This window comes from Macaca mulatta, chromosome 19, assembly GCF_049350105.2.
Source record: "Macaca mulatta isolate MMU2019108-1 chromosome 19, T2T-MMU8v2.0, whole genome shotgun sequence".
Lineage (NCBI taxonomy): Eukaryota > Metazoa > Chordata > Mammalia > Primates > Cercopithecidae > Macaca > Macaca mulatta.
In genome coordinates this window covers 23,063,317-23,129,160 of record NC_133424.1, presented here as the reverse complement: position 1 = coordinate 23,129,160, position 65,844 = coordinate 23,063,317, and the positions used below count along the sequence as shown (strand labels likewise).

General features: G+C 38.1%; 2 protein-coding genes, 1 non-coding gene and 1 pseudogene across 3 annotated transcripts; all 4 read right to left on the bottom strand.

The window, feature by feature from the left end:
- Window positions 1-5,764: 5,764 nt before the first annotated feature.
- Window positions 5,765-62,994, bottom strand: LOC144337076 (zinc finger protein 728-like; annotated as a pseudogene).
- LOC144336791 (uncharacterized) lies at window positions 15,493-17,564 on the bottom strand. Its single transcript, XM_077978054.1, has one exon. The coding sequence runs from the start codon at window positions 17,189-17,191 to the stop codon at window positions 16,598-16,600; it is 594 nt and encodes a 197-aa protein (XP_077834180.1). The 5' UTR covers window positions 17,192-17,564; the 3' UTR covers window positions 15,493-16,597.
- Window positions 15,493-18,339, bottom strand: LOC144336788 (uncharacterized). The gene has a single exon (XM_077978053.1). The coding sequence runs from the start codon at window positions 18,337-18,339 to the stop codon at window positions 17,323-17,325; it is 1,017 nt and encodes a 338-aa protein (XP_077834179.1). The 3' UTR covers window positions 15,493-17,322.
- LOC144337587 (18S ribosomal RNA) lies at window positions 36,417-37,363 on the bottom strand. Its single transcript, XR_013410802.1, has one exon. It is a non-coding gene; the product is annotated as an 18S ribosomal RNA (ribosomal RNA).
- Window positions 62,995-65,844: the final 2,850 nt, after the last annotated feature.

The window sequence follows — 65,844 nt, the reverse complement described above, 5'->3', positions numbered from 1 at the left end:
AACAGGAAGGACATCCACACCAAAACCCCATCTGCACATCACCATCATCAAAGACCAAAGGTAGATAAAACCACAAAGATGGGGAAAAAACAGAGCAGAAAAGCTGGAAATTCTGAAAATCATGAGTGCCTCTCCCCCTCCAAAGGAATGCAGCTCCTCGCCAGCAACAGAACAAAGCTGGATGGAGAATGACTTTGACAAGTTGAGAGAAGAAGGCTTCAGACAATCAAACTTCTCCGAGCTACAGGACGAAGTTTCAACCCATCTCAAAGAAGCTAAAAAGGTGGAAAAAAGATTTGATGAATGGCTAACTAGAATAACCAATGTAGAGAACTCCTTAAATGATCAGATAGAGCTGAAAGCCATGTCACAAATGCACAAGCTTCAGTATGTGACATATGCACAAGCTTCAGTAACCGATTCTATTGACTGGAAGAAATGGTATCAGTGATTGAGGATCAAATGAATGAAATGAAACGAGAAGTGTAGAGAAAAAAGAGTAAAAGGAAATGAGCAAAGCCTCCAAGAAATATGAGACTATGTGAAAAGACCAAATCTACGTCAGATTGGTGTACTTGAAAGTGATGGGGAGAATGGAACCAAGTTGGAAAACACTGCAGGATATTATCCACGAGAACTTCCCCAACCTAGTAAAGCAGGCCAACATTCAAATTCAGGAAACACAGAGAACACCACAAAGATACTCCTCGAGAAGAGCAACTCCAGACACATAATTGTCAGATTCACCAAAGTCTAAATGAAGGAAAAAATGTTAAGAGCAGCCAGAGAGAAAGGTCGGGTTACCCACAAAGGGAAGCCCATCAGACTAACAGCAGATCTCTCAGCAGAAACTCTCCAAGCCAGAAGAGAGTGGGGGCCAATATTCAACATTCTTAAAGAAAAGAATTTTCAACCCAGAATTTCATAACCAGCCAAACTAAGTTTCACAAGTGAAGGAGAAATAAAATCCTTTACAGACAAGCAAATGCTGAGAGATTTTGTCACTACCAGGCCTGCCCTACAAGAGATCCTGAAGGAAGCACTAAACATGGAAAAGAACAACAGGTACCAACCACTGCAAAAACATGCCAAAATGTAAAGACCATTGATGCTAGGAAGAAACTGCATCACCTAATGAGCAAAATAACCAGCTAATGTCATAATGACAGGATCAAGTTAACACATAACAATATTAACATTAAATGTAAATGGGCTAAATGCTTCAATTAAAATACACAGACTGGCAAATTAGATAAAGAGTCAAGACCCTCAGTTTGCTGTACTCAAGAGACCCATGTCACCTGCAGAGACACACATAGGTTCAAAACAAAGGGATGGAGGAAGATCTACCAAGCAAATGGAAAACAAAAAAAAGGCAGGGGTTGCAATCCTAGTCTCTGATAAAACAGACTTTAAACCAACAAAGATCAAAAGAGACAAAGAAGGCCATTAGATAATGGTAAAGGGATCAATTCAACAAGAAGAGCGAATTATCCTAAATATATATGCACCCAATACAGGAGCACCCAGATTCATAAAGCAAGTCCTTAGAGACTTACAAAGAGACTTAGACTCCCACACAATAATAATGGGAGAATTTAACATCCCACTGTCAACATTAGACAGATCAATGAAACAGAAAGTTAACAAGGATATCCAAGAATTGAACTCAGCTCTGCACCAAGTGGACCTAATAGACATCTACAGAACTCTCCACCCCAAATCAACAGAATATACATTCTTCTCAGCACCATATCACATTTATTCCAAAATTGACCACATAGTTGGAAGTAAAGCACTCCTCAGCAAATGGAAAAGAACAGAAAGTATAACAAACTGTCTCTCAGACCACAGTGCAATCAGACTAGAACTCAGGATTAAGAAATTCAATAAAAACCACTCAACTACATGGAAACTGAACAACCTGCTCCTGAATGACTACTGGGTACATAACGAAATGAAGACAGAAATAAAGATGTTCTTTGAAACCAATGAGAACAAAGATACAACATACCAGAATCTCTGGGACACATTTAAAGAAGTGTGTAGAGGGAAATTTATAGCACAAATTCCCATAAGAGAAAGCTGGAAAGATCTAAAATTGACACACTAACATCACAATTAAAAGAACTAGAGAAGCAAGAGCAAACACATTCCAAAGCTAGCAGAAGGCAAGAAATAACTAAGATCAGAGCAGAACTGAAGGAGATAGAGACATAAAAATCCTTCAAAAAAAATCAATGAATCCAGGAGCTGGTTTTTTGAAAAGATCAACAAAATTGATAGACCACTAGCAAGACTAATAAGAAAGAAAAGAGAGAAGAATCAAATAGATGCAATAAAAAATGATAAAGGGGATATCACCACCAATCCCATGGAAATACAAACTACCATCAGACAATACTATAAAAACGCCTAAGCAAACAAACTAGAAAACCTTGAAGAAATGGATAAATTCCTGGACACATACACTCTCCCAAGACTAAACCAGGAAGAAGTTGAATCCCTGAAAAGACCAGTAACAGACTCTGAAATTGAGGCAGTAATTAATAGCCTACCAATCAAAAAAAGTCCAGGACCAGACGGATTCACAGCCAAATTCTTCCAGAGGCATAAAATGGTACCATTCCTTCTGAAACTATTCCAATCAATAGAAAAAGAGGGAATCCTCCCTAACTCATTTTATGAGGCCAACATCATCCTGATACCAAAGCCTGGCAGAGGCACAACAAAAAAAGAGAATTTTAGACCAATATCCCTGATGAACATCGATACAAAAATCCTCAATAAAATACTGGCAAACCGAACCCAGCAGCACATCAAAAGTCTTATCCACCATGATCAAGTGGGCTTCATCCATCCCTGAAATGTAAGGCTGGTTCAATATATGCAAATCAGTAAACGTAATCCAGCATATAAACAGAACCAAAGACAAAAACCACATGATTATCTCAATAGATGCAGAAAAGGCCTTTGACAAAATTCAACAGCCCATCATGCTAAAAACTCTCAATAAATTTGACATTGATGTAACGTATTTCAAAATAATAAGAGCTATTTATGACAAACCTACAGCCAATATCATACTCAAAGGGCAAAAACTGGAAGCATTCCCTTTGAAAACTGGCACAAGACAGGGATGCCTTCTCAGCACTCCTAACATAGTGTTGGAAGTTCTGGCCAGGGCAATCAGCCAGGAGAAAAAAAAAAGGAGTATTCAGTTAGGAAAAGAGGAAGTCAAATTGTCCCTGTTTGCAGATGACATGATTGTATATTTAGAAAACCCCATCGTCTCAGCCCAAAATCTCCTTAAGCTGATAAGCAACTTCAGCAGAGTATCAGGATACAAAATCAATGTGCAAAAATTGCAAGCTTTCTTACAGACTAGTATCAGAGAAACAGAGCCAAGTCATGAGTGAACTCCCATTCGCAATTGCTTCAAATAGAATAAAATACCTAGGAATCCAATTTACAAGGGATGTGAAGGACCTCTTCAAGGAGAACTACAAACCACTGCTCAATGAAATAAAAGAAGACACAAACAAATGGAAGAATATTCCATGCTCATGTATCAATATCATGAAAATGGCCATACTGCCCAAGGTAATTTATAGATTCAATGCCATCCCCATTAAGCTACAAATGATTTTCTTCACAGAATTGGAAAAAACTACTTTAAAGTTCATATGGAACCAAAAAAGAGCCCGTATTGCCAAGACAATCCTAAGCCAACAGAACAAAGCTGGAAGCATCACAATACCTGACTTCAAACTATACTACAAGGCTACAGTAACCAAAACAGCATGGTGCTGGTACCAAAACAGAGACATAGAACAGTGGAACAGAACAGAACCCTCAGAAATAATACCACACATCTACAACCATGTGATCTTTGACAAACCTGACAAAAACAAGAAATGGGGAAAGGATTCCCTATTTAATAAATGGTGCTGGGAAAACTGGCTAGCCATAAGTAGAAAGCTGATAATGGATCCCTTCCTTATGCCTTATACAAAAATTAATTCAAGATGGACTGGAGACTTAAATGTTAGACCTAAAACCATAAAAAGCCTAGAAGAAAACCTAGGTAATACCATTCAGGACATAGGCATGGGCAAGGACTTCATGTCTAAAACACCAAAAGCAATGGCAACAAAAGCCACAATTGACAAATGGGATCTAATTAAAGAGCTTCTGCACAGCAAAAAAAAAAAAAAAAAAAAAAAAAAAAAAAAAAAACTACCATCAGAGTGAACAGGCAACCTACAGAATAGGAGAAAAATTTTGCAATCTACTCATCTGACAAAGGGACAATATCCAGAACCTACAAAGAATTCAAACAAATTTACAAGAAAAAAACAAACAACCCCATAAAAAAGTGGGCAAAGGATATGAGCAGACACTTCTCAAAAGAAGACATTTATGCAGCCAACAGACACATGACAAAATGCTCATCATCCCTAGCCATCAGAGGAAAGGAAATCAAAATCACAAAGAGATACCATCTCACACCAGTTAGAATGACAATCATTAAAAAGTCAGGAAACAACAGGTGCTGGAGAGGATGTGGAGAAATAGGAACACTTTTTCACTGTCGGTGGGACTGTAAACTAGTTCAACCATTGGGGAAGACAGTGTGGTGATTCCTCAAGGATCTAGAACAAGAAATACCATTTGACCCAGCCATCCCATTACTGGGTATATACACAAAGGATTATAAATCATGCTGCTATAAAGACACATGCACACGTATGTTTATTGCAGCACTATTCACAATGGCAAGACTTGGAACCAACACAAATGTCCATCAATGACAGACTGGATTAAGAAAATGTGGCACATATACACTATGGAATACTATGTAGCCATAAAAAAGAATGAGTTCATTCCTTTGTAGAGACATGGATGCAGTTGGAAACCATCATTCTCAGCAAACTATCACAAGAACAGAAAACCAAACACTGCATGTTCTCACTCATAGATGGGAATTGAACAATGAGAACACTTGGACACAGGAAGGGGAACATCACACACCAGGGCCTGTCGTGGGGTGGGGAGAGGGGGGAGGGATAGCATTAGGAGACATACCTAATGTAAATGATGAGTTAATGGGTGCAGCACACCAACATGGCACATGTACACATATGTAAATATAATAGAGTGAAATAATACCTATTAAAAATAACTTTTCTGGTAATAGAGAAGTTTAATTTTTAGATTAAAAAAGTAAAATTTTACAAAATTATATGCAGACCAATTTAATCAGAAGCTACTTTGTTACAACTGTGAGAAATGACACAAAGATTCAACTTTTACGTCAGCTGGGAGAGAAAATGATTACTAAGGGCTAGAAAATTGTTTTCACTAATCAATGTTGATTTTTATTGTTATTTTGTCTCAAATTATGTTAATAACAAAGTAATGGCCTTGATCCAAAAAAATTTTTAAAAACTTATATAGTATAAAATTAAAATGTTTCTAGAAATAAAAAAAGAGATATATAAATAAATAAGAAAAGAAAAAAAGTGGATTACTCACAATAGCTAAGGTATGAAATCAACCTAAGTGTCCATCAACAGGTGAATGAATTTTAAAAAGTGATATATTTACACAAGGGAATGCTATTCATTTCTTAAAAAGAAAGAAGTCTTGGAGGTGGGCTCAGCAGTCTGTGCCTTAGCAAGCCTTGCAGATATTCTGATGCAACCAAAGTTTGAGGGACACTGCAAAGGATAGTGTCCATATGATTGCTGGGTCACCCCACCTATCCTGAAAGTGAGGAACATCCCGAGTGAGACCAGTTAGCATATTGTAGCTCTTTCTCCAGCCACAACCAGAAAGTCTTTGCTTACCCTTTGCCTTCCACCACGATGGGAAGTTTCCTGAAGCCTCTGTAGCTGTGCAAAACTAGAAAAAGATGCACACCCAAAAGCCTCATTTGAAACTTCCAGACAGAAACCAAGCATTTGGAAAGTCTCTTTGGACAGTTTTAAACACAATTGCAGAAAAGAAAGCAACCTTACTCAGTGAGATGATGATGAGAATGAAGACTTTTATGATGATCTACTTCCACTTAATAGTGACTTTACAATCCTTAACACTGCACTCAGCTACCAAGCCAATGAATAAGATTGTGCATCACAGTTGAAATCTGTTCTCCACTCCTTTTGTAGTTGTTCTGAATTGGGTACCAGAAGTCAATTGTCTCATTATTAACATAGCTTCTAAACTGATTCATTTTTGTGACACATAATGACTGTTAGTTGAGTTCTAGTTGTATGTTAAAAAATGCTGATAAAAAATATTTCTACAGAGACAACAGTCAATTAAAATTAACTGTGAGTTATGCTAGGAGCTATACTTAATTCACTTAGACTTTATTTGGTCATTTTAAAAATATATTTCAAAGAAGAAAAATTTTTTTAAAAAGTCTTTTAATTTTCAACAACATTGATGAACCTGGAAGACATTAGGTTAAGTGAAATAAGCCAGCACACACACAAAATAATAAAAAATTATCTCATTTCTATGTAGAGTATTAAAAAATTCAAACTCACTCCAGGTGTGAAGTGGCGGCCTTGTGTGTGATCTTTCTGCCCTCCCCAAGTTTGTATTTTCGACATTAAAGTCTACTTCTTAACTAAACGTTTTAAATTGGAAAATAAAAAAAACTCAAACTCATAAAAGCAAAGAGTAGAATGATGATTGCCTGAAGCTGGAGGTGGAGGAGATGTTGGTCAAAAGTTATGAGTCTTTCCTACATCTCTTACCTTAACAAATAAGTTATTCTTCTCTTTTTTAAATCACCAGGGAATTGAATTATTTCCTGAAGAATTACAATTGAAAGAATAACATATTTATTAAAGCAATGAAGGTTGTATACTGAAATTTCAGAGGCTTTGCAAAATAATATATATTCTGCTCAAATCACCATTTCCTTTATTTTTTTCTGATTAAGAAGACTTTTTCATGGTCTTTCAGGGATTATATTTTCGTTCACCTTCTATCTGCATTCTCTTTCTTCAGCCAATTGATTAAAAAAGAGATGCAGAGAAGACACATTTTCTTCTCATCCACACATCACTTTCACTTGCTATTAGTCAAGGTGATTTGAGCTGAGAATAGCAGTTTTCTATCATGAAAGCAACTTCTCAGAAATAAACAACACTCGGAAACAAAACTATAAATCTTTCAACAAAAGCTAACGTATTTTAAGCAAAATAAGCATATGCAGCAATAATAAAATGCTTGTGGTAGAATGGATTTATTTTATTTCTATTGAGTTCAGATAAGATTTTACCAAAAGCTAGCAAATATAGAGCAGAAAAAAGAATATTTCTGAAACAAGAATATTGTAAATGAAGGTAATTTGTCAATAGAAATAAGAATATGACCTCATGTTAATAGTCTCATCTACAGTTGTAGAACACCAAATACTATTTTTTATTATAAACTGTATTTCATATAAGTATTCAATTTATATCATCCTCTTTCACTATTTCAATGCCTTCTCCACTTTGTATCAGTAGAAAACAGGTCAGCTGCTTCCAAGAAAGCAGGCAATGCTCTTCTTACTTTGATGATGACGAAGAGCACTTGTTTCGGTGATAAACCTGGTTGATTTTTTGTATTTAGTAGACAATGGTTTCACCTTGTTGGCCAGGTTGGTCTCAAACTCCTGACCTCAGGTGATCCATCCTCTTCAGCCTCCCAAAGGACTGAGATGACAGGCGTGAGCCACCACACTTGGCCCAGATTTATTCTTTTAGTCTGAAGTTGTCTTGGCTATTTGAACTCTTTAATTCTTTTGTATATATATTTAGAATAGTTTTTCTAATTCTATAAAAAAGCGTCATGGATAGTCTTGATAAAAACAGCACTTAAATCTGTAGGTTGCTTTAGGTAGAATGACCATTTTAACTATATTATTTGAATCCATGAGCATCCAGTATTTTTCTATTTATTTGCATTCTCTCTTATTACTTCAGCATTGCAGTTCTTTGTAGAGATATTTTACCCCCTTGACTTAATGTATTTCTAGGTAATTTTTTTGTGTGTGGCTATTGTAAATAGAGCTCTTTTAAAATTTTGTTCTCAGTTTATTATTGGCGTACAGAAATTCTATGTATTTGTGTTGATTTTGTATTCTGAGATTTTTTTGAAGTCTTTAGGCTTAGGAGTCTTTTGGTGAAATCCTTAAAGTATTCTAGGTAGAGAAATATATCATCAATAAAGATAATTTGACTTCCTTTGCTATTTGGATTCCTTTTATTTTTCTGGCTAGGACTCCATTACTATGTTCAGTAGGACTGTTTAGGATGGATATTCTCATCTTATTTTTATTCTTATAGAGAATGCATCTACTTTTTGCATTTTTAGTATGTTTGTTAAGGATTTGTCATAGATGACTCTCATTCTTTTGAGGTATGTCTCATCAATCTCTAGTGTGTTGAGAATATTTTTGAGTCAATATTGGATTTTCTTGAATGCTTTCTCTGCCGCTACTGTGTTAAATATTTTTTCTTTTAATTATCTTTACATGGTGAATCACACTTACTGACTTGCATATGATGAAACATCTTTGTATTTATGGAATAAAGCTCACATGATAGTAGCAAAATAACTTTGATTTGCTTTTGAATTCAGTTTGCTAGTATTTGCTAGTATTTCATGGAGGATTATTGTTCACCCAGAATATTGACCTGTAGTTTCCTTTGTTATGTTTTCACTAGATTTTAGTTTCACATAATTCACTGATTTCATGCAATTAGGTTGAAATGCCACCTTGATTTTTTGGAATACTCAGTAGGATTAGGACCAGCTTACCTTTGTATATGTAGTAAAATATGGCTGTGGTTTCATATGATCCAGGGCTTTTTATGGTTAGTAGTTTTATTATTACTTATTCAATGTCATTACACATTTTACATTTTTGCTCTGTTAAAGGCTTCTGTTATTTTCTGTCAATATTGGGAAGTTTTGTGTATCCAGGAGTTTATCTATTTTCTCTAAATTTTCTACTTTGCATGCATGTTCACAGAAGTCTCTGAAGATATTTTTAAATCTATGTATAATCAGATGTGATTTCTCATCTCTAACATTTAAATAAATGCTGAATAAGAGTTTAACAAAATTCGACATTTCTTCATAAATTTCTGAAAAAAGTAGGTATAGGATAAATGAACCTCAAGCCAATAATTGCCACATATAACACACACATACACACAAAAACCACAGCTAATAACATACTAAACAGGGAAATCTTGTAAGCTTTCACTCTAAGAGCAGACAAAAATGCCCACTTTCTTCAGTCTTATTAAACATAGTACTAACTATCCAAGAAAGAAAAATTAGAAAATAAAAATCAAAACACTGAGATTAGAAAAAATGTTAAATTATTCCGGTGTAATTTTTATTTCTATACATAATTTTAAGTAAATGAAAGCCTAAGACATTACTAAAAATTAGTAGGACTAATAAATGTATTAAACTTGCAGAATACAAAAGCAACATACAAGTGTCAGTAGAATTTCTATACATTGACAACTATCATTAAATGAAATTAAAGAAATTAAACACAATTGGAAAAATATTAATCATAAATTGGCGTTACTAATATTGTTAAACATCTGTATTATACAAAATGATGTACGGCTATAATGCAACCTCTACCGAAATACCAGTGACATAATTAACAAATTTTTAAAAATACATCTAAAATTTATAGGGTACCACAAAAGGCCCTGAATAGCCAAAGTAATCAAGCAATAGAAAAAGTGAAGGTATCTGACTTTGAGATATACTAAAAAGCTACAGTAAAAAAAAAAAAAAAAGTGTGGTACCTGAATTAAAACACACAAGCGAGTAGAGAAGAAAAAGGAAACCAGAAATATATTGATGTATTTACAGCCATCTGATTTTTAAATAATGGTGGCAATTTCTTAGGGAAAAGGCAGCATCTTCAATAAATGGTGTTGAGAAACTTTATATCCACATATACAAGAATATAATAAGACCCTCAACTAATACCATATATAAATAAATTCGATACTTAAATAAAATAAAAACACAAAATAAATTAGATACTTAAAATAAAAACACAAAATAAATTAGATACTTAAATATAAGATCTAGAACTCCAAAACTACTATAAACAACAGATTGAAAGCCCTGTAACACTGGTTGGGCAGTGACTTTTAAAATTTGACTTCAAATCCCAAGGAGCAAATTGAAAACATAGATTAATCAGATTATTTTAAATTTAAAAACTGCTGCATGGAATATAATACAATCAACAGGATGAGGAAACCAAAAAATGGAAGAAAATGTTTGCAAATCATAAATGTGATAAGGGATTAATATCAAAACTATATAACAAAATCAAATGACTATACAACAAAAAGCAAATAACTATTAAAAATGAGAAAAAGGCTTAAATATTTTTCAGAAAAAGACATACACACGGCCAACAGATATATTAAAAACATGCTCAACGTCAATTATTATCAGGGAAAGGCAAGCAAAAAAAAGAACTATGAGATACCAACTCACTTCTGTTAGAAGGACTCTAAGAAGAAAAAGTGTTGGTAGAATTCTGAAGACAAGAAAATGCTTGCACACTATTTGTTTGAATGTAAGTGAGGACAGCCATTATGAAAAACAAAATAGTTTTCTTAAAAAACTTAAAAATCAAACTACCATATAACAATTGCACCACTGTATATCCAAAACAAATGAAATTAGAATGAAGAAACATTTGCACTTCTAGGTTGTTTGCAGCACTCTTCACGTGTAAAATATATAAAATCAACAGTTCAACATCTAATGAGTAAATAAAGGCAATGTGGTAGATATACACAATGGAATAATATTCATCTTTAAACAACAAAAATTCTATTATTTTCAATCACATGGATTACCCTGGAGGACATTATATTAGTTGAAATAAGGGAAGCACAGAAAGATTAATGTCTCATGATTTCACTTACACATGGATTCTAAAAAAGTTAATCTCATCGATGTAGAGTAAACTGGTGACCACCAAATGCCAAGGTATTTAGAAGAAATGGGGGGATTGAAAGATGCCTGTCAAATAATACATAATTATACTTGGATAAAAGAAATAATTTCAAGAGACTTATTGTACAGCATGATGACTATAGTTCATAATGTATTTGTATTTTTGAAAAATGTTTAAAATTTCATGTTGTCTAACCATAAAAATGTTAACAATATAAGATAAAGTATTAATTACCTAGTTCTAAGCATTTGACAATGTATATATATACTTCAAAATGTTGTTTAATGAAATACACATTTTATTTGTCAAGTTAAGAATAACAATGTTTCAAATACTGTCTGTCTCTTTGCTGTTTTCTCATTTGTCAGTCATAACCACAGGAACTTTGATGTTTAACAGTATGTTCTGAACCCAGCACAGTACATGGGAGAAGTCAAAGACTTTAGGACTTTTATTTTAAGCTTGGGGCACCTGAAGTTATTGGTGCTTATGGGAATAGTATGAAAGACACGAAAAGGGCAGGCTTGCTTATGCTCACATGATTGGCCACTGTGTGATCACAGTAAACTGGTTTGCATGCAAACTAACAGGAAATGTTTTAATCCAAAAGCTGCCATTATCTCCAAAAGTTTTCAGAGAAAATCATCTAGGAGATCACTACAGTTAGGTGACTAAGAATATAAACTGTAGACTAAACTTCAACCACTAAAACATTTCTTTAAAAAATGAGTGATAAATTTCTCCAAATTGTAGTATCAATATAGAAAATAAGTATTATTCCATATTTACAGCAGTTATTTTATTGTTTTGCAGTCTTTAACATTCACACTTTAAATAGAGGATTTTGCATGGAAATGTAAGTTGTTCTGTAAGTACATCCTAAATAACTAAATTTAAAATTGCTCACTATTAATTCTCTTAAAAATTTAATTTTTATATGTATGTTCTAGCAAATTACATATTTGCCACACTTTGTATAAAAGCCTAACATTTTTCTTTTACAAAGAAACACCATGATGATTTAATCCCCTCTTCGATAGACAACGTATGTCTTTTATGTTAATTAGCCAATCTTAAAGTTATATTTATAAGCAAACTTTCTAGTCAAAACCAGTTTTTCAGTACATTAAAAAATACCAATGTCCTCCTTAAAACCTACAACATACCGTGTGAAACCACATGGCAGGAAAACAACAGTGAGAAAACTGTAGTCGTAACACAGAAAAAGAAGGTCTGTGATGCATATATGGTTTGAATGCACATAAAAGGATAAAACTTAGATAATTAGGACATGAATGAAGCATTTCTCTTTAAATTCAGCAAGATTCAGCTTTGCAGCCTGGAAAAAATGTTCTCACATGAAGAATAAATGTTATTTCTTTGCAATTGGTATTTTCCATCTCTGACTTGAAGTTACAAACTAACTTTAGCAGGAATATTTATGACTAATTATGGAGCATCTGTTATACACTGAACACCATCATGTTTGTTTGCTACATTTATATATAAAAGCATCCACATGACTTATGAAGCTTCCCTAGTACTTACTGAAACAAATTGACTCAATAAATAAAATTTACTTATGTCACTTATAAAAAGTTAAGGGAATAATTAAAGAAAAGTAAGCTTATATAGGGTTCTAGAAGCTAATGGAATGTTTTAACTAAATAAAATGTAATAATACACAAATTGTGGAATTACTTCTAAAAATAATTTTGTGTGCACGACGAAATTTTATAAAAATTATTCTTATGACTACAAATGAGCTCAGATAATAAATACTTCATAAAATATAAAAAAAAAAAAAAGAGGAAACAAAAAGATTATGGGTCTAGGCCGGGCATGGTGGCTCACACATGTAATCCCAGCACTTTGGGAGGCTGAGATGGCTGGATCACCTGAGGTCAGGAGTTCGAGACAAACCTGGCCAACATGGTGAAACCCCATCTCTACGCAAAATGCAAAAATTAGCCAGGCGTGGTGGCACATGCCTGTAATCCAAGTTACTCGGGAGGCTCAGGCAGGAGAATCATTTGAGCCCAGGAGGCGGAGGTTGCAGTGAGCCAAGACCATGCTATTGCACTCCAGCCTGGGCAACAAGAAGGAAACTTGGTCTCAGAAAAAAAAAAAAAAAAAAAAGATTGTGGGTCTAGAATGAGTATCATGCAAGTAAAAACAGAAAATTTGCATGGAAAGATTCTAAATCATAAGCTATAAGATAGTGTAATAAACTGAATACAAAGCAGAGTATACATTTGCTTTTAGCATTTTTGAGGATTTTTGTTTTCTAGTAAATTAGACATCTTGTTAAAATGCTTTGCTTTGTTTCAATATTGCCCTTTTCTTCTGAAAACAGTTACAAACTTATACTCAAACACCCTTGCTCCTTAAACCTAAGTTATATCTTTAGACTAATAGATGTGTACATGTAACTGTATGTAAGTCAAAACTAAAACTCCATTATGTGCTCTCAGGCAGAGGCCACATGTTCAAAAAATACATAATAAAGTTTCGAAAATTATTCAGGACTCAGGAATATATTGATTTTATTTATGTTTATATATAATTTTTATGATACCATAAAAATAACCATGTAGTCAATAACAATTTAACTGTACAATTTAGAGTAACTAAGACTGTAGAATTGAATTGTTTGTAATACAAAACATAAAGGCCAGAGGTTATAGGTACCTTATCACAATGTGATTATTATACATTGTATGACTGTACCAAAATATACCATATATGACATAAATATATACACATATTATGTACACACAAAAACTAAGAAAAATAAATTTAAATATAAAAAAAATTAACCCACAGGAACCATATTCTTTCACTTATTTGCAGTTTAAAGCCACTGAAAAAGAAGAATACTAGAAATGTTAGTCTATTATGTTACCAAATAGTGTAATGTTACCATCTTTTAAATACACCCTTGAGTAAGGTGGAATAGGTTAAAATTAGTGGCATAATAACACTTTGCTGAATGTATAACAGTGTTTAACATGTCATCAATGTTCAATTAAAAAATTAACACACAATTTAAAACTTTAAAACTGTAGTTTTATCACATAAAAGTACAATTAGTAAAATGACATACTAATTATTTTGATTTAATTTTAACTATAAGTAATGGCCGGGTGCGGTGGCTCAAGCCTGTAATCCCAGCACTTTGGGAGGCCGAGACGGGCGGATCACGAGGTCAGGAGATCGAGACCATCCTGCCTAACCCGGTGAAACCCCGTCTCTACTAAAAAATACAAAAAACTAGCCGGGCGAGGTGGCGGGTGCCTGTAGTCTCAGCTACTCGGGAGGCTGAGGCAGGAGAATGGCGTAAACCCGGGAGGCGGAGCTTGCAGTGAGCTGAGATCCGGCCACTGCACTCCAGTCTGGGCCACAGAGCGAGACTCCGTCTCAAAAAAAAAAAAAAAAAAAAACTATAAGAACGATTTTCTCTCATAATAATGTATTAGAATATTACTTAGGGCTGGGTGCAGTGGCTAACACCTATAATCACAGCACTTTGGGAAGCCAAAGCAGGCAGATCACTTGAGGTCAAAAGTTCAAGATCAGCCTGGTTAACATGGTGAAACCTTCCTTTACTAAAACACAAAAATTAGTTGGATGTGGTCATGGGTACCTGTAATCTCAGCTACTTGGGAGGCAGAGACAGGAGCATAGCTTGAACCTGGGAGGAGGAGCTTATGATGAGCCGAGATTATGCCACTGCACTCCAGCCTGGGCAACAGAACGAGATTCCCTCTCAAAAAAAAAAAAAGAATATTACTCTGAACGCCTACCTCATACATCACTCAATTCTATAAGTTAACCACAAATAGCTTTTCTACTTAGATTTTCATCATGCATCTTACATTTTAATGTCCTCAGTCATCCATAAGAAAGGTAATAAATAATGACCACCTAATAAAAGTCTCCGAAATCTTTGATGCAGAAAGAATTGATCACAGGCTTTTACATGTGAAAACAACAGAAACGAAGAAATAGCATGAAGTAATTAAAGAGTTGAATTCCATCATTATTCAGTTTCCAAATAAGCTGTTTTTGTTTTGGGGTTTTTTTTTTGTCTTTTGAGACAGAGTCTCGCTCTGTCACCCAGGCTGCAATGCAGTGGCAACATCTCAGCTCACTGCAACTTCTGGCTCCCAGGTTCAAGTGATTCTCATGCCTCAGCCTCCCAAGTAGCTGGGACTACAGGTGTGCACTACCATGCTTCGCTAATATTTGTATTTCTTTTTAGTAGACATGGGATTTCACCATGTTGGCCAGGCTGGTCTTCAACTCAGGTGATCTGCCCACCTCAGCATCCCAAAGTGTTGGCCTTACAGGTGTAAGCCACTGTGTCTGGCAAAAAAAAATCTATATTTTCAGGACAAAAGTATACTTTAAATGAAATTATAACTCTTCAAAGATCTACTTCTTTTAAAGCTACTTACAAATAATTTTTCTTTTTATCAACTTTAGTTTTGAATTTTTTCCTATACTCAGCAATCTGAGTAAGTGTAATGTCTGAAGTTTGAGAGACAGGTATTTCTACTGTGGATTCTCTTTACTTAATTTTGGATTAAATTTTTAAAATATTTACTGTATCTGCAAAAATATATTTTAGTATAAACTTTTGTGTTTTATAATCTGTAGTTTTTGAAAAAATGTTTTTCCAAATTCATTAAATTTGCAGGGTTATTCTTCAATATTAATTCCCTGATGTTGAGCAAAGTTGGAACAACTACCTCAGGGTTTTCCTGTAGTACAAAATGTGTACAATAAAACCTGTGATACAAGTAAAGGTACTACAATCCTCTTTATATTTGTAATGTGTTTCCTCAAAATAAATATTCTTCTGTAATTTAAGGGCTTATATTTTCTGAAAGATCTATTGACACCAATTGCACTTTTAACGCTTTTATTTAGTATGAACTCTCTGATATTGACTAAGATGTGAGAAGATATTAATGATTTTTTTTTCCAGACAGAGTTTCCCTCTGTTGCCCAGGCTAGTATAAATGCTTTCCTTTGCAAAAAGGCATGAGCATTGGTTAAATGTTTTGCCACATTGTTCACACTAGTTTTCTCCAATATGAGTTATCTTACCTACAATCAAGTGTGACAGCCATTTAAAGGCTTTGTCACATTCTTCACATTTCTAGGATTTCTCACCAGTATGATTTCTTTTATACTCAGAAAAGTTTCAGGTGTTGCCAAAAGCATTGTCACATCTTTCAGGTTTGTAGTTTCTCTCTAGTATGAATTAGCCTGTGTCTGTTAAGAATTGAGGATCTGTTAGAGGCTTTCCCACATTCTTCACATGTGTATGCTTTCTGTCCAGTATGAGTTGTCTTATATGTGGTAAGCCTTAAGGACTGGTTAAAGGCTTTGCCACATTCCACACAACTGTAGGAATTCCCTCCAGTATGAATTACCTTATGTTTAGTAAGGATTGAGGAAGAGTTAAAAAATCTGCCACGTTCTTCACATTTGTAGGGTTTCCCTTCTGTATAAATTCCCTTATGTTCAGTAAGGGTTGAGAACTAATTGAAAGCTTTGCCACATTTTTCACATTTGTAGGGTTTTTCCTCCCGTATGAATTCTCTTATGAGTAGTAAGGTGTGAGGATTGGTTGAACTCTTTACCACATTCTTCACATTTATAGAATTTCTTTCCAGTATGAATTTTCTTATGTTTATTGAAGACTGAGACCCAGCTAAAGGCTTTGCCACATTCTTCACATTTGTAGGGTTTCTCTCCAGCATGAATTCTCTTGTGTTCACTAAGGCTTGAGGGCCAGCTGAAGGCTTTTCCACATTCTTCACATTTGTAGGGTTTCTCTCCAGTATGAATTACCTTATGTTTAGTAAGGGTTGAGAAGTTACCATAGGCTTTGCCACATTCTTCACATTTGTAGGGTTTCTCTCCAGTATGAATTCTCTTATGTTCTGTAAGGTTTGAGGACTGGTAGAAAGCTTTGCCACATTCTTCACATTTGTAGGGTTTCTCTCCAGTATGAATTCTCTTATGTTCCGTAAGGGTTGAGGACCGGTTGAAAGCTTTGCCACATTCTTCACATTTGTAGGGTTTCTCTCCAGTATGAATTGTCTTGTGTGCAGTAAGGGTTGAGGCCTTACTAAAGGCTTTGCACATTCTTCCCATTTGTAGGGTTTCTCTCCAGTATGAATTATCTTATGTTTAGTAAGAGCTGAGAAGTTAACATAGGCTGTGCCACATTCTTCACATTTATCGGGTTTCTCTCCAGTATGAATTCTCTTATGTTCACTAAGTCTTCAGGACCAGATGAAGGCTTTGCAACATTCTTCAAATTTGTACGGTTTCTCTCCAGCATGAATTCTCTTATGTTCAATAAGGCTTGAGGGACAGCTGAAGGCTTTTCCACATTCTTCACATTTGTAAGGTTTCTCTCCAGTATGAATTACCTTATGTTTAGTAAGGGTTGAGAAGTTACCATAGGCTTTGCCACATTCTTCACATTTGTAGGGTTTCTCTCCAGTATGAATTCTCTTATGTTCCGTAAGGTTTGAGGACCGGTAGAAAGCTTTGCCACATTCTTCACATTTGTAGGGTTTCTCTCCAGTATGAATTCTCTTATGTTCACTAAGTTTTGAGGACCAGTTGAAAGCTTTGTCACATTCTTCACATTTGTAGGGTTTCTCTCCAGCATGACTTCTCTTATGTTGAATAAGGCTTGAGGGCCAGCTGAAGGCTTTTCCACATTCTTCACATTTGTAGGGTTTCTCTCCAGTATGAATTACCTTATGTTTAGTAAGGGTTGAGAAGTTATCATAGGCTTTGCCACATTCTTCACATTTGTAGGGTTTCTCTCCAGTATGAATTCTCTTATGTACTGTAAGGTTTGCGGACCGCTGGAAAGCTTTGCCACATTCTTCACATTTGTAGGGTTTCTCTCCAGTATGAATTCTCTTATGTTCCGTAAGACTTGAGGACCGGTTGAAAGCTTTGCCACATTCTTCACATTTGTAGGGTTTCTCTCCAGTATGAATTCTCTTATGTTCCACAAGGTGTGAGGACTGGTTGAAAGCTTTGCCACATTCTTCACATTTGTAGGGTTTCTCTCCAGCATGAATTACCTTATGCCTGGTAAGGGTTGAGGCCTTACTAAAGGCTTTGCCACATTCTTCACATTTGTAAGGTTTCTCTCCAGTATGAATTCTCTTATAATAAGTAAGGGTTGAGGACCAGTTAAAGGCTTTGCCATCTTCTTCACATTGGTAGGAATTCTCTCTGGTATAAATTCTTTTATGTCGACATAGGTGTGAATGCATGCAAAATGATCTGACATATTCCTTACATTTCAAAAGCTTCTTTCTAGTATGCCTTATCTTATGTCTTTTTGAATTTGAACATTTATGAAAGACGTTTACATATTCGCCACATTTAAATACTTTGCTCTGTGTAGTTGTCAAACTCTGGTTAAGCTTATTATAACCTTTTTTGTGCACCTTACACTCATCCACATTGGTACAACCAATTTTTAACTGTAAATTCTCAGGTCCACATTTTTCACATCTTCTCAATATCACTTTTCGGAGAGAATCTTCTATGCCCTGCTCTGGACAAAGGTGTTGAGCAAAATGAGAACATATAACTGAAAAGAAATAAAAATAACAAATTAGTCCACTTATTAGACTCAGATAAATACAGTTTCCAAATCTAACCTATAAAATTATTCAAACTACATAAGTAAGATTACACTGCAATATGACACAAGCCCTAATTCTTCACAGACTTATAAATGTAATGAAAACATACAGACCAAAATACATATGTGGATAATTTATACATGAGTTAAGTGAGTACAGTGTCTGAATTAAACCCAATGCGAAGAACCACATAGAAAAAAAGAAAAGTTTGTTACATTTACCTATAACAACTCTTTCTGCTCCTCAGTATTACCTAGTCCCTTCAGAAGTAAATTGTAACTTCTGGCTTTTTTTTAAAGGAAAGTAAAATATTGGCATGTACAATTTAATTTCTGTCTTCTACTGGCCTTTCCACACACTGGTTTCTGTCTCCCATGACATAAGTTGCTGAAATAAATGATGGTATACTTTCATTTTGAGTCTGCTGAGACCAAAGGTAAATACACTGCAGCAGAGCACTGCAGTGCTGCAGAGACAGAACAGGTGTACCAGGTAATTACTTTTCAGGAGAAACATAATCTCTTTAAACTAAAAGCACAAAATTTCAGACAACACAAATCTGAAGAACATGTTTGACAGAACCACACAATCTCTAGTCAAGACCATTGCTTTCTGACTATGCCAGGACAAAGCTACATTAATAAATTTTGTGACAGGTAACCTTTCTAAATGTCCAAATCTCAAAGATTACATACAATCTATACAAAATAGGGCAACATAATCCCACCAAAAATATTATTAAAATTTCAGAAAGAAACCACTAAAAATTTATATACTAATTTTAAAAATGGAATAATAATGCGTGAAACAGGAACACAAAAGACTATAAAAAGTTAGAAAAATGAGGATAAGAACAAAAATATCTAAATTGTGGTGATAAAAATACAAAAATAAATAATTGAAAGATTCTAAAATTAAGAAAAACTATGTAAAAATAAAAAAGCTCAAAAAGCAAATTACGATACACACAAATACATTTATAACAAAAACGTATTTATAATCACAATTTCAATAGTTACAGACAAAAAGAGAATTTTGGGAGCTGCAAGATAAAAGTGATTTGCAAACAGTCTTATGACATGGTTAGACGAATTGCTAACAGGAGGAACCAGTTTAGAGAAGAACATAAATGACCTGATGGAGATGAAAAACACAGCATGAGAACTTCGTGAAGCATGCACAAGTATCAATAGCTGAATCGATAAAGCAGAAGAAAGGAGATCAGAGATTGAAGATCAACTGAATGAAATAAAGCAAGAAGACAAGATTAGAGAAAAAAGAATAAAACGAAATGAGCAAAGCCTCCAAGAAATATGGGACTATGTGAAAAGACCAAATCTACGTTTGATTAGGGTACCTGAAAGTGACAGGGAGAATGGAATCAAGTTGGAAAACACTCTTCAAAATATCATCCAGGAGAATGTCCCCAACCTAGCAAGACAGGCCAACATTCAAATTCAGGAAATACAGAGAACACCACAAAGATACTCCTTGAGAAGAGCAACCCCAAGGCACATAATTGCCAGATTCACCAAGGTTGAAATGAAAAAAATGTTGAGGGCAGCCAGAGAGAAAGGTCGGGTTATCCACAAATGGAAGCCCATCAGACTAACAGTGGATCTCTCTGTAGAAACCCTACAAGCCAGAAGAGAGTGGGGAGCCAATATTCAGCATTCTTAAAGAAAGGAATTTTCAACCCAGAATTTCATATCCAGTCAAACTAAGTTTCATAAGTGAAGGAGAAATAAAATCCTTTACAGACAAGCAAATGCTGAGAGACTTTGTCACCACCAGGCCTGCCTTACAACAACTCCTGAAGGAAGCACTAAACACACAAAGGAACAACTGGTACCAGCCCCTGCAAAAACATACCAAATTGTAAAGACCATCGACACTATGAAGAAACTGCATCAACTAATGGGCAAAATAACCAGCTAGCATCATAATGACATAACAATATTAACCTTAAATACAAGGGCTAAATGCTCCAATTAAAAGACACAGACTGGCAAATTGAATAAAGAGTCAAGATCCATCTAAGTGCTGTATTTCAGTCTATATGTGCAAAGACACATATAGACTCAAAAGAAATGGATGGAGGAATATTTACCAAGCAAATGGAAAGAAAAAAAAAAAATCCGGGGTTGCAATCCCAGTCTCTGATAAAACAGACGTTAAACCAATAAAGATCAAAAGAGACAAAGATGGGCATTACATAATGGTAAAGGGGTCAATGCAACAACAAGAGATAACTATCCTAAATATATATGCACCCAATACAGGAGCACCTAGAATCATAAAGCAAGTTCTTAGGGACCTACAAAGAGACATAGATTCCCACACTATAACAGTGGGAGACTTTAACATCCCACTGTCAATATTAGCCTGATCAATGAGACAGAAAACTAACAAGGATATTCAGGAGGTGAACTCAACTCTGGACCAAGCAGACCTAATAGACATCTACAGAACTCTTTGCCACAAATCAACAGAATACACATTCTTCTCAGCACCACATCGCACTTATTCTAAAACTGACCACATAATTGGAAGCAAAACACTCCTCAGCAAATGTAAAAGAATGGAAATCATAACAGTCTCTCAGACCACTGCAATCAAATTAGAACTCAGGATTAAGAAACTCACTAAAAATCACACAACTACATGGAAACTGAAAAACCTGCTCCTGAATGACTACAGGGTCAATAATTAAATGAAAGTAGAACTTAAAAAGTTCTTTGAAACCAATGAGAACAAAGACACAAAATACCAGAATCTCTGGGACTATGACAAAGCAATGTCTAGAGGAAAATTTACAGCACTAAATGCCCACAAGAGAAAGCAAGAAAGATCTAAAATACACATGCTAAAATCACAATTAAAAGAACTAGAGAAGCAAGAACAAACAAATTCAAACCCTAGCAGAAGACAACAAGTAACTAAGAGCAGAACAGAAGGAGAGAGAGACACAAAAAACCCCTCAAAAAATAAAAATAAAATAAATCCTGAAGAGGCCAATAACAAGTCCTGAAAATGAGGCAGTAATTATTAGCCTACTTTCCATTTTCAGTTTACAAGACTGGTGTATTTATTTATACTACGGGGGCAGGTTCATTTGAGCAGGTTGTTTTCAATTAGGGAGGCAAGTGGTATTAAGACTAGAATTGTGGTGAAATGTATTACGGATGCTACTTGTCCAATAGTCATAAAGGGTTGGCTTATTGGTTGACTTCCGATTCAGGTAAGAGTTAGTAGAATTGTGATTAGGAGTCAAAATAGGAACTGGCTGAGTGGGCGGAATGCCATACTTTGTTGTTTGGATTTGTGGAGAGTGGGTATGAATAATAAGATAAGGATTGATAGGAGGAGTGCTAACACCCCTCCTAGTTTATTAGGAATGGATCGTAGAATTGCATATGCGAATAAGAAGTATCATTCTGGTTTAATGTGTGGAGGCGTGCTTAGGGGGTTGGCTGGGATGTAGTTGTTTGGATCGCTTAGAAGGTCAGGCGTGAATAATACTAATGTTATTAAGGTTGTGAAAAAGAGGGCTAGGCCTAGGATGTCCTTAATTGTGTAGTAGAGGTGGAAGTCGATTTTATCGGAGTGAGAGGAAATTCCGCCGGGTTTGATCCTGTTTCGTGTAGAAATAATAGGTGTAGAGTAGTCAAGGCTGTGATAATGAAAGGTAGGATAAAGTGAAGGGTAAAGAATCGTGTGAGGGTGGGGTTTTCAATAGAATATCCACCTCAAACTCATTGGACGAGAGTGGTTCCGATGTATGGGATTGCTGATAGTAGGTTTGTAATTACGGTGGTGCCTCAGAATGATATTTGGCCTCATGGGAGTACATAGCCCACGAAGGCTGTTGCTATGGTTATGAGTAGAAGTGTGATGCCAGTGTTTCAAGTTTCTGTGAGAAGAAAGGAGCCGTAGTAGAGGCCTCGGCCTACATGTAGAAAAAGGCAGATGAAGAGTATGGAGGCACAGTTGGCGTGGAGGTAGCGAAGGATTCAGCCGTTATTTACCTCTCGGACGATGTGTGCGATTGAGGAGAAGGCGGAGGAAGTGTCTGGTGAGTAGTGTATTGCTAGGAATAGTCCTGTAATAATTTGTAGAATTAGGCAGGTTGCAAGAAGTGAGCCGAAGTTTCATCATATAGAAATGTTAGGTGGGGTGGGTAGGTCAATGAAGGTGTGGTTAATTATTTTTAGGATTGGGTGGGATTTGCGTATTGGGGTCATTAATGTTTTTGTAGTTGAAGTACAACGATGGTTTTTCATATCATTGGTCATGGTTGGAGTCCACGTGAGAACAATGACATATATTTTATTTTTGTTAAACGTATCATTAGTTATGGGGTTTGTGGGGTTTTCTTCTAAACCCTCTCCTATTTATGGAGGGCTGGCATTAATTGTTAGTGGTATAGTTGGTTGTGTGATTATTTTGAATTGTGGGAGAGCGTATATGGGTTTAATGATATTTTTAGTTTATTTGGGGGGTATGATAGTTGTTTTTGGGTATACTATGGCGATGGCTATTAAGGAGTATCCTGAAACATGGGGATCGGGGCTTGAGGTTTTTGTGAGTTTTCTGGTAGAATTAGCGATGGAGGTGGGTTTAATTTTATGAGTTATAGATTTTGATGATTTAGTGGTGGTGGCTAACTTTAATAGTATGGGGGATTGGGTGATTTTTGAGGGTGAGGGGTCGGGGTTAGTTCGAGGGGATTCTATTGGTGCAGGTGCTTTGTATGACTATGGACGTTGATTGGTAGTGGTTACTGGTTGAACGTTGTTTGTTGGTGTATACATTATTATTGAGATTACTCGGGGTAATAGATTATGTTATTAGGAATAAAGTTAGAATGAGGGGAATAAGAAAGGAGAGGGAGTAAAGTTTGATTATGCCTTTTTGGGTGGTTGTGATGGTGGAGATGGTAGTGTGGATATGTGAAATTGTTTTGGTTATAGATTTTTCCAGTCAGGTTAAGTCTAGTAAGAGGAAGGATAGGTTTTGGCTTATAAGTAGATTTTGGAAGGAGGTTATATGGTGAATTGTGATAGGGTAATATCCTAATATGTTGGAGAATTTAAATGTGTGTGATGGCATGTTTATCTTAAGTTTGTTGGTTATAAGGGCAAGGTCTAGGGCTACTAGAAAGCCCAGGGTGGTTAGATATAGGGCTGAGAGTTTTAGATGGTGAGGTATTGTTGGTTGGGGGAGTGAAGTAGGGGAGATATTGTTGGTGATAAGAAATCCTGCTAGTATATTGCCGGCGCGGTGGCTCAAGCCTGTAATCCCAGCACTTTGGGAGGCCGAGACGGGCGGATCATGAGGTCAGGAGATAGAGACCATCCTGGCTAACACGGTGAAACCCCGTCTCTACTAAAAAATACAAAAAACTAGCCGGGCGAAGTGGCGGGTGCCTGTAGTCCCAGCTACTGGGCAGGCTGAGGCAGGAGAATGGCGTGAACCCGAGAGGAGGAGCTTGCAGTGGGCTGAGATCCGGCCACTGCACTCCAGCCTGGGTGACAGAGCAAGACTCCGTCTCAAAAAAAAAAAAGAAATCCTGCTAGTATACTGCCGATAGTGAGGAGTTTGATTGGTTTTAATAAGGTGGGGTTGTTCTCGTTAATATAGATTGAGGTTGGGAAGCGGGGTTGTCCTGTTAGGGTTATAAAGATAGTTCGGGTGCTGTAAGCGCTAGTTAGGGATGTGGCAATGAGAGTGATAGATAGGGCTCAGGCGTTGGTATACGACATGTTTGCGGTTTCGATGATGAGGTCTTTGGAGTAGAAGCCTGTGAGGTAGGGTATGCCTGCAAGTGCTAAGTTGCCAATAAATAGGGAGGTTGAAGTAAGGGGTATTGTTTTAAATAACCCTCCTATTTTTCGAATGTCTTGTTCGCTGTGTAGGTTATGAATAATGGATCCAGAGCAGATGAATAATATAGCTTTGAAGAAGGCATGGGTGCAGATATGTAGAAACGCTAGGTATGGTTGGTTGATGCCGATAGTAACTATTATGAGGCCCAGTTGGCTTGAGGTGGAAAAGGCTACGATTTTTTTAATATCGTTTTGTGTTAGGGCGCAAACTGCTATGAATGTGGTGGTAATGGCTCCTAGGCACAATGTAAGGCTTTGGATTAATGTATTATTTTCTATTAGAGGGTGGAACGGATGAGCAGGAATACTCCGGCGACAACTATCGTGCTGGAGTGGAGTAGAGCTGAGACTGGTGTTGGGCCTTCTATGGCGGAAGGTAGTCAAGGGTGAAGACCAAATTGGGCTGATTTTCCTGTTGCTGCCAGGAGAATACCTATTAGTGGGAGAAGACTTGGGTTGGGGTTTAGGATAAACATTTGTTGAAAGTCTCATGAGTTGTAATGTAGGATGAACCATGTTATGCTTAGGATAAAGCCGATATCGCCAATACGGTTGTATAACATTGCCTGAGTGGCTGCTGTGTTGGCTTCTATTCGAGCGTACCATTAGCTAATTAATAAGAAGGATATAATTCCTATGCCTTCTCAGCCAATGAAAAGTTGAAAGAGGTTGGTGGCAGTGATTAAAATTAGTATTATGATGAGAAATGTGAGAAGGTACTTAAAGAATTGATTAATGTTTGGGTCTGAACTTATATATCATAGTGAGAATTCTATAATAGATCAAGTAATGAATAGTGCAATTGGGATAAATATTATGGAGAAGTAATCAAATTTGAAGCTTAGTGTTAATTCTAATGTTTGGATTGTTATTCAATGTCAGTTTGAGATAATTGCTTCTTCGTCCAGGAGAATATACAAGATTATGGGGAGATGGCTAATGGTGAAAGAATATATCATAGTTGTTTTTACGTAGTATGGATATAGGTGCCTTTTGTTGGGATTAATAAAGGTAATAGCAATTGGTCGAATTAGAGTGGTTAGGATTGTTATGGTAATGGAGGTGTACATGGTTGTTACTTTTATTTGGAGTTGCACCGATGTTTTTGGTTCTTAAGGCCAATGGATAACTGTAATCCTTTAAAAGTTGGGAAAGCCGTATTTATTAAAAACGGAGACATGGGTTAGCAGCCCTTGCTAGCTTTCTCAGTAAATAAGAAGTGGCAGGCCTCTATGGTTAGATCCACAATTTAATGTTTTGGTTAAACTATATTTACAGGAGGTGAAAACTAGAATAACATTAGGGTTAAGGGACAGGAGTATAATAGGGGAAAGGTGTTTGAATATTAGTATGTTTTCTCATGTAAAGGAAGGTTTTATATTAGTAGTGTGATATGTAAGTATTCCTCATTGTGTTGTGGTAAATATATAGAGGGAGTAGAGGGCTGTAATTAGCATATTAAGTCCTGTAAGCGTAATGGTGATGTATGATCAGGAGAATGAGGTTATTATTACAAGGAGTTCTCCTACTAGGTTAATAGTAGGGGGTAGGGTGATGTTGGTAAGGTTTGCTGCAAATCATCAAAAGGTTATTAATGGAAATAGTATTTGGAGTCCTCGGGAAAGTAGTATAATGCGGCTGTGGGTTCGTTCATAGTTTGAGTTTACTAGGCAAAATAGTATGGATGAGGTGAGTCCGTGGGTGATTATAAGAACAGTTGCACCAATGAAGCTTCAGGGGGTTTGAATGAGGGAGGCTATGATTACTAGGGCTATGTGGCTCATGGAGGAGTATGCGATGAGTGATTTTAGGTCTGTCTGTTGAAGACAGGTAGAGCTTGTTATGATTATGCCCCATAGGGATAGTATAAGGAAGGGGTAGGTTATATGTTCTGTTGTAGGGTTAAGGATAGAGGTGAGTCGTATCATGCCGTAGCCACCTAGTTTTAGGAGTACTGTGGCAAGGACTATTGATCCAGCAATGGGGGCTTCAACATGGGCTTTGGGGAGTCATAAGTGTAAGCCGTACAGGGGTATTTTTACTATGAAGGCTATTATGCATGCTAGTCAGGTAAGATTGTGGGATCAAGTGGTTGTTAGTTTTTGAGGCATGAGCGTGAGTAGCATGATGTTTAGTGAACCCAAACTATTATAGGTATAGATTAACATAATGAGTAGGGGAAGAGAGCCAGTTAGTGTATAGAATAGGAAATATGTGCCTGCGTTAAGGCGTTCTGCTTGGCTGCCTCATCGGGTGATGATGATTAGGGTAGGAATGAGACTGGTTTCGAATAGAATATAAAATATGTATAGTTCTTTGGCTATGAATGTTAGAATTAGAGAGATTTGTAGGAAAATTAACATGGAGAGAGAGAATTTTTTCGTGAGGGGGATTCATTATGTAAGTGATATTGGCTTGCTGTAATCATAAGGGGCAGGAGTCAGGCAGTTAATATTAGGAGAGGTGTCGTTAGAGGGTCGGAAGATAAATGGATTGAGTAGTTGAGGAGATTGTTGCTGGTTTGGCTGAAAAATAATAAGGGGATAATACTGATGGTTAGGCTATGTACAGTAAGGTTAATTCAGATTATGCTATTTTTGGAAAATCACGTTGTTGGTAGTAGTATAATTGTGGGGATAACTATTTTTAACAATGAAGTAAATTTAGGTTGTGGATATAGTCTAGACCATATGTGTTAGAGATTGAGATTAGTAGGGCAAGACCGACTGCTGCTTCGCAAGCAGCAAATACTAGTAGGGCGATGGGTATAATGTTAGCTAGTAAGGAGTGCATGTTTAAAGCTATAAGAGTACTTATAATAAACAGTGATGATAATATTCCTTCTAGGCATAATAGGGAGGATATTAGATGTGAGCGATAGGTTAACATACCTAGGAGTGAGATTATAAATGCTAGTGTAACACTTATATAGATGAAAGGCATTTGGTTAGTATGGTTATCACAATCTAATGAGTCGAAATCATTTGTTTTGTTTAAACTACTTACCAATTCAGTTCAATCCAGTCCTTTTTGAGTTCATTCGTAGGCTAGGCTTAGGGTTAGGACAATAATTAGTGTAACTGATGATTTAAGCATGGTTGGAAGATCTGTTGTTTGGAGAGCTCATGGTAGGGGTAGTAGTAGGGCAATTTCTAGGTCAAATAGTAGGAAGGTAATGGTGACTAAGAAAAATTTTATGGAGAAGGGAATGCGGGCAGGGTTTAGTGGGTCAAAGCCACATTCGTAAGGATCGGTTTTTTCTGCATAAGAGTTCAGCTGGGGTAGTCAGAATATGATAATTACTAGTAGGAGGGTCAGAAGGGTATTAATTGTCAGTGCTAATGCTAGGTTAATTACTCTTTTTCGAATAGTATCGAAACTAGTTGATTGGAAGTCAACTGTACTAATTATACTAAAAGAGTAGGATCCTCATCAGTAGATAGAGATATAAAGGAATAATCAGACCACATCTACAAAGTGTCAATATCAAGCAGCGGCTTCGAATCCAAAATGGTGGTTTGATGTGAAGTGGTATAATAGTTGACAGATAAGGCAGGTAATAAGGAATGTAGATCCGATGATGATGTGAAGTCCGTGGAAGCCTGTGGTGATAAAGAATGCTGAGCCATGGATACTATCGGAAATAGTGAAGGGCGCTTCAAAGTACTCTGAAATTTGTAGTAGGGTGAAGTAGATGCCTAGTAGGATTGTAATGAGTAAAGCTTGGATTGTTTGTTTTCCATTACTTTCTATTAGGCTGTGGTGGGCCCAGGTGATTGTAACTCCTGATGCAAGTAGTACGGAGGTGTTTAAAAGGGGCATTTCTAGGGGATTTAAGGTAGTAATTCCTGTTGGTGGTCAGCGTCCTCCTAGGTGTGGGGTGGGAGCAAAGCTCGAGTGGTAGAATGCTCAGAAGAAACCGGTGAAGAAGAGGATTTCTGAGATGATAAAAAGGACTATTCCATAACGAAGGCTTTTTTGGACAGGTATTGTATGGTGGCCTTGGTAGGTGCTTTCTCGAATAATGTCACGCCATCATTGGTATATGGTTACCACGTTGGTTAGTAGGCCTAGCATTGGTAGAGTGGTGGAGTAAAAGTGAAATCATATAATTAAGCCTGATGTTGTTAACAGGGCTGAGAGAGCCCCTGTTAGTGGTCAGGGGCTAGGTTTAACTATGTGAGAGGCATGAGATTGGTGGGTCATTAAGTGTTATCACATAGATAAAGGATGATTAATAGTGTGAAGACATAGGCTTGGATTAGGGCCACTGCGATTTCTAGAATGGTCAATAGTACTAGAAGTGCATAGATTAGTGAGGTGATAGGGAGGTTGATGGTTGATAATGTTAGTGCAGCACTTCCTATTAGGTGCATTAGTAGATGGCCAGCTGTGATACTGGCGGTTAAGCGTACGGCTAGGGCAACTGGTTGCATGAATAGACTGATTGTTTCAATAATTACTAGTATAGGAATAAGGGGAGTGGGTGTGCCTTGTGGTAGGAAGTGGGCCAGAGAGCTTTTAGTTTTGAAGTGAAGGCCTATGATTACTGTCCCTGCTCATAGGGGAATTGCTATGGCTAGGTTTATAGATAGTTGGGTGGTGAGTGTAAATGAGTAGGGTAGAAGTCCGAGAAGATTGGTTATTGAGATAAAAATAATTAAAGATGTTAGTATTAGGGACCAGGTTTGTCCTTTGGTATTATGGGATATTATTATTTGTTTTAGGGTTAGTTGGATTAGGTTTTGTTGAATGGTAATTAGTCGATTATTAATAAGGTGTTTGGAGGTTGGAAATAGTAGCGCGGGGAGTAAAATGATGAGTACTGCAGCAGGTTGGCCTAGGATTGTTGGAGAGGTAAATGGGGCAAATAGATTTTCGTTCATTTCAATTGTCAGGGGTTATTGTAGGTTTGTGTATTGGGATTCTTTTGTAGGGGAGGTGGGTAGTAGTTTGTGTTTAGTAGTTTTAATTGTATAATAAGAAATAGTGTGGGGAGTATAGTTATGATGATAGTAAACCATACGGATGTATCTAGTTGAGGCATTTCACTGCAGAGAGGGTATTTCTCTCGATCTTTAACTTAAAAGGTTAATGCTAGGATAGCTGTATAGTGTATTATAAGAATATTTTGCAGAGAGTTATGGAGTGAGATGTGGGGGGGGGGGGTCTATAGGGTAAATACAGGCCCTATCTCAAAAATTTTTAGTGAAATCAGTTCTGTGACAATGGGTATGAAGCTGTGGTTAGCACTGCAGATTTCTGAGCATTGTCCGTAGTATACACCTGGTCGTATAGCGGTGAATGTGGTTTGATTCAGGCGTCCAGGAACTGCATCTGTTTTTAGGCCTAGAGTAGGAATTGTTCATGAGTGTAGGACGTCTTGAGATGTAATTATTATTCGGACAGGGGCTTCAATTGGGAGAACTACTCGGTTGTCAACTTCTAGAAGTCGAAGGTCTCTTGGGTTTAAGAACAATGGGGGGAGTATATAAGAGTTAAAGATTAATCCTCCGTAATCTGTGTATTCGTAGGTTCAGTATCATTGGTGTCCAATTGATTTAATAGTAAAAGAGGGGCTGTTGATCTCGTCTGTTAGATATAGGATGTGCAGGGATGGAAGAGCAATTAAGATTAAAATGATTGCGGGTAAGATGGTTCAAATGGTTTCTATTTCTTGGGCGTCCGTGATATTGGTGTTGGTTAGTTTTGTTGTGAGAGCTGAAGACAGGGCATATAGGACTAGAAAGCTAATTAAGGATACAATTATAAAAGTGTGGTCATGAAAAGCAATTAATTCTTCTATGATAGGGAATATAGCATCTTGTAGGCCTAGTTGAACGGAGTGAGCCATATAAGATATATAGGGTTTAACCTATGATTTAGCTTTGACAAAGGTATGAAATAGTTTTTCTAATATCTTATTGAAAAAGTTGTGGAGGTCACAGGGCTGGCTTGAAACCAGTTTTAGGAGGTTCAATTCTTTCCTTTTTCATTTAGTTTAATGTAGGTTGGTTCTTCAAATGTATGGTAGGGTGGAGGGCAACCATGCAGTCACTCTAGGTTGGTAGAGGGCTGTTCAATTAATGAGACTTTACGTTTTGAGGTGAAGGCTTCTCAGGTTATGTAGATTATTAGTATTACTGCTACTAGGGAAATGAAGGAGCCTATGGATGAGATATTTCATCTGGTATAGGCATCGGGGTAGTCAGAGTAGCGTCGGGGTATTCCGGATAAGGCGAGGAAATATTGTGGGAAGAAGGTTAAATTTACACCTACAAATATGATGGTGAAGTGGGCTTTGGCATAAGTTTGGTCTAGAGTATAGCCTGAAAATAAGGGGAATCAATGAATGAAGCCTCCTATGATAGCAAATACAGCTCCTATCGATAGTACATAGTGAAAGTGTGCAACAACATAGTACGTATCGTGTAGTACAATGTCTAATGATGAGTTTGCTAACACGATACCAGTTAAGCCCCCTATGGTAAAGAGAAAAATAAAGCCTAGAGCTCAAAGTATTGCAGGAGATCATTTGATATTGCCTCCGTGAAGCGTGGAAAGTCAGCTGAAGACTTTAATGCCAGTGGGAATTGCAATAATTATAGTGGCGGAAGTGAAGTAGGCTCGTGTGTCTACCTATTCCTACTGCAAATATATGATGGGCTCATACAATAAAGCCTAAAAACCCGATTGACATTATAGCTCAAACTATACTTATGTAGCCAAATGGCTCTTTTTTTCTGGAGTAATATGTCACAATATGAGAGATTATCCCAAATCCAGGTAGAATGAGGATATAGACTTTTGGGTGGCCGAAAAATCAGAATAGATGTTGATACAAGATAGGATCCCCCCCCTCCGGCAGGATCAAAGAAAGTGGTATTTAGGTTACGGTCTGTTAGTAATATAGTAATGCCGGCAGCTAGTACTGGTAGAGAGAGGAGTAAAAGGATGGCTGTGATTAACACTGACCAGATGAATAAGGGGGTTTGATATTGAGATATTGCAGGGACTTTTATGTTGATAATAGTGGTAATGAAGTTTATAGCCCCTAGGATGGAGGAGATGCCTGCTAGGTGAAGTGAGAAGATAGTTAGATCTACGGAAGCTCCTGGGTGGGAGAAATTTCCTGCTAAAGGAGGATAAACTCTTCAACCTGTCCCAGCACTGGCTTCTACTGCCGCAGATGCCAGTAACAGTAGAAAGGAAGGGGGGAGAAGTCAAAAACTCATATTGTTTAGGCGGGGGAACGCCATGTCGGGGGCACCAATTATTAGTGGTACTAATCCGTTTCCGAAACCTCCGATTATGATGGGTATAACTATAAAGAAAATTATGACAAACGCATGGGCTGTAACGATAACATTGTAGATATGGTCGTTGCCTAATAGGCTGCCTGGTTGACCCAGTTCAGCTCGAACAAGAAGGCTTCGAGCTGTGCCTATGATCCCAGCCCATGTGCCGAACAGTAGGTAAAGGGTTCCAATATCTTTGTGGTTTGTTGAGAACAGCCAACGGTAGGCGAACATAGGTGGGGGAGGAGGGGTAGAATGGCTGAGTAAGCATCAGGCTGTAAACCTAGAGACAGAGATTAAAGTTCTCTTTTTACCAGCTCCGAGGTGATTTTCATGTTGAATTGCAAATTCAAGGGAGCAGTTAATTTTGCCGGGGCTTCTCCCGCCTTTTTTCCCTGCGGCGGGAGAAGTAGATTAAAGCCAGTGGTTAGAGTATTTAGCTGTTAACTAAAATTTTATGGGTTTGAGTCCCATTAATCTAGTAAGGGCTTAGCTTAATTAAAGTAATTGATTTGCATTCATTTGATGTGGAATAGAATCTGCAGTCCTTATATATTTCAGAAATTAAGCGTGGTTTAACTTACTGAGGGCTTTGAAGGTCCTTGGTCTTACTTCACCTAAATTTCTAGAGGATGACTAGGGTTAGTGGAGAAATTGTTAAGAGGAGGGTGGTGAGGATAATGAGTGGGGGGATGAGGAGTATGGGTTTTGTATTTTCGAGTTGTCATTTTATTTTTGTATTGTTGGATGTAGGGAGTATTGTTATGGAGGTGGTATAAATTAGGCGTATATAAAAGTATAAGTTGAGTAGGGTTATGGTAATTATAATGGAGGGGATGATGAAGTTATTGCTTTTTGTAAGTTCTTGAATGGTAATTCATTTGGGTAGGAAACAGATTAGTGGGGGTAAGCCTCCCATGGATAGGAGGGTGGTTGATATTAATGGTATTAGTCAGGTTAGTTTGTTTCAAGTGCAGGATAGTATAAGAGTTGTGGTATTTGAGTTTAGGTTGAGAGTTAGGAATGCCGTAGTTGTCATAATAGTGTATATGATTAGGTAATAGATTGTGATATTTGGGTTGTAGGTTAGTGTTATTACTCAGCCTGTGTGAGTAATTGAAGAATATGCCATGATTTTGCGTAGTTGTGTTTGGTTAAGGCCTCCTCAGCTGCCTATTATAACACATAGAGTAGAGAGGGTCAGGAGAATATCTGTATTGGTTGAAGAATGTATTTGGTATATAATTGAGATGGGAGCTAGTTTTTGTCATGTGAGGAGGAGCAGACCAGAAATTAAAGATGTCCCTTGGGTGACTTCTGGGATTCAAAAGTGGAAGGGGGCTATTCCTAATTTTATGGCTAGGGCTGTTGTTATGGCTAGAGATGAAAGTTGGTTGATGTTGTCTGTTGTGGTTCAGCATCTGGAGAGTAGGTTGTTGGAGATAATTGCTATTATGAGGATTATAGATGCGGTGGATTGTATCAGGAAATATTTAATAGCGGCTTCTGTAGAACGGGGGTTTGTTTTTTTGATTAGAATTGGGATGAAAGCTAGTATATTTATTTCTAGGCCTGCTCAGGCGAGGAATCAGTGTGAGCTTAGCGTTGTAATGAGAGTGCCTGTGATTATGGTGAGGTAGACAATAAGTTGGGCTAGTGGGTTAATTAGTACGGGAAGGGTATAACCAACATTTTCGGGGTATGGGACCAATAGCTTATTTAGCTGACCTTACTTAGGATGGAGTGTGGTAGGTAGCATGGAGAAATTTGGGTTCTCAGGGGTAGGTTTGATACCTATAATCCTAGAAATAAGAGGATTAGGGCCTCTATCATTTACTCTATCAAAGTAACTCTTTTGTCAGACATATTTCTAGGTTTGCGGAGGAATACTGGAGATTGCAACAGGTGTTGAGATATATCATATGAGAAGAGCTAGTGTAAGTGGGAGGAAATTTTTTCACAGTAAGTGTATAAGTTGATCATGGTGGAATCGAGGATATGCTGTTCGGATTCATAAAAATAATGAGGTTAGAAGAAGTGTTTTGGTGGTAAAGCACGTTGTAAATAGTTCTGGGGAATTAATAGAGTATAATGTGCCTAGGAAGATTGTGGTTATTAGGGCATTTATTATAATGATATTTATGTACTCAGCCATGAAGAACAGGGTGAATGGGCCTGCGGCATATTCAATGTTAAAGCCTGAGACTAGTTCCGATTTGCCTTCTATGAGGTCGAAAGGAGCTCGGTTTGTTTCAGCTAATGTGGAGGTGAATCATTTTATGGCTAGGGGTCATGATGGTAGGAGGAGTCAGAGGTGTTCTTGTGTTGTGATAAGTATGAGAAGATTAAATGAGCCGCTTATTAGTAAGACTGATAAGAGAATAATAGCAAGAGTGACTTCATATGAGATTGTTTGGGCGACAACTCATAGTGCTCCGATTAGTGCATAGTTTGAGTTTGATGCCCATCCTGATCATAAAATGGAGTAGACAGTTAGACTAGATGTGGCTAGAATAAATAAAAGTCCTAGATTGAAGTTAATTAGTGGATGGGGTATGGGAAGGGGAGTTCATAGGAGAAGAGCAATGGAAAAGGCCAAGGCTGGTGCGGTAATGTAGAGAATGGTGGTAGATGTTGAAGGTTTTAAGGGTTCTTCCGTGAATAGTTTTATGGCGTCAGCGAAAGGTTGTAGCAACCCGTAGGGGCCAATGGTGTTTGGTCCTTTGCGTAGTTGTATGTGGCCCAGTAATTTTCGTTCAATGAGTGTGAGGAATGCTATGGCGGCCATTACGGATATAATAAGGAGTAGGAGATTTGTTGTTGACATGGTGTTAAGAAGAGGAGTTGAACCTCTGATTGTAAAGTTTTAAGTTTTATGCAATTGCCGGGCTCTGCCATCTTAACAAACCCTGTTTTGGGGTTGGGTTGGTGTTATTTTGTTAGATTGAGATTAGGTCATCTATGGAATGAGGGCACTTTATGAAGTGGGCCTTATTTCTCTTGTCCTTTCGTACAGGGAGAAATATAGAATAGATAGAAACCAACCTGGATTACTCCGGTCTGAACTCAGATCACGTAGGACTTTAATCGTTGAACAAACAAACCCTTGATAGCTGCTGCACCATTAGGATGTCCTGATCCAACATCGAGGTCGTAAACCCTATTGTCGATATGGACTCTGGAATAGGATTGCGCTGTTATCCCTAGGGTAACTTGTTCCGTTGGTCAAGTCATTGGGTCAATTACAGGTGCTGGTTCGCTTTGGCTTGTGTAGTCTTAGCGTAGGCTGTTCGGAGGTTTAGTTATGCTCCGAGGTCACCCCAACCAAAATTTTTAATGCAGGTGTGGTGGTGTAAGGGTCCGTGGATTTGTATAGTTTTGATTGCATTAATAAATTAAAGCTCCATAGGGTCTTCTCGTCTTATTGTTTCATGTCCGCCTCTGCACGGACAGGTCAATTTCACTGGTTGAAAGTAAGAGACAGTTGAACCCTCGTGATGCCATTCATGCGAGTCCCCATTTAAGGAACAAGTGATTACGCTACCTTTGCACGGTCAGGGTACCACGGCCGTTGAGTATGTGTCACCGGGCAGGCAGTGCCTCTAATACTGGTAATGCTAGAGGTGATGTTTTTGGTAAACAGGCGGGGTTAAGTTTGCTGAGTTCCTTTTACTTTTTTTAACCTTTCCTTAAAGCATGCCTGTGTCGGGTTAACAGTGTGAGTAATACTGACTTGTTTCTGTTTGTTAGTGTTAGGCTGTTAAGCATCGGTGAAGTTTTTCAGTCTGATTTAGGCTTATGCGGCGGAGAAAATGTTCATGTTACTTATATTAGCATTGTTGCTTCTATGAAATGATAGATTAATCCAATGTGGAATAAGGAGTTCAGTGGTGTGTTTGGAATTTTTATATAATTGATGTTGAGCTTGAATGCTTTCTTAATTGATGGCTGCTTTTGGGGCAACTATGGAGGTCAGATTTTTTACTCTCTATACAAGGTTTTTTCCTGATGTCTGAAGAGCTGTCCCTCTTTAAACTAACAATTAAGTTTACAGGGGGATTGGGTAGTTCTGCAGGTAAACTTAACTATCTTGGATAACCAGCTATCACCAGGCTCGTTAGGCTTGTCACCTCTACCCATAAATCTTCCCACTATTTTGCTACATAGACGGGTGCGCTCTTTCAGCTGTTTTTGGGTAGCTCATCTGGTTTCAGGGAGTCTGGCTTTAGTTCTCTTTGCGAGATTGTTTCTAGCTGATTCATTATGCAAAAGGTACAGGGGTGAAACTTTGCTATTTTGTGCTTGTTTGTTTTTTATTTCCCTTACGGTACTGTGTCTATAGCACCAGGATAGAATTTCTATCGCCTATACTTTTGAGTTGGTAAATGGTTTGGTGTATGTTAGTTTGGTATTAGTTTTAGATTGGTTTAGGGCTATTATTAGCTCAAGGCAATCAAATGATATTGAGATCTTCCGGGTGTAAGCCGGATGCTTTAGTGTTAAACTATGCTTTGATTTATCCAAGTGCACCTTCCAGTACACTTACCGTGTTACGACTTATCTCCTCTATATAAATGTTGGGGTGTTTAGTTAAGTTAGTCCTTAAATATACTTGAGGAGAGTGACGGGCGGTGTGTACGTGCTTTATGGCCTGGTTCAATTAAGCACTCTACTCTTAATTTACTGCTAAATCCTCCTTGGACTCTTAGGTTTCCTAAGAGTTATCGAGGGTTTTCTGGGGTAGAAAATGTAGCCCATTTTTTACCATCTCATGGGCTACACCTTGACCTAACGTTTTTGCGGGGACAGTTATGCTGACTTTGCGACCTTGTTAGGGTTTGCTGAAGATGGCGGTATATAGGCTAAGCAAGAGATGGTGGGGTGGATCGGGGTTTATCGATTACGGAACAGGCTCCTCTAGGGGGATGTGAAGCACCGCCAAGTTCTTTGAGTTTTAAGCTGTTGCTTGTAGTATTCTGGCGAGTAGTTTTGTTGTTCTAACTATTGAAGTTTAGGGCTAAGTATAGTGGGGTCTCTAATCCCAGTTTAAGTCTTAGCTATTGTGTGTTCAGAAATTTTAAAGCCACTTTCGTAGTTTATTTTACATCAGCTAAGGTTTTACAATTTAGATGGAGTTTAGCTTTATTTGACTAGATCTAAAACACCCTTTACGCTGGTTTTTATTAGCTTGGGTTAATCGTATGGCCGCGGTGGCTGGCACGAAATTGACCAACCCTAGATTTTAGCATAGCTTAGTTAAACTTTCATTTGTTGCTAAAGGTTTGTCACTGCTGTCTCCCGTGGGGGTGTGGCTGAGCAAAGTGTCTTGAGCTGCATTGTGCATGTTTGATACTTACTCCATATGATCGTAGTGATTTATTGGGTGTCTTCACTGGGGCAGGGATGCTTGCATGTGTAATCTTGCTAAGAGCTAATAGAAAGGCCAGGACCAAACCTATTTGCTCATGGGGTGTGCAAGTCCGTCTAGACATTTTCAGTGTCTTGCTTTAGGTGAATTAAGCTACATAAGCACGGAGAGAAGTATAGTTGTGAGGTGCTGTCTTTCGGGTTGTGACAATGAGGGCCCATATTTAGTAGTGAACAAGTGCATGAGAGCAAGGAAGTAGGAAAGAGAAGGAGTGGGATGAAGTTAAGAGGGGTAAAATGAAGTAATTTTGTGTTCGTTGAGGAAATGGCAGTTGAAGTTGTGCACACCTAAAAGATGAAAACGCGATCTCTGGCTAGGTGTGTGAAAGCTTTTGTTTTTGGGGTTTGGCAAGAGTGAATTTTTGGAGAAGAAGTCAGAGATGTGGGTGGGAGGGTTTGTTGATAGTTTCCTGCGTTATTTGCAGTGTGATTGAAAATGGATTACATGGTAATTATTGGTATGTCCTACAAGCAAGAATTAAATAACACCTTGTAAAACTTATGTGGGGCTAGGATATTGAACGTAGGTGCGATTAATAATGGCATGGACTAGGAATCAAAGACAGGTTCTGCGGGACGTGTTGTGGCGGGACCAGTTTTCTGCGATGGGGTCGCGTGCAGACCAGAGATAAAAGATACCAAATGCATGGAGAGCTCCCGTGACTGGTTAAAAGGGTGATAGACCCGTGATCCATCGAGATGTCTTATTTAAGGGGAACGTGTGGGCGATCTTAGTTATATGGCCCTGAGGTAAAGAACCAGATGCCGGATACAGTTCATTATAGCTACCCCCACGATTTATGGGCCCGGAGCGAGGAGAGTAGCACTCTTGTGCGGGATATTGATTTCATGGAGGATGGTGAACAAGGGACACCTAAGTGAGGGGGGTATCCGTGGTGAGGAGGATTAATTTAACTTGGATGTTACATTAAATCTCACCACTCCCATTCAGCATAGTATTAGAAGTTCTCATGAGGGCAATCAGGCAAGAAAAAGAAATAATGGGTATTCAAATAGGAAAAGAGGAAACCAAATTCTCTCTGTTTGCAAATGACATGATTGTATATTTAGAAAACCACATTGTCTCAGCCCAAAATCTCTTTAAGCTGATAAGCAACTTCAGCAAACTCTCAGGATATAAAATCAATGTGCAAAAATCACAAGCATTCCTATACACCAATAATAGAGAGAGAGCCAAATCATGACTGAGCTCCCATTCACAATTGCTACAAAGAGAATAAAATACCTAGAAATACAACTACCAAGGGATGTGAAGGACCTCTTCAGGGACAACTACAAACCACTGCTCAAGAAAGTAAGAGAGGACACAAACAAATGGAAGAACATTCCATGCTCATGGATAGGAAGAACTGATATCGTGAAAATGGCCATACTGCCCAAAGTGATTTATAGATTCAATGCTATCCCCATCAAGCTACCACTAACTTTCTTCACAGATTTTGAAAAAACTAAATTTAATATGGAACCAGAAAAAAAGCTCATATAGCCAAGACAATCCTAAGCAAAAAGAACAAAGCTGGAGGCATCATGCTACCTGACTTCAAACTATATTACAAGGCTACAGTAACCAAAACAGTATGGTACTGGTATCAAAACAGATATACAAATCAATGGAACAGAACAGAGGCCTCAGAAATAACATCACACATCTACAACCATCTGATCTTTGACAAACCTGAAAAAAACAAGCAATGGGGAAAGAATTCCCTATTTAATAAATCGTGTTGAAAAACCTGGCTAGCCATATTCAGAAACCTGAAACTGGACCCCTTCCTTATACCTTATAGAAAAATTAACTCAAGATGGATTACAGACTTAAAGGTAACGCCTCAAACCATAAAAACCCTAAAAGAAAACCTAGACAACGCCATTCAGGACACAGGCATGGGCAAAGACTTCATAACTAAAACACCAAAAGCAATGGCAACAAAAGCCAAATTGACAAATGGGACCTAATTAAACTAAAGAGCTTCTGCACAGCAAAAGAAACTATCAAAGTGAACAGGCAACCTACAGAATGGGAGAAAAATTTTCCAATATATCCATCTGACAAAGGGCTAATATCCAGGATCTATAAAGAACTTAAACAAATTTACAAGAAAAAAAAAAAAAAAACACATCAAAAAGTGGGCAAAGGATATGAACAGATACTTCTCAAAAAAAGATATTTATGTGGCCAACAAACATATGAAAAAAAGCTCATCATCACGGGTCATTAGAGAAATGCAAATGAAAACCACAATGAGATACCATTTCATCCCAGTTAGAATGGTGATCATTAAAAAGTCAGGAAATAACAGATGCTCGAGAAGATGTGGAGAAGTACGAATGCTTTTACACTGTTGGTTGGAGTGTAAATTAGTTCAGCGATTGTGGAAGACAATGTGGCAATTCCTCAAGGATCCAGAACTAGAAATACCATTTGACTCAGCAATTCTATTACTGGGTATATACCCAAAAAATTATAAATCATTCTACTATAAAGACACATGCACACATACGTTTATTGCAGCACTATTCACAATAGCAAAGATTTGGAACCCACCCAAATGCCCATTAATAATAGACTGGATAAAGAAAATGTGGCATATACACACCACGCAACAGTGTGCAGCCATAAAAAAGGATGAGTTCATGTCCTTTGCAGAGACATGGATAAAGCTGGAAACCATCATTCTCAGCAAACTAACACAAGAACAGAAAACCAAACACAGCATGTTCTCACTCATAAGTGGGAGTTGAACAACGACAACACAGGGACACAGGAAGGGGAACATCACACACCAGGGCCTGTGGTGAGGTGGGAGGCTAGTGGATGAATAACATTAGGAGAAATACCTAATGTAGATAACAGGTTGATAGGTACAGCAAACCACCACAGCACGTGCATACCTATGTAACAAACCTGTACGCTCTGCACATGTACCCCAGAATTTAAAGTATAATTTAAAAAAAATCAAAACAGAATATTAATAAGGAAACAGACTACTTAAAGGTGGTATAAAACAAATATTTCTGACAGAGGTATAGAGAGCACTCCTCAACATCAGGATACACACCCTTCTCAATAGCTCATACAACATATTTCTTGATAGACCACCTCTTAGGCCAAAAAAGAAGTCTTACCAAATTTTTTAAAACTGAAATTTTATGAATTATTTTCTATGACTAAACTCAAATGCAAGTATACAACAATAATAGACAGAAACTGGAAAAAAAAAAAATGTGAGGCATGGTGGCTCACGTCTGTTATCCCAGCACTTTGGGAGGCCGAGGCAGGTGGATCACGAGGTCAGGAGATCAAGACCATTCTGACCAACATAGTGAAACCCTGTCTCTACTAAAATGTGAAAAACTAGCCAGGCTTGGTGGCACACATCTGTAGTCCCAGCTACTCAGGAGGCTGAGGCAAAGGAATCGCTTGAACCCAGGAGGCAGAGGTTGCAGTGAGCCGAGATCGTGCCACTGCACTCCAGCCTGGAGATAGAGCAAGACTCCGTCTCAAAAAAAAAAAAAAAAAAAAAAAAAAAAAAAAAAAAAAAAAAAAAAAACCATATATATATATATATATATATATACACACACATAGGAATTTAACAAAACACTCGAGCACGCTCTTATGTAAAGGTTGTAATAGTTAATATTGTAAAGATGTTCATCCTGGTCAATCCTGGTCAATGTAATCTACAAATTTAATGAAATGTTTTTCAAATTTCTCATTGTATTTTTGAAGAAACAGAAACAGCAACCCCAAAAGTATATCGAACCCCAAAGGCAATAAAGTTCCCATCAATCTTAAAATAAGAATAATAATAAAGGAATGTTGCAGGCATTAAAGTTCCTGATTTCAAAAGACATTACAAAGTTACAGAATTAAAACAATCTGGTATAAGGATGAAAATTAAACTAATGAAATAGAATGCAACCCATATATATATACTTTAACATGTATGGTCATATGAGGAGTCATTTACATAGCAATAATTATTACTGTAAGCTAACAGGTAAAGGCAATGCAAATTTCCGTCACCAAATCATTCAGTAAATACAATTTGAAATATAAAAATACTGGAATATCACTCAGTTTTCAAAAAGCAGAAAACAGTCTACCAATTATAAAGATAAATCTTGATAACGTTATGCAAAATGAAACGTCAGCCACAAAAAGACAAAGATTGTAAGAGATAGACAGATATAAAGCATTTACACTCTTAGAAGCAGATAAAAAGAAAAAGGTGCCCTATTTGCTTAACCCCCAACAGCAAGAAAGTTTGTCAGTCATCCATGACAAAAATGTCTTAATGAGAGAACCAGGCATCATGGTTAGTACCTGTAATGACAGCTACATGGTACAGTAAGGTTGGAGAATTGCTTCAGGCCAAAATATTATGACCAACCTGGGTTATGCAGTGAGACCCCATCTCGGAAATAAGTGCCTTTAAGAGAGCTTTGAGATCCAGGGAGGGAATTGTGAAACTTTGCTGAGCCCAAGATTGAGGAGCACCCTTTTCAGAAGGCAAGCTTTCATTTAGGTGGCAAACGACAGGACCCCTGCTCTTGACTACAGACCAGAAAATGTCCCACCCAACTCCATCCCACTGAGAATTTTGAACTTACTCTGTAAGCATCCCAAACTTCTCCCAGCCACAGTCTGTGAGAGGTCTTGGTCTTCCAGAAGCCTGGAGAGATACCCATTTAGAGCCAAGCTGGCAGGCCTGCAGACCTTGGTCCCAATAACAGTTCCATGATTCAGTTCCAGCTTCCTAAGCCACAGTTCATCGCCAGTTCTGCCTATGTAGAAACCCACAGTGACCTCAGAAATCCTCTCTGGTACTCAGTACAAGCCATACTAATCCACATCCTAATATAAAGCCCACCATATGCAGACCTGACTGCAGAAACCTGCCCTAGCATCTATCCTACTGAGCAAAGTCCTGAAGGATATTTACTGTGTCCAAAAGTAAAATGGGAATTACAACTACCCAAGTCCTTTATGATAAGCCGACCCTAGTGCAGAGCCAGCAGCCTTGTGACCAAGCTACAACCCCGCTCTACTACAAACCCAGAGGGCATTCTATCACCCTGGGGGCCCAAGAAAGGAAGATTTTTACCCTCTGAAACCAGTTTATCAAAACTTTGAGGTGTTTGCTCCTTCAAATTGAGACACCAATGCAAAAGTATATTGTGCCCATCGTCAAAGCTTCTATTTCAACACAGCACTTGATGTATGTGGAAGAAAAATTAGTCAAAAAATTTTTAAAGTCATTGAAATTGAAGACAAGTAAAACATTGCCGCTTGTAGATCATGCAATGTTCTCTATAAAAAAACCATAAACAGTACATTAAAACCTTTAAAACTAATAAATACACTCAGTAAATTAGCAAAATATAAAATTAACATACAAGTTATGATTCCATACACTTAAACTATCTGATAAAATAGAGGAAGAAAACAATCTTATTTAAAATAGCACTAAAATAATAAATATCTGAGGACAAATTTAACCGAGGAACTGAAAAACTTTTCAAGCGAAAGATTTATCAATGAAAAATGAGAGAACACAAATAAATTTAAATATATTTTCTCTATCGATTCAAAGAATAAATGCTAAAACGCCATATTATCCAAAGTGATCTCTAGATTCAATAAACTTTCTATCAATATTCCAGTGGTTTTTTTTCACAGTAATGAAAAATACAATCATAAAATTTACATGAAACTACAAGAAACTGTGAATAGCCAAAGCAATCTTGAAGAAAAAGAAAAAAGCAGAAGGACATCATACTTTATAATTTCAAACTATATTTCAAGACTATAATAAAAACAGGATGAAATGTGCAGAAAAAATGAACAAAAAACACCCAATAATACAGAAATCACTACTCTCACACATTTCAGAGATGATGGAAAAAGAGAACTTAAAAGATAGTCTAACGTGAGTGTCTTAAAATTATGCAAACATCTGTGTGTCCACAAAAACAAAAATGAAAAAACTAAGCTTGCACACTCTCTTGTATGCCATGAACAGTACTTTGGCTATCACTGTAAACTTGAAGGAAGATTGCTGAAGGGAAAGAATTCTTAGATATTTTAAAAGCAAAAGAGAGAAGACGTCCCTGTGTGAGAGGAAATTTAAAAATAAAAATAAAAATTAGGCTTTCCAGAAACTATTTCTTTTGGAACACTGCTTCCCATATCACTTTAGGGACTTGCTTTCTTCTTGACTTTGGACCTGTCATCCACGTTGTCTGTTGTATTCACTCTCACCTACCTGGGGGTTCTTCCGCCATCTCATGTCTCTTCATATTCCAGGGCTCTTTTCCTTGCTCCAGAAAAATGATCAGGTCTGGCTTAGGGACAGCAATACCTGTTTTATTAAAAATAAGTAACATGCCTCTTGCTCATATTCTCCAATTAACAACTTAATAATGTGCTCAGTAAAGAGGATTTAACACAATATTCTAATACATTTATCCCAAAATACTAAATTACAACAGAAATTTCTAAATATTTAGAAAATACTCTAATTTTGTGGGTTCTTACTTTTATCACCTGGCACTACTGAATTAAAAATTGGTGGTGGTAATTAGATTTTAAAGTGTGAGCAATAATATTTTATGCCAGTAAAATTTTGAAATTACCATTAATCTAAAGTGAAGGACAGAGAGGAGCTCAAGAATGTGGTAAGTTCAGGTCAAGATGAAACATCTTGAAATTTTTTCTCTATGGAAAACTCCCTGTGATTTTCTTGAAAACAGAAATCTGAAGCATAAATTACCAAAAAGAAATTATACAAAAGAGCAATACTGTTGGGAGCCGAAAGCCTGAGGGCTGTGACCAACTCAGCATTCCACTGGACTTGAATGAATCAAACGGCAAATTGTTTGTCATGAATGCAGAATGTGGGCAAACTTGCTTCTGCTCATGCCGCCAGAAGGTACACTGAGGACAGTCACTCCCTGGTGCCATGCTCCTTGAGGTTAACTACTGGAACATCTGGAGAGTACTGTTCAAAGAATACAGTCACTAAGTCAAGCAGCTGACCACAACCTCCCCCTTCTCCCTATCTCCTTTACTCAATAAATATGAAGAGCTATAGAAGTTCACGGCCCTTGTTCACTAGAAGCAAGGAGTCCCCTGGTGCCGTCTTTGTCTTTATTCCTGCATTCAACCTCCTTTGTTCAGGCCAGTAAAGTCAGCAGCAAAATGAAACCTATAGCGTATACTAGGAATTGCGTATTAAAGTTATTCTCACCCAGGAAGACCAGGTTTCTGTAGTTCTCTAACATCACATTCCTATATAAATTCTGCTGTGCAGTGTCCAGGCATTGCCACTCCTCCACAGAGAATTCTATGGCCACATCCCGAAATGTCAATGATCCCTGGAAAACACACACAAACACACTTATTTACCAAGTGGTCATGGGCATAATTTTTAATTTGACTCAACGTAAAATGGAGAGAGTAAACAGAGCTGGTTCTGACTTCTAAGAGTGACTGACATAATTCAATAAAATAGTTTTCCACTAGAAATATTCTCTAATGTATTCTCTAACTCTGAGAAAACAAAGTGTTATAAGATCCATAACACCAGTGTATATAGTGTATTTTTCTGGACAATAAAGTATAAAATTGAGGGCATAAACACTAACATGTACAATTTTGAGTGCTACATTTACATCATACAGAATTAATCGTGTGCCGGGCATGGTAGCTCATGCCTGTAATCCCAGCACTTTGGGAGGCAGAGGCGGGCAGATCACCTGAGGTCGGGAGTTTGAGACCAGTCTGACCAACATGGAGAAACCCCGTCCCTACTGAAAACACAAAATTAGCTGGGCATGGTGCTTTGTGCTTGTAATTCTAGCTACTTGGGAGGCTGAGGCAGGAAAATCGTTTGAATCCAGGAGGCGGAGGTTGCGGTGAGCTGAGATCGCACCATTGCCCTCCAGCCTGGACAACAAGAGTGAAACTCTATCTCAAAAAAAAAAAAAAAAAAAAGAATTAATTGTGTGTATTTTTCAGATGGACATACTTTTGTATATTATTCAGATGGAATAGACATGTTGAGTTAGAAGCTATCACTCAAATTTTTATGTGTACAATAAGCTGGAGATCCTGTTATTGCAGATTTTTTTTTTTTTTTTTTCAGAAGATCAGGGATAAAGTCTGAGTTGCTGAATTTTTAACAAGCTCATCAGTATGCCAATGTTTTTGGCCCAAAAAGACTATTTTGTCAAATATCCAGTAATTGAATGACCCTGTGTTTTTCTGGTTTGTAAATAAAGATGAGAGCCTTCATTTTCCAAAAACAGACAAATGCAAAGGAAACCTAAGAAAGAAGGGCAGCTGCCAGATTAAATGTGGTGGTTTGTTCACATCAGCTGCATAAAGATACTTAACAATGAAGAGAAAAATAATTAATTCTATAGTAAAACATGTATCAGAGAGCTTATCAACTAAGTGATTTATTAACATCAACTACACTAGAACAAACTTTTATAATGTCCTGATGCACCCAGAAGGACACAGCATTACTGCTGAGATACTGCCCCCTGAAAGGTAAATTATAGTCTGAATTTAACCATAGGGAAACATTAGTTTTATGGAAAGTTCAAGATACAGGTATCTCCCATGTTCTGTAATTTTTAATAGTGATTTTAAATAGTCTTTCTTTAGTACTGTAAAGAGCAGTTATCTCCTATCAAACTTTTTATAATTTTCTGGGTAATAAATACCATACTGCTTCAATGGGTATTTTCTTAATCCTGTACTGCATAGACATAATAAAGAACACAGATGAAACCTCAACATTACATGTTCTCTGTCTTCACTAAAAACCCCAGGTTTTCCCCAACAGGAATTTGGAGTATCTACACCTTCCCATGTTCAACAGCCACAAAGGGACATTTTTAATATTGCAGATTATAAATTCATAGTGAGATTTCTGCATGGCATATAAGAAGCCATAATGTAGAGAAGGCTCTGGTATATAGAAAAATATATTTTTCAGAGACTTTGATTATTGTAAGAATTTTTTAAAGTAGTTAAGACAAACTCATTAGGGAGGAAAAACACAAGTAGAGAAGTACAGGTTTGCAAGTACCAAACTTGTTTCCTGGAGGAAGCAGAGTGGACACAGATCTTGATCTGAGACATATTTAGCTGAAAAAAAAAAAAAAAAAGGCCATTTTTTCCTCTTTCTCCTCCTTCTCTAGGATTATTTCTCAGATAAAATTCTCTGGGCAAATTATACCTGCATCTTGAGAACATGCCTTTAAAAGTGTCAGCACCACAGGTCTACCTGCTGTCACCACATCCACAGGCAGAAGAACCAAGACAGAGAAACTCCACCCATTTCTGTCCTTTATAGGAGAAGAGATTGAGAAACAATGAGTAGCTCCACAGAGATAAAAATGCACTTTTATTTTGTCCTCAGGAACCATCCCCTGACACAGGCACCAGCAATTTCCACTACAGTATTGGAAATATGGGCCACGCTGTCCTGTCCCTACCAAATCCAAACAGAACGGGTTCTTGAACCACCCTTTAATGCAAAGATGGAACTTAACTCTCATGAATGTATTTTGAATTCCTCATACTTGATTCTGACCTCACCTTAGAGTCACATGAACCACTTAATTAAAATAACATGGTGGCTTCCACCAGAACAATAAACAGAATCCACGGACAGGGCACAAGTAAAGAGAGTTCTGCAAAATGGCCAGGTGACACTCATTAGAAGCCTGGGCTGATAACCCAGCACTCTTGTCACAACACAAATACTTCTGGTACAAATGAAGACAATCATTCTTCATTCTAAAGTATTATACTCTTTGCTGACTCTAAAGTTTACAGAGAAAACAGAAGGTAGCAATTTCTGAGTAAGTCTGCATTTGGAAAACAACATGTGCACATGTACTAATGCAATGTTTATTAAGCAGGTACTATGTGCTCAATAGGATGTTACAGAGCACTGTGATAGCACATTATGTGGTTTAATCCTAATAACACCCTGTGAGTCGATACTACGTGTTCAATAATTCCAAGGCTTTAAAGGATCCAGCATTTTTATTTCTATTTCTGTTGATCTGTCATTGATTTTTTCAAAAAATGCAAAGAATAAAAGGTAAATATAGACAGATGAAAGAGATACAGATGGAAAGAGTTTAATGCAATTTAGATAAATTTTTATTGTGTTTATACTTACTTTCTTGGGACTTGTGAATCAACTACTAGATCTGCAGGAACAGAAAACAAGTTGCTAAATAATGTTTCTGCAAGCACTGGGTTTAATAAAAAATTTGAAAAGTAAGATCCTATAATACATACTTTATATTTCCCATTTATCTGTTGGGTTGCAGAAAATGTTGAGCAGCAGCTCTAAAAAGGCAACAGGATTCATGACCCAAAACTCTGATCTCTTCTAATCAGTTCTGTGAGGCAAGACGCCAGGGTAGAGCCAAACATAAATAAGGACTCTAAAAAGGGTGAATATGCACAGGGCTGGGGCAGAGTGTACAGCCGATGTACAATTAAGTTCTCTGTGCCACTGGGGGGTATTGTCAGTTCATTTTTTTAAAGCTTACTTAAGTAAACCTAAGTCTGAGTTTGTATAATTTTAATCTTTTTTGCCACTGCCCTGCAAATTTTATATTATATGCTAATAAGCAATTTTTAAAAATCCCTTAAGGTTATCTAGAATAACTTTTTTAGAAGAAAAGTAAGTATTATGGCCAGGTGCGGTGGCTCACGCCTAGAATCCCAGCACTTTGGGAGGCTGAGGTGGGTGGATCACAAGGTCAGGAAATCGAGACCATCCTGACTAACACGGTGAAACCTGTCTCTACTAAAAATACAAAAAAAAAAAAAAAAAAAATTAGCTGGGCGTGGTGGCAGGCGCCTGTGGTCCCGGCGACTCAGAAACCTGAGGCAGGAGAATAGCATGAACCCGGGAGGAGGAGCTTGCCGTGAGCCGAGATCGCGCCACTGGACTCCAGCCTGGGCGACAGAGCGAGACTCTGTCTCAAATAAAAAAAAAGAAAAGTATTCTTAGCAGGCTAAAATAAATACAAATAATAATGATGACTCTTCTAAGTTCAGGTGTAGACATCAGAAGCCACAGTATAAAGAAAGTGGCCCAAATAAAGCCCCAATTTTTTGCACACGTCTATTTGCTGTACCCACCATCTGATGTATATTTCAACCATATTTCCAGTTGCTAGTCTAGGCTAAAACTGCCAGGATAGTAGGAACTATGACTGCTTCATCTATTTTTCTTTTCTTTTTCTGTTTTTTGAGATGAAGTCTCACTTTGTTGCCCAGGCTGGAGTGCAAAGATGGGATCTCGGCTTACTGCAGCCTCCACTTCCCAGGTTCAAGAGATTCTCCTGCCTCAGCCTTGCAAGTAGCCAAGCCTACAGGCATGAGCCACCACACCCAGCTACTTTTGGTATTTTTAGTAGAGATAGGATTTCACCATGTTGGCCAGGCTGGTCTCAAACTCCTGATCTCAGATGATCCACCCATCTTGGCTTCCCAAAGTGCTGGGGTTACAGGTATGAGCCACTGCACCTGGCCTGCTTCATCTATTTTTTTTAATGACTATATGAAATGAAAGCAATTAGTTTATCTATTTGAGCCTCCAGACCTCCTGATTTTTTACCCAAGTACCAGGGAACTGGAAAAACTCTCATCTGGGTACCAATCAAAGATACTTCTTGTGTAAGGGGCAAAACAAACACAGGATGACTCATTTCTCTCACACTGGGACAGAAGCAGAATTAATCACTCTTGTCAGCCTGACACAATTCTGTTCTGGACATTCTCAAATGTCTCAAAGATACACAGGTGATTGTGAGAGGGTTCCCAGTGACCTGGGGCTGATGGTCCACTGATAAGCCAGGCAGAGAAGACTCAGGATGATTCTAAATAAAAAATGGAACTGCCTTGGTTGAACTCCACAACCTGGGTCATCCATCCTGATTTGCTAGCTGTCCTGATTTGCTAGCTGTTGGGTAAGTAGAAGGACAAGAATACTTTACTCCAGTATCACATTTTACAGGTAGGTATAGTTGTGGTCGTGGCTCTGGATACTTTGTGGCCTTAAGATGCTTGTTTACACTTACAGATTCTGCCATCAGATTCTATTTACCCCTGGAGCCTCTCACATAACTATGGCAAGTTAATGAAAAAGATGTGAAAAGGTCAAAAAGCCACACTCTCAAAAGAGGAATTCAAAATGTCTATGTTGATATCTCACAATGCAGAAAATGCCTCCTGTTGGTTTTCTATAAATTCTAAATCCAAAGTCCGGCCCTGCCTTGTAAATCCCAGGCAGAGGTCAGCCAGACCTTATTTGCAAATTCTAGGTGAAATCAACCTCACTCTGCATTTTTGGGTGTTACAGCAAGTAAAGTGAAATCAAAGGAGAGATTCCCTCATAGAGGCTGCTCTAGAACATTCTAAATAATAGTTAACCTTTAAAAAGCTGACACGACATGAACAAAAGCAGACAGTTTATTTGGGTCAAGCTTAAGGATTTTAACTTGAGACAAAATATTCAAGTTGCCTGGAACCTACACTTTGATTAGCAGCACTTACAAGTGGATTTGTAAAGGCAAAAAAAAAAAAAAAAAAAAAAAAGGAACTGTGAGTGCTCACTGATGCAAAATTTGTTGTGAGAAATTCTTATTTCTGTAAAGAAATAACTTTAATAATTGATTGGATATACATCAAGGTTAAGGATATGGAATGTAGTGTCCACTGTGGAATTAGTTTAATTTATAGCTACTTGTGGCAACAGTGAACAGTTTCAAGAGATATATAGCTGAAAACAAAGGGAGAGAAACATGACTGTGCTCTCATTTTAATGTCTCTCTGAGTTTGATACCTAAAAGGACTTGCATTCCTCAGATAAAAACTTGTTTTTTCCGTCTCAATTCTCAAGACCTAGATTTAGAATTTGGAGCTGCAAATTCAGGCCCTCCATGGGTAAAGTAGCAGCAATATTCAAGGTAAATGTTACCTGAACATTTGTGGGCATTTTAGCATGAGGAAGGAGGGAGAAATGGAGATTCTCATGTCTACAGGTCTACTCAATGCACATATTTTACTGATTGGGTTTCGGTGACAGATGGTCACTGAATCAGTTTCAAGTCTGAAGACACAAGTCATCAGAAGAGGTAAAATGGTTAATATCTGACCTACGAAGTTTGTAGACATCTGGTCTAGCCTCTCTAAAAGTGACTGTAGAGGATGATAGATACCAAGTAGGCAGAGACACAATTCCACCTGCATATTTAGGGGACAGCATGCACTTCACTGCACAATTGTGAATTGACTGGAAGCCAAAAAGGCCCATCTAGAGTAAAGCTTAGTTGGTACCTTATGTGTTTACATTATGTCTGGTAATTCTAGACTGGGTTTGGAAAATATAATTAAAAGCAAAATTTTCTTTAGCCCCAAAGGAACTCCACAATAACAGAACAGAAAGAAAACTGTTTTATGATACAATTACATGTGAATGTGACATGCATTACAGTCAATTTGCTCAAGAGATTGCAAAGACAGAAAGACAATCACCATAATTCATCTACAAGTAGAATTTACAGCACCATGTCACACATAGTTCATCCTAAATTCACCTGGTAGTTGGGAAGGCCATCCATGTATGCTAAATGGTTATAATCAATGAAAAAATAAACTTTTCACATCTTCATGACTGGAGGTAGTTGTGCAACTTGAACCCCAGTGTCTGGTGAAGGTAGGCTTTGACTCTTCTACAAAAATTGTTGATTCGGGTGCTATCTTTTTGGCTATTTAAATTTTAAAGTAATAGCTCTCTACTTCCCGAGCATTGGGCTTGAGCACTCCTGTTTCCCTCTCCTGGTGGCTAGTGTATTCTCTTGACCCCTACCATCTGCCACTGAGGCACGGCCCACAGCACAGGGCTCACAGTTGGAAACTCACATCTTAGTTGAATCCCAATTGCCACAGCAGCACTCCGGTGCCACATCAGAGAGTGAAGCCTGAGCAGCAGGAGGAGAGTCTGCAGACCTCCTGGGTAGAATTGCACCTTCACAATAATAGAAAAAGGAGCAGTGTTTCAGCCTGAGTTTTTATTTATAATGGTGACATGAAAAAATACTGCTGGGTTTTAGCATGACTCCAGATAGAGATAGCTCTCAGAGTTCTCACTGTGACAGCCCACATCTTTCACAGATACCATTGGATACTAATAGGGTTTCTGAAACAGACACGCAATGCGTTCGAGAGAAAAACAGCTCTTGTTCTGAGAAAAATTATATTGAGAGAAAAAAGTTAAAATGTGTTAAGAAAAAACTGAGATTGGATATAAAATTGATCAAGTCAGCCAGAAAATACCTCCCTAAGAAGAATTTCTCTCCAAACACCCGAAGTGCATAGCTACTCTCAGCAAGAGAAACATGAGCATTATTGAATAAAGGGGGCATATTCTCAGCAGAATTTTTTTTTTTTTTTTTTTTTGAGATGGAGTTTCATTCTTGTTGCCCAGGTTGGAGTGCAATGGTGTGATCTTGGCTCACCTCAAACTTTGCCTCCTGGGTTCAAGTGATTCTCCTGTCTGAGCCTCACAAATAGCTGGGACTACAGGCATGTGCCACCACACCCAGCTAATTTTGTATTTTTGGTAGAGACAAGTTTTCACTGTGTTGTCCAGGCTGGTCTCAAACTCCTGACCTCAGGTGATTCACCCACCTTGGCCTCCCAAAGTCCTGGGATTAGAGGCATGAGCCACCATGCCCAGTTCTCAGCAGAATTTTAAAAGATTTATCTTCCATCTCTGCTGCTCTCTTATTTCCTAACCATTGAATGTGAGATCTATATTGGAATATATCTGACAGCTTCCACCAGCACTATTTTATAAAACATTGAAATCTGTGTTAATATAGTAAAATATATTAGAGCTTGCAACATAGCTAACTGGAGAGCTATTATGGTTTTTGGGTAGCCATATCACCTGTGTTTATTTGTTCCGTAATAGCAGCATACTAATTCGGTAAAATATGACACTAAAATTATGCTTACCTATAATTATTACTATTGGATAAATTAATAAGCATGTCAGACTAATATCTACTGTAACAATTTAATGGTAAATTTCTTTGGATATCAGATATACATATATGACTAATTTTATGTACTTGTCAGAAGGTATGTAAGATTTTAAAAAATTATCTGAACTATAATTCAGTTAAAACACTGTATTTCAAAAGTATGAATAACAATATTAAAATAACTAAGGAATTCAAAGTAAACATTGTGGCCTTATATTCATACTATCGTAGAAAATACTGTTTAATTTACATGAATGCAAGTTGTCTACAAACACTACACATAACTGCACTAACTGTACTGAAGTAACCCAAGTACAACAGACTCCACTGTTCAGTTTATACACTGAACTCTTCTGGCTTTTGCAGTGTAAGTATGTCAGCCTGCAAATAATCATCTTGGATAATCAGGTTTCTGCCAAAGAACTTACTCAGTATCTTTTAGTCTATATTATTCTGTATTGCTAAATTTATTCTGATCTTCGTGCTCAACTTTTTAATGCTCTTGAAATGAAGTTTACTCTGAACAAATCTGTGTCTAGTTTAAAGACTAAAGATAAAAAAAAAAATAATCTTTTGCCAAGACAAAAAGAAAGCAATGAATCTCAGGTCCCAAATAAAGACAATTCTGAGTCAAAAAGAATGACAAAAGGTTTGTTTCATTGTTAATATGATTTACATATATTTCAAAAAGCAGAAGAAATATATACACATAATCTAAACCTTTTTTAAAAAATCAGCAAGTTATCCTCCCTTATTTTCACATATGAGAATAAAGCCTCTTGTTGCAAATTTATATTTTCTCTTAAAACAGCCAGGTCTCTGGACAAGTTCTTGAACTCTTGGACATCTGAATTTTGCACACTGTGTGCACTTGAAAGGACGTTTATGGGGGGGAAAGCAGAAGAGAGAAAGGTGTTATAAAAAAATCCATGGGTCCACATGAATAAAGCAAGTTCTTAGAGACCTATGAAGAGACTTAGAATCTGACACAGTAATAATCAGAGACTACATCTCACAGGCACTAACGGACAGATCACTGAAGAAAAAAATTAACAACAATATTAGGACCTGAACTCAACACTTGACCAAATAGTCCTAATAGACATCTACAGAACTCTTCATCTAAAAATACCATAATACACATTCTTCTCATTACCACGTGCCACATACTCTAAAATTGACCACACAATCAGAAATAAAACCATTCTCAGCAAATTCAAAAATCCCAAAATGATGCAAACCACACACACAGACTATAGCTTAAGAAAAATATAATTCAATACCAATAAAACAACTGGAAACCATACAATTAAATAAAAATTAAATGGCCTACACTTGAATAACCTTTTGGTAAAAAATGAAATTAAAGCAGAAACCAAGAAGTCTTTTGAAACAAATAAGAACAAAAATACAACATACCAGAATCCCTGCAATACAGCTAAGGCAGTATTACAAGAAAAATTTATAGCATTAAATCCTCACACCAAAAAGTTAGATCTCAGTTTAACAACCTGACAACATAAAAAAAAGACTGAGAGCAACAAAAGCAAATCAGCCGCTAAGCTAGCAAAAGACAAGAAATAACCAAAATCAGATCTGAACTGAAGGAGATTTAGACATGAAAAACTACAAAATATCAAGAAATCCAGGCATTCAATCTATTTTTTTAAAAAAAAGGTAAATAAACTACTAGCTAGATTAATGAAGATACAAATAAACACAATTAGAAATGAGAAAAAGATACATTACCACTGACCCCACAAAAATATACTGAAGTCTATGAATATACTATGCACATAAGCAAATATAAAATAAAATATATATATATATACTGAAGTCTGTATGAACATACTATGCACATAAAAAAAACAAAACAAAACTCTAGAAGAAATGAAAAAATTCTGGAACAAATACATCCTCCCAAGACTGAATACACACAAAAACATCAAAGCCCTAAATAGATAGATAAGCTCAAAAAACTGAAAGAGTAATAAATAACCTACCGATCAAATGAAGCTCAGGACCAGACATATTCACAGCTGAATTCTACCAGATGTACAAATAGAAGCTGATATTATTTCTACTAAAACAATTTCAAAAGATTAAATTATTTCTACTAAAACAAAATCAAAAAATTAAAAAGAAGAAACTCCTCTCCAACTCATTGTGTAAGAACAGCATCATTCTGATACCAAAACCTAACAGAAAAAACAAAAACAAAAAAAAAAGGCAACTTCAGGCCAATATCCTTGATGAACATTGATGCCAAAATCTTCAACAAACGGCTGGGCCTGGTGGCTCACACCTGTAATCCCAGCACTTTGGGAGGCCAAGATGGGCTGATTATCTGAGGTCAATAGTTCAAGACCAGCCTGGCCAACACGATTAAACCCCATCACTTCTAAAAACACAAAAAAATTAGCCGGGTATGGTACCACACGACTGTAAGCCCAGCTACTCAAGAGGCTGAGACAGGGGAATCACTTGAACCTGGGAGGCAGAAGTTGCAGTGAGCCAAGATCACACCACTGCACTCCAGCCTGGGTGACACAGCAAGACTCCATCTCAAAAAATGAAAAAAAAAAAGAAATCGTCAACAAACTACTGGCAAACCAAATCCAGCAGCTTATCAAAAAGCTAACCCGCTGTGATAAACTACGGTTTATTTTGGGGATTCAAGGTTTGTTCAACATACACAAATCAATAAATGTGATTCATCACATAAACAGAATTAAAGAGAGAAACCACAAGACTATCTCAATAGATGCACAAAAGGCTTTCAATAAAATTTAACATTTTTCACGTTAAAAACCCTCAACAAACTAGGCATTGAAGGTACATACGTCAAAATAGTAAGTTATCTATGACAAACTCACAGCCAACATACTGAATGGACAAAACCTGGAAGCATTCCTTCTGGATAACTGGCACAAGACAAGGACGTCTTCTCTCAACACTCCTATTCAACATAAAATTGGAAGTCTTAGCCACAGCAATCAGGCAAAAGATAAAAATAAAAGGCATCCAAACAAAAAGAGAGAAAGTCAAACTATCCCTATTTGCAAACAACATGATTCTACATCTGGAAACCCATATACTCTAAGCAGAAAAGCTCTTGAAACTCACAACTTGAGTAAAGTCTCAGGATACAAAAGAAATGTACAAAAATTAGTAGCAACCCTATATATCAAAAACATCTAGGCCAAATCTGAATGGAAAACACAACCCCATTCACAACTGCCACAGAAAAGAATAACATATCTAGAAATACAGATAACCAGAAAGGGAAAAGATCTCTATGACAAGAATTACAAAACAATGCTTAAAGAAGCCAGAGATGATACAAACAAATGGAAAACCACTTTATGCTCATGAATAAAAAAGATCACTATCATAAAACGGTCATACTGCTGAAATAAATTTACAGATGTAATGCTAATTTAATCAAACCACCAAAATATTTTTTAACAGAACTAAAAAAACAATTTTAAAATTCACACGGAACCAAAAAAGAGCCTGAATAGCCAAGGCAATCGTAAGCAAAAACCACAAAGTTGGAGGCATTACGTTACCTGACTTCAAACTATACAACAGGGCTACAGTAAACCAAGCAACATGGTACTGGTACAAAAACAAACTCATAGACCAATGCAACAGAATAGGGAGCCCAGAAATAATGACACACACCTAAAACCATCTGATCTTCAACAAAGGTGACAACAGGAATGGGGGAAGAACTTCCTATTTAATAAATGGTACTGGAACAACTAGCTACCACTATGTAGCAGATTGAAATTGGATCCTTTTATAACACCATATAAAAAAATCAACTCAAGGTAAATGAAAGACTTAAATGTTAATCTGAAAAATTATGTATATAAAAAAAGAAACCCTGGAAGGTAAGAAGTGCCATTCTAGACATAGAAACTGGCAAAGATAATGAAGATATCAAAAGTAATTGCAACAAAAGCAAAAATTGACAAATGGGACCTAATTAAACTAATGATCTTTTTCACAGCGAAGGAAAGGATCAACACAGTAAAGTGACAACCTACAGAATAATAGAAAATACTTGCAAACTATGCTTCTGACAAAGGTCTGCTATCCAGAATTCATTAGGAACTAAAACAAGTTTACAAGAAAAAAAAAAAACCTCACTTAAAAGATAAAAACATTAAGAAGATGCTTGTCTTCAAAAGAAGACAAACATGTGGCTAACAAGCATATAAAAAAATGCTCATCACTAATCATTACAGAAATGCAAAAGAAAACCACAACAAGAAATCATCTCAAACCAGTGAGAATGGCCATTATCATAATTCAACCATTGTGAAAAGCAGTGTGGTGATTCCTCACTAAACTAAAAACAAAATTACCATTTGACCCAGTAACCTCACAATTGGGTATATACCTAAAAATATACAGATGATTCTATCACAAAGACACATGCACAATCACGTTCATTGCAGCACTATTCACAATAGCAAAGACATGGAATCAGCCTAAATGCCTATCACTGGTAGACTGGATAAACAAAATATGGTATGGTTATATGATGGCACATGCCTGTAATCCAGCACTTTGGGGGCCGAGCCAGGTGGATTGCCTGAGCTCAGGAGTTTGAGACCAGCATGGACAACATGGCAAAATCCCATCTATAAAAAAAAAAAAAAAAAAAAAAAAAATACAAAAAGAAAAATTAGCTAGGCATGGTGGCACAAGCCTTTATTCTTAGCTACTTGGGAAGCTTAGGTAGAAGCGGATAGCTTCAGCCTGAGAAGTTGAGGTTTTAGTGAGCCAAGACCACACCACTGCACTACAGCCTGAGAAAAAGAGTGAGACCCTGTCTCCAAATATAACAAAACACAAAAAACTTAATAAAAACAAAATATGGGCCAGGTGCAGTGGCTCACACTTGTAATCCCAACACTTTGGGAGGCCAAGGCGACGGATCATCGGAAGTCAGGAGTTTGAGACCAGCCTGGCCTACATGGTAAAACCCCATCTATACTAAAAATACAAAAATTAGCTGGGTGTTGTGGCACACACCTGTAATCCTTGTTACTCGGGAGGCAGTGGCAGAAGAACTGCTTGAACCTGGGAGGTGGAGGTTGCAGTGAACTGAGATCATGCCACTGTACTCCAGCATGAGTGACATAGCGAGACTCCATCTCAAAACAAACAAACAAATAATGGTACATAAACATCATGAAATCATGAAATCCTGTGTGGCCATAAAACAAAACAAAAAAACAAAACAAAACAAAAAGATTATGTCCTTTGCAGCAACATGGAATGAAGCTGGAGATCACTATTCTTAGAAAACTGATGCAGAAACAGAAAACCAAATGCATGCTATTATTTATAAGTAAGAGCTAAATAACAAGAACAAATGAACACAGAGGAGAAAAAAAGACACTGAGGCCTAGTTGAGGATGGAGGGTGGCAGAACTAAAAGGGTCAGAAAAAGTACCTTTTTAGTGCTATGATTAGTACTGCAGTGACAAAATAATCTGCACACCAAACTTCCATGACACAATTTTAGCTGTACAACAAACCTGCATGTGTACCCCTGAACCAACCAAAAATAAAAGTTAAAAGAAAAAAAAGTCCCTGGGTTAGAGAGAGTGCAATGCAGGTGGACAGACTGGTCTGCGCAATAGATAGTGGCTCAGGTGGGGCTGTGCAGGGAGATAAGATTATGAACACGTGGTCGACAACCCTAGGCTGGTGGAGAAACAGGTCGCTACTGCAGATTCAGTGTCTGAAAACAGAGATATGCCAGGAGACTTGTAGATACTTTTGTAGGTTTTTGGCCAAAAAAACCACTAGGGTCAAAAATGCTGTGGTAAAATTCCTGAGGGTGGTGCCTTGTCCTGAGAGGGGTGTGGACACATCAATGTCTAGTGTTTGTGAGTGGGTGGAAATCCTCTGCTGGCAGCTTTCGCAAAAAGGGGTTTGTCATCAGATCTCTAAGTTTTCAGTCCTCTGTCACCCTGGGAGGAGATCTGAAATCAAAGAACAAGGGGCAGTGTCACAGCCTGTGTAGAGGAGAGCAGAGCCTCCCATTCCCAGACACCTAGAGTTTCATTCCAGGCCAGAAGTCTGTGCTATTTTTCTTCTGGCACCAAATCTGCAGAGTTTGATGAACACCAACAACTCTCCAACATCAACTCATTGTCTAACACTTGAATTCTGACACCACCCAGAGTCAGCATAGACCCTGATTCAGGGCTCAGTCCCACAACATTGTCCTCACTGCAGATGCCAGTCACAAACTCCATGGGCTCATCTATGCTTCTGACCTACTGTTTAAAAGTTGGGGACTCCCATAACCTTTTTGAAATTCAGTAACCCGATAGAGTTACTCACAGAACTCAGCAGAACACTGTAGTTATATTTACTGGTTTCAAATATAATATACAACTCCCAAAAAGCCAAATGGAAGTATAGAACCAAGAAAAGAGGTGGGAAAAGATGAAGCACATAGACAATAAACAGCTGTGATTAATAAAATTCTCTATCCTCTGTGTTCTCCAGGAACACTTTATGAAAAGACACACCCTTCCCATTATGACTTAGATGGTTCTCTCTTTACTTACCCAATACACAGCCAGGAAAACACTCGCATATTTTCTTCTTTTTCTCATTAAAAAAGCAGCTGAATTTGTCTTCAGTGGTCAACATAAAATACTTCTTAATCAAAATTCACTTAAGTTTATTTTCTTCCCACAGGCTCCCGAACTCTGAGCTATGCTCAGTCTGAGCCACCACACAACCTCATTTTATATCCCTCCTAAGAACACACTGACTTCAGGGTAAAACATTCTCTGATCTAAAACCTGATTATTTCAACCTTCATTTAAACATTCCCCTCACCTTTTTTCTAAACTTATTTTTTTATCCTTAGGAAAAAAAGCCCTTTTCTGCCTAATCTTTGCAATCCTTAAAGATCTTATAGTTGGTACTTCCTCCTGTTGCAATACTCCTTTGGAATTCAATTTTTTTTTTTTTAACATACATGTAACTGGTTTAAAACCTCTCAAAACTGCCTCAAAACAGTAAAAATTTTATCTTCAGTAAGACATTCCCCAACCCTTTCTATCTTAACCTTAACTGCATCTGCCTGTGGGGCCCCAGCTTTGCAGGGCTCTGTAGCTTCTCTCACTATGGAGGCTTCTTCCACCGCTGGGGTGAGCAGGCTGGGACATCTGCAGGAAAGGCTTTCCAGAAGGAACTAACTGGGTCTTTAATAACCTCCTTTTGCTGGCTCAAAATTAACCTCAGTTTGCAGTCATTGGGCTCAAGCTTTAATTACCATGTCAGAGTCATTCACTTAGTTTTTGAAACTAAGTGTTTGAAAAAATCCAGCAAAATGATCCAAAAACATATAAGAAAATGTTAAGGTGCTAGTATTTTGTACCTCAGTAAGAGAAAGAAAGGTATTTATTTCTTTTGGACAATAAAGTATTATTTTACTTTTTGTATTAAAAATCATGTGGTAAACAATTAGTTATATGGGAACACTTCTAGGAGGTACCAAGTTTCATCACATAAAATTTAGCATTAAACTCAGAAATCGAAATAACAGGATATAGAACAAAGATATTTACTTTAGCAAATTCACCCTGCAAAAAAAGAAACTGATGTTTTCACAAATCTATGTAACTCCCCAATTATCTACCACATTTGCTTGTGGAAATATATTAATTCTCTACAGCCGAAATGGAAGAACAATTTTTCTTATTTTTTTTTCTCAGTAGCTAACATTCTAAAAGCTAGATGGAATTCTGTTTGAAATCATTCAGCCATAAAAAACACACCAGAAGGCTGGGCACAGTGGCTTACACCCGTAATCCCAGCACTTTGGGGGGCCAAGGCAGGCGGATCATGAGGTCAGGAGATCGAAAGCACCCTGGCTAACAAGGTGAAACCCCGTCTCTGCTAAAAATACAAAAAAATTAGCTGGGCTTGGTGGTGGGCACATGTAGTCCCAGCAACTCGGGAGAGTGAAGCAGGACAATGGCATGAACCTGGGAGGCAGAGTTTGCAGTGAGCTGAGATCCCACCACTGCACTCCAGCCTGGGTGACAGAGTGAGACTCTGTCTCAACAAAAAACAAAACAAAACAAAACAAACCTGAGAAAACTTCTAAATTCACTCCGAGAAAAAGGTGAATGAGAATTTTCAACAAATATATAATTAGGTATTATTTTCTGAAACTCACCTTTTTTATGCCCTTTGTAAATATTTTCTTACCTTTCAAGCCCTACTAATAAAATGCAATTTACAGTTAAAAAACTGAGGTCAGCCGGGCACAGTGGCTCACACCTGCAATCCCAGCACTTTGGGAGGCCAAGGTGGGCAGATTACTTGAGGTCAGAATTTTGAGCTCAAACAGCCTGGCCAACATGGCAAACCCCCATCTCTACTAAAAATACAAAAAGTAGCACTGCAGAGATTGCACCACTGCACTACAGCCTGGGCGACAGAGGAAAACACTGTCCAAAAAAAAAAAAAAAAAAAACACACACACACACACACACACACACACACACAAAAACCTGGTCAAAATAAGTGAAGAAATCACTTAATCATTTCAAGGTACAGATATGTCTGACTCGTGTGTCAAGTCAGGCCATCCAATTACTTTAGAGATTCTCCCACCCCATCCTGTTCACTTAAGTGCTCAATAATCATTCTCTCAGGAGACTCTGAACAAACTCTGCCCCAGTGAGTGCCCCAGGTATATTTCACTTTGCAAGTTCTTGCACCATCTCACTGGGATCAGTTTTTTTTCTTTGTCTTTGGAGTGCTATTTTATTTCACAAACTTTTTACCATTTTTCTATCACTATTTTTCTGTCCCCTAAGAGAATCCAGGGGCAAAAATTATTTTGGTTTCCCCTTCACTACCAGCATCTGATTGTCTGAACAGCAACGCGTCTCCAAGAAATGGAAGCTGGGTTGGGTAAAGACAATATTAGTATCTCAAGGGGGTAGCTTTCCAAAAAAACAGCGCACCAGAAGATGCCTCTCAGTCAAAGGGCATTCACCTGCTCTCTTGAGAGGCTCCACTCCATACCTCAGGTTGTCTTAGGGGAGAAAATGACCCAGGAACTGATATTCACTAGACACTCTCGCAGACATAGCCATGGCGGGTATCCTGGTTTTTCCCCAGACAGTACTGAATCTCAGGTCCAAGAAAAAAATTGAAGGGTAGCTGAGGACACATCTCCCTATAAAGTTTCCAAAGGGAAACCTTGACCCCCAAAACATTCTGATATCTGTGTCTAGGGAAAACAGAAGAAAAAATATTTACAAACAGAAAACAATTTTTTTTAAATGTGCCATCAAATGCTTTGTCAAAAAAATGATTAAAACAGGTATCAAAATATACACTAAAGGACAAATAGTTGATAATATGAATAAGGGAGGGCAAACTGGCATTTGGGAATGTCAGAAGGAAGAGGAAATTAAGTATTTTACTGCAAGCCAGAGTCAGGTTGGAGAAATAGGGGATGGGGGATAGACTTGAGGCCCTACTTGGGACACATGTGAAAAATGCAAGGAAACAGCAGTTCCTTGTGGGGTGTGCAAATAATTAAGTGGCTGGCAGTTAGACTGAAGAGGCTCTAGTTCCTAAATTCTACTTTTAAAAAACCTAATCCGGCCAGGCGCGGTGGCTTACACCTGTAATCCCAGCACTTTGGGAGGCCGAGGCGGGTGAAACACGAGGTCAGGAGATCGAGACCATCCTGGCTAACACAGTGAAACCCTGTCTCTATTAAAAATAGAAAAATTAGCCGGGCGTGATGCCGGGTGCCTGTAGTCCCAGCTACTCAGGAGGCTGAGTCTGGAGACTGGCGTGAACCCGGGAGGCGTAGCTTGCAGTGAGCCGAGATCGCGCCATTGCACTCCAGCCTGGGCCACAGAGCCAGATTCCTTCTCAAAAAAAAAAAAAAAAAAAAGTTAAGGAGGCGTGGTGGCGCATGCCTGTAATCCCAGCTACTTGGAAGGCTAAATCAGGAGAACCACGTGAACCTGGTAGGCGGAGATTGCAGTGAGCCCAGACGGTGCCACTGCGCTCCAGCCTGGGCGACAGAGTGAGACTTTGTCTCAAAAAAACAAACTAATTCAAATGCACTTTTTGTAAATTACGATATTGGGGAAAAAAATTCAGGCTTAAGTAACTATAAACTGCCAATTAATCTCTGACTACATAATCAAGAAATTTCCATCTTGATAGTACAAACTAAGAAACTACCTAACTGTACCTAACCAATTACTGAATTTGGTTTTCTTCATTATGCGCCTTATAAAACTCTTCCGTCAAATCCCTTCAATAGACCATAAACTACAACCCACAGCTGGGTGCTCTACAATTTTGGAATCACTCTTTGGATAAATTATTTTATATTTGTGCGCTGACTTCCGTAAATTTTTAATAAGAGGAAACAGGAGCTGGGAACCTCACGGACCAAAGCTCTTTCCATTCATGAACCCACACGCGGAGTCAGGATTCTCCTCTGACGACCCTCCCATGGTCCCTGCACATATGGGAGACACTCCGCGCTGCGGGTGCAGAGCTGCCCCAAGAGGTCTCCAGGCCAGGGCACAGTTATAGCGCAGGTTAGAGACAGGACGCCCGGGGGCCGGGTGTCAGCGCAGCCGCCATCTTATGGCTGAAGCGGACTGAGGTGGAGCTAGGCAAGGAGAACTTCGGGCACAGATTGTGGAGCTGACTGCGGGGAGGCCTGAGTCCCGCCACAGCCGGTTCCAACCAGCCCCGGCCACTCTCTCCGGATGTCGGACCCGGCACACTCACCATGTCTAGGCTTCCAGGGGGTCCTGGCGACTTAGCTGTGGATCTCCCAATACCTGCGGGTCACAGGACCACAGAAGCTGGGCCTCTAGGAGGAGAGGACACACAGGAGCAAGCACCCCACCTTGACCTCCGGCTGCGGCGAGAGCCAAAGGTCCGACCACATCCCGGAAGTCGCCCTGTCCGCTCCAGCTGCATGCCTGATTGGACGGTCTCAGCCCAGCGTCCCTGATTGGATGATGTTTAAGGCCCCGCCCCTTCGAGCCCTGAGTGACAGAAGATGTTATCAGATGCTTCTGATAACAAAAGGCTGCAGCCTTTCCAGGCAGGGCTTCCTCCCTGAGCTGAGCCGGGCCCACCCCAGAGCATGGGAAAATTCTTTCTCTTCTTTACTCTCTTTTTAAATGTATTCAAAATGTGAACAAATATAGTTTACTGCCATGTTAATAATACATAAAATTTTTGTTCAACAGTAAACCAATTTTTACTTTAGTAATAGTGTATTATCAATACTGAAGACCGGGCGTGATGGCTTACTCCTTTAATGGCATCAGTTTGGGTGGCCGAGGCGGGTAGATCACCTGAGGTCAGAAGTTCAAGACCAGCCTGGTCGATGTAGTGAAACCCCTTCTCCACTAAAAATACAAAAATTAGTCAGCTGTGGTGATGGGCGCCTGTAATCCCAGCTACTCAGGAGTCTGAGGCAGGAGAATCATTTGAACCCAGGAGGTGGAGGTTGTAGTGAGCTGAGATCGAGCCATTGCCCTCCAGCCTGGGCAACAAGAGTGAAACGCCATCTCAAAAAATAAAACAAAAAAAAAACTAAACCTAATTTTAGTAAAATCTTATAAATAAATCCATCAAATTTGTCATTTTTGAACACTCTAATTTTCACATAAATTTTATACTCTCTTTTTTGTTTGTTTGTTTGTTTGTTTGTGACAGTCTCCCTCTGCCGCCCAGGCTGGAGTGCAGTGGCGCGATCTCAGCTCAGCGAAAGCTCCACCTCCCGGGTGCAAGTAATTCTCCTGCCCCAGCCTCCCCAGAAGCTGGGATTACAGGTGCTTGCCACCACGCCTGGCTAATTTTTGTTTTTTTAGTAGAGACAGGGTTTCACCATGTTGAGGCCAGGCTGGTCTCAAACTCCTGACCTCAGGCAATCCGCCCACCTCAGCCTCCCAAAGTGCTGGGATTACAGGCATGAGCCATGGCGCCTGGCCTTATAATCTCTTATAATTTTTTAACTTTTTCTATTTTATTTTATTAGACTTTTTTTTTTAACTTGAAACAATCTTTATTTTTATCTTTTTTTGTTTTTAGACAAATGTTGCTCTGCCAGCCAGGCCAGAATGCAATGGCATGATCTCAGCTCACTGCAACCTCCGCCTTCCTGGGTTCGAGCGATTCTTCCGCCTCAGCCTCCCGAGTAGCTGGGATCACAAGCGCCCACCACCACCACGCCCAGCTAATTTAGCATGATGGCCTGAACCTGTAGTACCAGTTATTCAGGGACTGAAGTAGGAGGACTGCCTGAGCCCAGGAGGTTGTGGCTGCAGTGAGCCCTGATCAAGCCACTGCTCTCCATTCTGGGTGACAGAGTGAGACCATTTCTGGAAAAAAAAAGCCAAAGCATATAAACTTCAACTTATGGGGTTTTGGGGGTTTTATTTTTGTCTTAAATTGTTATATTTCAGTAGTTTTGGGGTACAGGTAGTATTTGGTTACATGGATAAGTTCTTTTGTGGTGATTTCTGAGATTTAGGTGCACCAATCGCCCAAGCAGTGTGCACTGTATCCAATATGTAGTCTCTCATCCCTCACTCCCTCTCCCACCCTTCCCGCTGTGTGCCCAGAGTCCATTATATAATTCTTTTTAATTTTTAATTTTTTAATTTTTTTTTTTTTTTTTGAGACGAAGTTTCGCTCTTGCTGCCCAGGCTAGAGTACAATGGCGCGATCTTGGCTCACCGCAACCTCCGCCTCCCAGGTTCTAGCGATTCTCCTGCCTCAGTCTTCCCGAGTAGCTGGGATTACAGGCATGCGCCACCATGCCCGGCTAATTTTGTATTTTTAGTAGAGACAGGGTTTTTCCATGTTGGTCAGGCTGGTCTTGAACTCCCGACCTCAGGTGATCGCCTGCCTCGGCCTCCCAGAGTGCTGGGATTACAAGCGTGAGCCACCGCGCCTGGCCCCATTATATAATTTTTATGCCTTTGCATCTTCATAGCTTAGCTCCCACTCATAAGTGAGGACACACAACATTTGGGGTTTTATCCCTTCTTTTCTTTTCTTTTCTTCTTCTTCTTTTTTTTTTTCCGAGAGGGAGTTTGCTGTGATTACAGGCATGAGCCACCCGTGCCTGGTCCATTTTTTGATGTTTTAATTATGGTCTTTTCTGTTTGTATGTTTGTTTCTTTGTTTTTGAGATGGAGTCTCGGTCTCTGGCCCAGACTGGAGTGCAGTGGTGCGATCTCGGCTCACTGCAACCTCTGCCTCCTGGGTTTAAGCGATTCTCCAGCCTCAGCGTCCGGAGCAGCAGGGATTACAGACATAAGCCATCGCACCCTGCT

Coding starts and splice junctions, on each gene's coding strand:
- LOC144336791 (XM_077978054.1), bottom strand. CDS start 17,191: ATGGGAAGAATGTGCAAAGCCTTTAGTAAGGCCTCAACCCTTACTGCA.
- LOC144336788 (XM_077978053.1), bottom strand. CDS start 18,339: ATGCATTCACACCTATGTCGACATAAAAGAATTTATACCAGAGAGAAT.